Source organism: Fundulus heteroclitus, chromosome 14 (assembly GCF_011125445.2).
Source record: "Fundulus heteroclitus isolate FHET01 chromosome 14, MU-UCD_Fhet_4.1, whole genome shotgun sequence".
In the NCBI taxonomy this organism is placed as follows: domain Eukaryota; kingdom Metazoa; phylum Chordata; class Actinopteri; order Cyprinodontiformes; family Fundulidae; genus Fundulus; species Fundulus heteroclitus.
Window position 1 is genome coordinate 5,530,149 of NC_046374.1, and position 72,089 is coordinate 5,602,237.

Genomic DNA, 72,089 nt, shown 5'->3' on the forward strand with positions numbered 1-72,089 from the left:
CCAATCACGCGGAGAATTGCTGAAGCGCTTCCTGTGCGGAGCAGGGCAATAGAAGTAACAGTAAAAACGCGTTTTTACACCCAGATGATTCAATCCTAGCAGCTGAATATGTTACAGAGCGAAGTTCTGGAAGCATGGAGTCATGCCAGCCCCGGGCCCTGCAGCTTTTACGATGCTAGCCTAAATAAACTAATGTAGAGCAGCAAATGTTACATGTCCTTTTGAAAAAAAAAAAAAAAAAAGACAACATCTCTGCCGAAGGAGCTGGTTGTAACATTTAAAGAACCACAATTTTATTTCCGTTTGTAGATTTGCAAAAGAAGAGGGACACATTTTCTTGTATTGGAAGTTGATATTTGTTGAAAGCGATGTTTAAAAACAGCCATATAGTTTCCAACCAATGAAGAGAATATTACTTGGCGAATGCAAAAGTTGCACTTATATCAACCTTTAAAAACATTAGTCATCATTTTTCAGCCAGAGTTAATAAGAGCCATTGTGAAGGGTCCAAAGAGTCTGTTGCAGCTCTGGAGACCCATCTGTGAGTGCTAATCTGATTTTCCAAGGGTTATAAGAACACTGCATCATCAAGAGAACAAAAAGGTCTTTCTGCGTGGAGTTTAGATGTTCACCCGGGGAATGTATGGGTTCTCTCCAGGTACCCGGACTTCCTCCCACAGTTCAAAAATCCGGACTGTTACATAAACATTTGTAATGGGTCAGTGACCTTTCCATGATTGGGTGAACGATCCACAGTCCACCTCTGGCCCATTGACTGCTGCAGATAGACACCAGGCCCCTTCCTGTGACCCTGCAAGGATAAGCGAGAATCCGATGCACTGATGGAAAATGCCAACATTTTTATCAATCTGTTTAGATCGGACGTCAGCCAGTCACTGGTGCAATTCAACTTTTAGAGGCATTCATCACAGCAGAATCAATACGATTCATGATTGTACTCAATCAAGGAATAACTTCAGTTACAGCGCTCACAGCATACAGACTAGATATACATAAACAGATACAATTTTTTATTTATATAAAGAAAAGAAAAAGGGGAGGTGTTTAGTTGTGAAAGTGCAATAGATTATATTGATTTTGTTCCCCAGCAGTGCAGCTGATTACCCAGGTGTGAGGTTTTCACTGTGTTCATCAGAGATCCTGAGGAAGAAATTCTCTGTGACGTTCTGCAGCACCGGCCTGAAGGTAAAAGACTCAAATGGCTCAATAAGGTGTGTTTCGAGCAGAGACATCTAAACACTGCAGGAACACCAGTCCTCGCAGGAAGAACAGTGGGTTTCAGAGAAGGGAAATCAGAATTAAAATTGTGTTACTGAACTGTGCCCACTAGAGAGCAGTCACGACCCACTGGAAGAGAGAGGATCAATACTTTGTAACACATTTTTGCTGCAAGTCTTTTGATAACCACCTTTACACGTCTAGACCGTGAAGTTTCTTTCCCCATTCTTCTCGCAAAAAAAAAAAAAAAAAAAAAAAAAGCTGAAGCTCAGTTAAACCTTTTGAACAGTAATTTCAGTCTTGACAGATTTATTTCTGGACTTTGACTGGGGATTGTATCACACGATATGCTCTGACCAAAACCATCCCATTGCATCGGTGGCTGCATGTTCAGGCTGGTTGTCCTCCTGAAAAGCCAACCTCCACCCCAGTCTCAGGCTTCTGCAGCCTCTAACAGCTTTTCTTCCAGAATTGTACGTGGATTTAGCTCCATCCATCTTCACATCAACTCTGACCAGCTTCCCCGTCTGAAGAAAAGAAAAGCTGCCCCACAGCATGATGCTGCCACCTCTGTGATGTTTTTTCAGCACTTAAAACTCCACATACAATACATTGACATTTACAGCTGTAATGTGACAAAATCTGGAAATGTGCAAAGGAGCCTAAATGGTGTCATAAGGAAATGTACAGCACACTGTATTCAAATACTTATGGATTATTTAAATTAAATTAACTCTTTCATTATGTGTCCAGTTTGGAAAATTGCTATTATAGTGATTTTTAACACATTGGTTTTAAAAGACATAGGAACATGGTATAATACATATTGTTTTGGAAAAATTTACTGGCGAATCTTTTTATTATAGTGCTGATTCTGTTTTGCCTTGTATTTAATAATTCTTCCTGCTGTAAGTAAAACCCGGTTTTTCCAAGACAGCTTTTACTGTCCACTTATAGATAACATTTAATCTGGTTTTAGAAATATGGAAATTTTAAAAGAATTATCTGTGTCTGTCACTTTTTCCACTGCATTGCAAAATATTTGTGAATTATTCATTACTGAAGCAAACCAAATGAAACCACAGTATGCAAAAGGTATAAATAAAGGGGTCTGCAACCTGTGTGGTCTGGTTCTTTCCTACATATTCATCTAAAATTATAAGTTAGCTTTTTTTTCTGCTTACAGCAATGTAACATTTGTGGCTATAAACAGGTTTTATTTAGCTGGACTGAGGGTAAAAATGTTAATATGTATTTAAATGAATCACCTGATCATTGTTATTTCATGGTTAATGATGGCAACCATGGAGAAAAAGTAACTGTGAAAAGACTTCCCACAAAGGCGTTTATTAAATGTGTTAATCAGAGGTAAAAGTACATGTGTTGTCCAAATTAAAAGACCCAATTTAAAAGTGAACCTTATAACTGTCTTAAACATCAGGCGACATCCTCACGGAGCCGCCCCTCCCTGTTAAAATACCTCTTGTCTTGGAGGAGGCTGTGCATCTGGATCGTCACGCTGAGTAGGGAGGCCGGGACAGATGAGAGGTACCATGTCCTGATGTTAGACCTCACTGAGGTTTGATGTGATAATATTTATTTTTATGGGTTCAAACCATAAAAGCTCAAACTCAGGAAAAAAAACATTGCGTATGACACTCTTTAAGTTAAATAAAAGTGAATAAAGTTATAATTCAGTGTATTTGGGTGAGTTTTAATACTGTGTGGTCTGTTACTGCTGACTGAAAAAGGTTAAATGATCAAAAGTTTGCATGAATTACTGCACTCCTTTGTTTTTGTACATCCCAGGTTGTGCATAAAAGATTGTGTCACAGGTTTTTTTTTTGTGCGTTGTCACGCTTTATACCTTAGGCCCCAGGTCAAGAGAAAAAGATAGAACGATGTAGATCCTACTACCTTAAGATGGCCTTTGTTGCTTTGTTATTCGTGTCAAATTAACAAAGACATGGAGGCAAAGCAAACAAGGTTGTATGAAGGGAGAACACTGTCAAGCACTGAATGGACTTTTCCCTGCGGTTCCTGTTTAAATATGACAATGGTTTAAAGTGACATAGCATTTACATGAACCGCTATGATGTGTTTAAGATTAGAACTTCCTTTTTTTTTTTTTAGGTTTTTGCTGCACTAGTGGTTTGCACACCCAGGATTAGAACTTATTAAGACAGAAGTCCTCTTTAGTCTGGGTCCCTTCCACACTCTCCTTTACCTTCTGCCTCCAAGATTAACTAGTCTGGATTTAGACAAAATGAAGACAGTTTTTGACTTTAGGTGAGAAATTAACTGCTATAACATTTCTAATATGACTTCACTTCGAAGATTCTCCTTATCGTTAGCTGACTGTTTGAATCACTGAGTCCCCAATCAGTCGGATCAGTCTGATTGATGAAGCATTCCTCGTTTCTCTGCTTCCAGACAGATGAATCTATCTCCATCAGAAACTTTCAAATGCGGGAAAACACCTGTATGGTTTCAGAGTCAGTCCAGTGGCTCACTAGAAGAGAAATATCCTGATTACAAATGCAGGGTCAGTTGCCAGAGTGAAGAAACTGGAGCTTTTTTTTGGACTTGGAGGCTTTGGCTCTCCTTTCATTGGTCAAGGTGGCGGGGTTAGAACTGGACGGGTCGTGCTTCGTAAAGCACCAGTAAGGGTTCCTGCAGGGAGCCTCTGTTCAGACTGTACAGATTCTGTGTTAGCGCCTCATGGAGGACCAAACTCCCGCTTTCATCGGTGTACCTCAGCTGGAAGCCCACCACCTCCACAGGCTTCAGAGCCAAAACAGCCGACGCGTCGAACACGTCGTACCCGGAGGGGGGTCGCTGGTCCAGTCTCAGCTGCCTCTCCTGGAGGGCAGGGGTTTCGATCAGATTGTCTTGTGACGCGATGATGCTGTGCAGGGTCACAGTCACGCTCAGAGGGCGTGAATGGAGGGTCTTCCTGTACAGAACCATCTCTGCAGCCAGCATGGACGGATTCAGGCCGCTGATGTTGAACCAGATCCATCCTTGGGAGGCATGATGTGGCCCTGGGGGATCCGAACAGTAAAAACTGCATTATTTGCTTCCTGCTAAGCATCTGATTCTGTAAAGTTATTGTTAAACAGCAACAGAGGGCATGTTATTTGCCATTTTATTTGTGGTTGTACAGTTTATTAGTCCTCTACTCCAATTTACACAGTAATGGAACTTTCTGAGCAAAAACGTATTTTCTCACCATCAACACTTCGAAAGCTCTGCACCAGGATTCCATCAGATCTTCCAAAGTCTTGAGTTTCCAGGGACTCCAGGTGCTGATAGATCCTCCTCATGTAAGGATGCGGTTTGGCTTGATGACTCGCCGACACTTTCTTGATGTGTAGCATTTCTAAGATACCTTTGCTGAGCCCTTGGTTCGCCTCTACATTTCTGCGTTGCTCCTTCAGCAATAAGCCTTCGATAGAAGACACCAGAAGGAAGGCCAAGATGGCATAGAAAAACCCCAAATGCACCAGTCGAACCATTCTGAGTTTAGTTGATTTTTCAACCCCGTCTGGTGCAACAGAGAGTCTGAGCTAGAGCCGGACTTCTGCTAGCCTGCACCCTGCAGACCAGCACGCAGCTCTGGGCTCTAATAGTCAAGCAGGAACCACAGGGGCCGTCAGGACTTTCTGCTTCAGTCCACTGCTGAAGCTGAGGAATGTTATTCCTCTTTGACAAACACTTTCCCCCTGTTCTTGTGCAACGCGCTGAACACATCTGATACACAACAGGAGGGTGGATCAGATAGGAATGGTGCACCTGAGATACCTGGACATATTTTAGTTTCAATGTTCCTCCTGTAAGAGAATAAACAATAAATCAAAGTATTGCATAATTAGTGATAGAAGGTTTGAGGAATATCAGAACGTCTGAGCTCCTTTTTGGAAAGTCAACGGGTTTCCTGGGTTGCGTTTATATTGAGATGTTTAACAGATCAACTTAAATACCTTCTCAGTGTTGGAGTAAGGAATGCGTTTATTAAAAGTTCTTTTGCACTTCCTATAGTTTATATGTGATTAAAACAGTGGGCCACACACATTCTTTAGTGTTCACCCATAAAATATGAGCATACGCACAGCAAAACTGGTACTGACGAATTAAGATAAGAACTGCCTTTACTGTCCCAAAATAGGGGAATTTGGGCGTGACAGTGGCAAAAACATGTAGACAGGAATATACAGACTATGGTCATTTAAAGTTAAAATCTATAGCAAAAGTGAATCAATTTATCAGTAAAAGAAAAAGAAAATATTGCATAATTATAGCCATTGCCTATCAATGATGTTACTTTTCCTACAGTCCTTCTGTCTCCCACCATCTGCACTGGGTCAAGGGAGCATCTCAGGACAGAGCTGACCCACCTAATGATCTCATCCAGCCACTTTCTATCAGCTACAGATCAGCTGCTGCTCCAACAGACCACACCATAGAAGATGACTGATGCCACTACAATCAAATAAGATCGGCTTCTCTCCGAGCATTTCCTACGACTGCTTCTCCTTATCTCCCAGGACATTTCTAGCCTGACGGCTGCAGTGGTAGCTGGGCTATTAGCGAGGGCTAGCAGCTGATCCACGGCACCATCCAAAAATGACTAATTATAGCTCCTAGCTCCTCTGCTTTGACCTTTCATGGGGTCAACAGTTAGAACTCTATCGTGGGGAAGAAAGAAGCTTCGGACTGCTGTGTCGATTTCGGACAGCCTTTAACTCTGATGACATTACATGACAAAATTGCACATGGAGGATTCTAGTCAAATCCAGGCCTACAGCATTCCGTAAATTAACTACAAAGTGCAGGCTCTCTTCTCTTTGAAAATGTTTGTTAATTTGTGAGGGTGGCTGTGCTTATACATCATGTCACGCAAAGGATTGTGGGATTCCTTATAGCCCCTTATCACTGGTAAGGGATATCGCAAGAGATGATAACGCAGTGAACGCTAATGTACTTCAGATTTGGCTAAAGAGTCCTTGCACGTAAAAGACGTTTTTGGATGCAGCCCCTGCTGTAAGCATTAGCCACAGTCTCCATTCCATGGTACCCTAAAACTAATGGTGTATGAAACAAAAATCTATGTTTAAGCTAAATAGACTGCACCATTTGTAACAATTTAACATCAATTTCATCATGGCCGCTTGACTCAATTTTATGCTGATTTGTCACATTAAATCATGGTTGAAAAGACTTTGTCACAGAAACTTTACAGCTTGTCAACAACCGTGTTGACCAACCAGATTTGTGTTCTTCTGCCAGTAGTGGAGGTCTCTCTGGTCTTACTTCTTTTGGTTTAATAGAAGACAGGCGGTGTGATGAGACAGCTACCCGCCTTCACCTTGGAGTTCATCTTGGTTTTGGATGGTCTCCCTGACCCTTTTCTACCTCACTGTATTTGTTTAGTGCTGGGTTGCGTTCCTCTGGTGTTCATGCCCTGGACCTTTAGTCATTGCGACCGATGCAGCTTGCTGATGTTCATGTAGGCTGCACCTTTCACAAGGATATTTATTCTGTTCATTCAAAGCTCATCAAACAGCTCTCACCTTTGCCAAGTTCAGCGAGTTCATACCAAACCACCCAGCATCATGACTGCTCCCTTGAAGCTTAAAGGCACCAGACATACTACTACACTCAATTTAAAACATGGAATGGAAGGTTTAATAAATTAAGTGTTGCTCCACCAAACTGTAATGTGACTGTTTTTTCTTCTGATTCATTTTACAGATCTTGTTCGTTTAACTCTTATAAAACCAAACGATCTGTATGTGATTCTATATGTGTAATATGTCAAAACATATGTTATTGTTTTCTTTTTTTTACTAAATTACTAAGTAACGATTGAAGTTTATTCACATTTTACCAGTTTATTCCACCAGTAGTGGATATTTTGCTCTGTTAATACAAGCAGCAACAAAATGTCAGTAATAAACAATTGAAAAGTATTCCATCAACTTTTTCAAATGTTGTCATGTTAAAACTAAAACTTGTAAAGTCTTAATTGGATTTTCTTGTTTGATCAAAACAAAGCAGGACATTACTGCAAAGTTGAATAAAATACTGAATGGTTCTCAAACTATTTTGCAACTGAAAATGTGAAGAAGCTCCCTGATAAAATCAGAAATCAAAACTTCAAATGAAACAAGAGACAAAATAAGAGTACCGGAGAAGAGGAAAGCAAATATACACAGTTAAAACAATGCAGTTAAAAGCAGAAAGAAATTTGTTTTTATAGAACATTTTGATAAATATTTAAAGAGTCAACAGCTTTAGGAAAGACTGTTCCAGACTTCTGGACCATGATAGCTGAAAGCTGTGTCTTCCGTACATGTTTGATCTTCGGTATGACCAGTAGATTACCATCTGATGTCCTTCATGGTCCAGGTGGAGCTCATCTAATCATGTCTTAGTGAATTCTAATCAATATGTATGTCTCCACCAGCTTTGCAAACCTGGGGACTAAAATTAATCCCCAGTTGAAAAATATCTCAAACTCAGTTAAATTGGAATGAAAATCTAAATTAAAGGCAAATTTGAAGATTGAATTACTGACCAAATTAGGCCATTCTAACACCTGAATCTGCATTGATTCATCCCATTCTATTTCTGCCGACATGTTTGGAGGTGGTTTGCTTCCAGGATTCCCACAGCCTGATAATCTTACCATCATGTTTACCTGTAGGGATGTGCAGGGTTAGCTTTCCATCACACATGTATGTTAGTTCACTGGTGTTCTCAGACCTCTGAGGCCTCCACTGAACAACTGCATTTAAATTCAATTAGTCACTAATTAGGTGATTTCTGAAGGGAGCTGGGCATGCCGGATTTTATTTAGAGGAATTTAACTAAAGCAGGCTATACGCATAAAAAAAACATAAAATCAACTTAAGTTTGTGTCTGAAACGGAACAATAGGTGGAAACCAGGTATGAACTCCTCTGTAAGTATTTGTGCATAGCCTTTGTTCCTAGTTTTCCAAGACTTCTCTCTTTACAGCAATGATGTAGAAAGCATGCAATCTGCAATATGCCTCTGTCTTCTCTCAAGTGTTACCCAACAGTGGTGCTGTGCTAAGCCTCTTATTGGTGTCCATTTGTGTTCAGTAATGACAAAGCAACAGACACTTTACACAAGACTTTGATCTCAGATTCTGTTCCTTGTTTTTGACTTTTTCCTCTTCAGTGAGGGATCCCACAGCAGCAACAGGACAAAGAAGCCATCCTCGGTTTGCTCTTCCTGTCCCTCCCTCCCCAGTCATCTCACTCTCCCAGAGGTGGAGTTAGTTGCTGAGGAGCGAACCAGATTCTGTCAATGAAGCAGTTGGAGTTGAAAACACGCGACAGGAAGCGTGTAGTGGAGAAGAAGGGAATAAAGGATCAGACGTTCAGGTAAGAACGTGCCTCGATGTTTGCAGAGATCTTTGCTTGTCTCACTGCGTTACTATACCAACAGTCTGTCTGGTATATGGGACTAAATGCTAATCCTCTTCATCAACAAATCTCTTCTTGCTTCAAAAGTATTCATTTTATGCTCGGGTTCCCTTGAAGAGATGGCAAAAATGTCCTTGCTCAGAAGCCCCCTCCTAACAATCCTCTTGTTTCTAATAGTCAGGCACTCACTGTTGCTATTTAAGGAGTAAGCATTTTCAAACTTTCTGAAGAACTTCATGATTTACTCACGGCACTGTTCTGGACTTTGACCCGTCTGAGAGCCATTCAGCTCTGGTCGCTGCAATCTGGGGGCTTTTTCACTCGCTTTGTTGCACACTTGGCTCCGTGTTGCTGGACAGCCGCCAAACCTTAGCTTGTGTTTTCAACAGAATGCTTTCTTTCTCCCCACCGGCTGTTTTTTTTCTTTGAAATGTGCTCCAAAGACCCTGTCATTACTGAAATGAAAAGATGCGGTGGCTAGATGCATACCCAGCTGTGGAGCAGAGCTGGTTGTTACATGACACATCGCATTCTCTCACAAATAACTGTTTGAGGTTACAAGTATAGATGCTAGTTAACTATTCACATTTACAATAAATACCTTGTTATGCATGATGTGAATTGTGGGAAACGTAACATAGCAAACAATTTGCTATTAATTGTCACATCTCAGCACCTGATACTACGTGTCATCTCTGCAAAGTGCCTATGTACAGAGCTGGGGAAAAGTATTTACCCCCACATAGATTTAATCTGATGTTTCAGCTCACCAAACACTTTTTAAAATTAAGGACAACCTGAGTAAACACATAACTTTTTTTTGCACATAACAGGCATTTGCTTTTTGACTAAATATCAATTTAATAGGTGATTTAATGGTGTCCTATATTTTACACAGTTTACATTGTATTCGGAGGGCCTGATGTAGCCCCCACCTTAACCATGTTTCACTTGACCAAGCCAGCTGTTATCAGTAATACAGGATAATAATTGTTTTATTACCCATTCCAATCCAAGGAACATTTCTACAAATGGATGCTGAACTGCACTATGCTTTTGACTGGTTAACCAGTATCAAACCAATTAAAACTGTGGGTCATGAGCAGCTGGCTACAACAGCAACCTTTTAAAACTGCTATGATACAATTTAGAGCCCTCAAATCACCTGGAAAGGGTGTTGCTCTTTAGCATTAAGGAATAATGTTGAGTTTAGGTTTGGATCAGGAAGTGCACCTCGTTCTGCTCTGGGCTTACAGCAGTAGGCTGCTTTTAGGCCAAGTAGACACTCAACAGATGCTGAACATCCTCCTGACTGACAGGCCGGCAGAAAAATCTGCCCAACCCTTTCAGATGAGGACGAGGTCTGTACTTGTCTTAACTTTGGGATGTAAAGCTGCATTGTCCAGCTTGACAGGAAGTAGACGGGCTTAAGTGGATGTGTCTTGTTGATGTATTGTTTAGCAACTGTAACATGAAGCTTTAGCCAAACAGGAAAGGGATCAGCGTCTAACAGGGACAGAGGGCTGTAGGCAGCTTAACATTAGGACCTTTCCCAGCACTCCTACCTCCATCTGAGGCCTCCCCACCGGGGTTCTCATCAGTCACTGGGCTCTGCTGATCTTTATTGGGAGATCAAAGAGCCCTTTGCATTTTTCCACAGTGAGTGGATATCATTTTATGTAGCAGTGCAGCAATGAGCAGCCTATCTGCTCAGATTTGATCTACTCTTGGTCCTGGTGCTTCTTTTTAATTTCATGGCGTATCTTACAGAAAGCACTGATGTTCACCGATAACCTCTGGCTCTTGGTCAGGACTCCAATTCTTCTCAAAGGTGTTGGCTGATGTTGGGAGTCAGGGCTATGTCCTGACTAGTCATGTTGTTTCTCAGCACACCACTAGCTAAAAACTGTCTGATCCATCCTGACAGGCTTCACTGACAACTGCCAGCTGGGAGAGATGGCTTTAGATCCAAACACAAAACAATTTTGCACATTTTTCTTGTTACAACAACAAATTTCCATTTAACATTAGGGTACTTTCAATGATAGAGCAAACAGAGCACTGTATTGAGCTCTGGCTGGATGCTTAGGGTGGTTGTCCTGCCAGGAGGTGACTGACACATATCTAAAGGGCTATGAACAATGCATTTTTATAAATAATGTTAAGTCTTCTCAGAACATAGAAAAAGGACTTCTTCAAGGAACTAATTTAGAAACCATCCTTTTCAGTTTATATGTTAACAATCCTTCAGATGTGTGTTCAACGTATCAATCTTTAGATGAATCAGTTGTCCCTGTTGCTGGAAAGACTTGTGATGTCATCATGCCTGGAGAAAACATACTTAAACCTTAAAACTAAAAAACATTGTATTAATTTTTGATGAGGAACCTGCTGTGGAATCATGCGGTGTCAGAATTATCGGTGATATCATTGAAATTCAAAAATACTATTGATCCCAAACGGAAATTAAATGTTGTTTTAACTCATATTCATCCTATTCATCTTCAAAGAGTTATTGTAGATAGTAATGGACTCTGACAGAAGACACTCTGTTTGTTGTCTCGGTTGTCCATAATTTTTCCATAATTTTCTTGGTTTTATATACAATCCTTCTTTGCATTATCATCTCCCGAGGCTCCACAATCGTCTCCAGAACAGAAGCAGTCTTCTTTATCAGGTTGTTGAGTCTTTCTAGGTCCCTGACTCTGATGCTGCTGAAGATGATGGCAGAAGAGATGACGCTCTCAACAACAGACTTATAAGGCATGCTCTGATGGAGCAGGGGAAGAGAGCATAACCCATGTACGGAGGCCTTAGTCCTCGCCGTGGCTGACCCACGTTTGATTCTGGCCTGAGGTCATTTGCCTGGATACTTAGTTTGCAGGGGTTCTTTCATCCCCCTCTCTCAAAACCCCTTTCCTGTCAGCCTACTTAGTAAAAATTAGCCAACAGTGCTGTAAAAAACCTATAAAAAGAATTTAACAAACAGACTTATACACACTACTGCACATTAAAAGGACTTCTGAAACAGTTAAATGGACCTTACCTGCATTTAGATAAGTAGAAATTATCGGACATTTGTGGAAGCCCATTACCGCCACGCTGATGAAAAGAATGACCTCTTTCTCATAATTACGAGATAGCTCAGTCATAATAATGAGATACTACCACAGGTTTGACTTAATTATCTTATATTAATAAGTTAGCTCTCTCTTAATGAAATACCATCCTATAATAATGAGACGGATGTTCACCGGTGTCAGTGTGGTGGAAATCCACCGGCAGCTCCTTGGTTTGACCAGGAAATGGTTCTGCTGGCAGTTTCCTGCATTTACTGTCTGTACTTGGAGTCATCCTCACCTGTGATGAGAGCGATAATGGCAGACCAATCTCAGACCTTCTGAAGGTTGTATTTATTTATTATTTATTTATTTATTTGAATTAGGACAATGCACATTGATCAACATGTCAGTTTAAAGCATCAATGTAAATATGCCAGAATTAGCACAAGAGCTAATTTGCATCCACTGTCCTAAGGCAGGTAAGAACAGTGAATGTTAAACAAGACACTACGGGAGAGAACAGAGTGGACACAAACAGATAAGATGCCAATAAAATCACAATAAAATTAAGTTAACAGGCCCAAGGAAACAGATCAATTCACCTGTGAATACATGTCTGGTTAGTTTTCAACTGATGTTTCAAGGAGATTTTGTTGAGATCTAGGTTGCCTAGAGCAGGAGTTCCCAAAGTGGGGGTCAGGATTTTGTCACACATCAATGAGGCAGCTGTCTCTGTCAGAGAACTCTGGAGCATACCGTCGGCTCATGTTAAATCTAGTTTCAGTTTAATGTGCATCTATGTCTAGTTTTAAGTGCTTTTGCTTTTCTTTGTCTGTTTTATTGATTCATTCAGGCCATTTGTTGTAAATACATTGGGTTTTCTTCAAAGTTTTTGAAGATGTGAGATTAAGCTTATGTAGCTTTGTTTTGAAATGTATAGCCTTTGTATTATTAATACCCTAGGAGTGCAATCTGCTGGACTTTTTAATAGAACAGTCCAAATGGTGGGCCCCTGGTGGTTCTCGGCTAGCAGTTAATATTCACTGTTTGTTGATAAGCATGACAGAATATCAAAGTTCAGTCTTAGTATTCTACATTTTGGATTAAATGGATAAAGACTGCTTCCTGCTGCATTAATCTATCCAAGACAAACGTCTTTTTCCCCACTAATATTGTTCTGCTCACATGCACGCTGATTCTCTCCTTCGTCTGTCATTGCACCAATGCCTCCATTCTGGCCACAATGACTAGAAATCTGTGCGTACGAGTTTGGACCAGGTTTTGCTCAATATAGATGCAAAAAACTGCCCCGTAATCTGTTTCGGCTTTGATAAATCGCTTTGCAGGTGCTAAGTATTATATTTGCATATCCTCCTTGCATACGTTTTTGCAGTTTGGTCATTAGTATGTGATCTGCATTTTCATGAGACACGCACACGCACAGAAAAAGCTTGTGCCCGTTGTTTTGCTCATTTTGAAGATGCAAATTGTTTTGTACCTGGTATGTAGACGAGCTTTGCACATGCTACTTAGTTTGTACAGGTTTTAATACATGCAAACCATTTGAAGATCAGGCCCAAAGTGTTTTGAATGTATTTGAAAAAGTTACATTTTTGTTATAACTGACTGAAGCACCTTCACCAAACTGAACTGTGGGTCTCTGCAGCTCCTCCAGAGCTACCATGGGCCTCATTGCTGCTTCTCTGATTAATGCCCTCCTTGCCTAGTCTGTCAGTTAAGGTGGACGTCCATGTCTTGGTAGGTCTGCTGTTGCTCAATCCTCTCTCCATATTCAGATGATGGATTGATCTGAGCTCTGGGAGATGTTCCAAGCTTGGATTTAATTATAAGCAAGTAGACTTAAGTCGCTATTTGGATGCTGCCTGAAGCTGTTTGGTTTTACTTGACTTTATCAAGGGCTACTAGAATAAGCAGGGCTGAGTACAACTGTGTATCATACTCTTCAGATGTAGGTTTTTAAAAAGTATTCATTCACCTATTTCCTTTGACTGGGTTGGTCTGTCACATAAAATCTCAGTTAAATCCAGTGAAGGTTGCTTGTGAAGTGACAAAATGTGAAAAGGTTTGATGGATATGAACATGTTTAAGGCACGGTAATCTGTGGCTTGGATTACTTTAAGGTCAAACCATGTGCTGATACTACAAAATCAAGCCACTTTACTTTAACTACCATTTGAAAATATGTTATTTAGTCGGATCAGATCATTACAGTTTTAAATCCAGGATAGGACTCTTCAATTGAAAACAGCCGAACGACTATGAAACTGGAAAAAAAGTCTAAAATTTACAGAGATGGTGTCTGACTGCAGCTGGAGACCATCTGAAACCCTATCTTGGCACTCAGCTTTCTCAAACAAGATCGTTTCAACTCCCTAAACACAAGCATTGTTCGAGTGAACAGGCTGCAACATGCTCCTCAGGTTTGAGGCTGATTATTAGGTGCTTTCTGTGGGAGGTCTGGGGAAGGTGTCCTGCTAAAGTGGTAAAAGAATGCGACAGGATGATATTTGAAGCTTGTTTGTGCCAAAAAGCTCTAGAATGCTCCATCACCATCCTGGAACCCATTTTATATCACAAAGGAGAAGCAAGCTGGTATGAGACAGAAAACAACATTTTAGCAGAAAATGAGAGGATTATTGCATTGCAGTGGTTCATTAAAATGAATCCCATGTAAAGGCCCATAAGGTAATTTTAAATCTTCCTTTACTGATGGTTTTATGGGACATTTACCCCCTACTGACTGTGGGAATGTCAGAGGTCACCAACAAACATCATGTCATTACATAAATGAGTGCTTAGCCTCAGGGTAAGGCCGGCTCTTGTTCATGCACATATTTCCTGGCATGCTGAGCAGGGAACAGAGTCCTCTAATAGAGATACAGAACATGCCTCAAAACTTACATGCCTTATTTATGATGTCAATTAATTAATTGAAGACTAATGTAATTTGATGATAATGATACTGTATGTAGAGAGATAGTGCTCCAATCAAGTGTTTTGTGCAATTGGTTGCTTTACAACCTTAGGAAGGATAGTTGTTCATTAAAGAACTTATTGTATTGGTTTTTCTTGGTTTTTCTTTTCAAGCTTGGAACATCTCCAAGTTCCAAGCTTGCAGACAAGGAAGCTTGGAACAAAAAGGAAAGTCCTTTGGTTTTTTCCATCTGTTAGAGTAGTCTGACATTGTTAAAAATTTATTTATGGATTTTGCAATAGTTTTCTTTCCTTTGAAACCAACTGTCTACTTTTAAGAACTTTCCTTTTTGACAAAGCTCATAGTTGGAGTGTCCTAAGTTGTCATGAGCTATCTCTGTAGTTATGTTGCTATAGGCTTAGGCTGCCGGAGGACATCAGGATCTATTTCTCTCAGTCTGCTGAGTTCTCCTACTGTTCTCCAGTTTTCATCGTTTGTTATTTCAACTTTTAACTTTATGTTCTGTCTTTTTTATCTTTATAGTACATACACCTGGTCTGCCGTTCTGTTAGCTGTGATACCACCCAGGGGGGCAGATGATCTGCCATTACCCTCTAACAGAAAAGATTCCTGGATCAATGTGTGCTTTTTGTGTCTCTGCTCTGTCTTCTCTAACCCCCAGTCGGTCGAGGCAGATGAGCGTTCACACTGAGCCTGGTTCTGGTTCTGCTGGAGGTTCTCCTCCCTGTTAAAGGGGAGTTTTCCTCTCCACTGTCACTTCATGCATGCTCAGTATGAGGGATTATTGCAAAGCCATTGACAATGCAGACAACTGTCTCTGTGGCTCTACACTATTTCAGGAGGAGTGAATGCGGCTTGTCAAAACTCAATGGAATCTGTTGGGTTTCCTTAGATAGGAAACATTTTGACCATTTTGTATGATTTGATTGAATTTGGCATTTTAAAGTGCCTTGAGATGACATGTGTTGTGAATTGGCACTATATAAATAACATTTTATTGAATTGAATAGTCTACAAGACTGATGGGACCTCTTGTATTATTTATTGTATTCTGATTTTTAACAAGCCCAGTCTGGTCAGGCTGTATAATATGAGGTATTATCTTTTTAAGCCCTGTGGCCAATGTCTTGCAGATTATTTTAAGATCTGCATTTGTAAGTGATAGTGGGCCGTAGCTACAAGGTGTGAAATCTGCCTTGAGGATAAGATTGATGTTCATTGATGGACAGAGCGTCGATGTTTCCTGAATTTCTGTTGTCATCTGTTGGAAGTTGGGGCCCAGCAGTGGACAGAAACCTTTGTAGAGTTCTGAAGGGAAACCGTTGAATTGTGGGGTTTTGCAATTGGGTATACACAGTGTTTAATTTAGTTTGCTTGCTATTACCAGTAACTTCAGTGACTTTTTCTGTTGCTCATTTCATTTAGGAAGAATTAACTTTAAAAAAATCCATTCATGTTGGATTTAAAGGGCTATGTGTAATGTGACCAGTTAGTCATTTAATTTTGTAACCAATTACCCATAAACCCTGGACTGGACAGAGAAGTCTTATATTGCAGAGGGAAAGCATAGCATCTCAACATTGAAAAGCAGCAGCTGACATTTGAGCCAACAAACTTGTAGCTCTAAGGCAAATGTACTAAACCTTCGTGTCATCATGCCCCAAAGCTTTCAACCACTTCCAATAAAATTTACTCATTTTGGAGTATCTTTAGGCGGATTAATGTTTCAGCCATCTGGAAAGAATCCATGGCCCAGTGAAGTTAATACCAAAAAAAGGCTTAGTCTGCCGTCACATTAAGATTCAAAACTAAGATGAGTTTATATTGATTATCTTCCTTATTTGTCACTCATCTCTCATGTGGTGAAGGATAAGTGACAACTCATTATTTATCCTCTAATGCGCATCGCATTAATCTGTGTTCTGCAAATCTAAAGCATGATCAGTATTTCTGCTTGTTAGTTGTATTAGACAGGCTGTTAAAGTTTAGGCAATAAATCTTCTGCTGTTACGTCCATATTTGGTTCAGCAAAACTCTGTGGCATTATCGCATTCAGTTTCACTTTATTTCAGTTTGTTCATACACCTATTGCCTGATCTTTAAAGATTCAAAACAATGACCACTAAATTGCTTTGATAGAAAAAAAAGTGCGAGCAATAAGTGAGTGTGTTGCACTTGCATCTTCAAAGATTGTGTCCCTAGTGGATACGATGTGCAAAACCGTTTGGGTCCCCCTGATTTAAATTTTATTGGCTGTTTTGGAGCTGCTGTCAAAGAAAGAGGAAGATAAAATCTTACACATAATATTTCCAGACACCATGAACATTCAATACACGAGCAACAGCTCTGGTTGACATTACTGCTGTCGGCATGCCAATTGCACGCTCCCTCAAATCTTGCGACATCTGTGGGATTGTGCTGTGTGATAAAACTGCACCTTTCAGAGTGGCCATTTATTGTGGACAGTCTAAGGCACACCTGTGCACTAATCATGGTGTCTAATCAGCATCTTGATATGGCACACCTTTGAGGTGGGATGGATTATCTCAGCAAAGGAGAAGTGTTCACTATCACAGATTTAGACTGGTTTGTGAACAATATTTGAGGGAAATGGTAATATTGTGTATGTGGAAAAGGTTTTAGATCTTCGAGTTAAAAAAAATGGGAGCAAAACTAAAAGTGTTGCGTTTAGATTTTTGTTGAGTGTAGATGTTAGGACCAGAGGACACACAGCTATGGATCATGACAAAAATGTTTAAATGGCAAAATGACCCAGAGCAATTAGGTTTTCTTGATGTGTTTTTTTTTCTTATTTATGAAATGCGTTAGCCTGAAATGTTGTCATGTTTTTTACAGCTCCTGATTGACCATGTGACCAACTAAAAGCTCCAGCTCGTGATGCTGTTTAGCTACCTCCAGAAGAACTGCATCCTTTTCTTCACTGAAGCTTCAGACTGAAGGGTTTTGGTCTGGAGGCTGCTGGATATCCTGCAGAGCGCCATGTGCCTCACAGCGATGGGTTCTCGTGGTCACACACTGGCCTTGACCTTGCTTGTTGTGCTTCTGCTTTTGCTGACCTGCTCATCTCATTGTTCCCTTGTGAAGGTCAATAAAGGTTTAAAGGTGAAACAAGGTCAATCAGTCTACCTTCAGGAAGGTGATCTGCAGTTCCATATTCCTGTTCAGAAGGATGCGTGCAAAGTGGAAGTAGTGTTAAATGAGCCCATAACTCAACGAGTGGGAAAACTTGAGCCTCAGGTAATGGAACCCTTATGTGCAACATGAAATCATGCTAAAACACTTTATCATGAGTAAAACAACAACAACAACAACAACAACAACATATTACATAAAAGTAGACAGTCACAGCTCCAAAAAGTGATGTATAAAGACAAGGCCTCAGAACTGGGTGTCCAATTGTCTCATGTATGTTTCACCTTTTCGGCAGTAGATCATTGGGGGGAGGGGACACCCAGTAAAGTTCATTTATCTGTGGCATGGGCCAGTTACAGCTAGATGAGCTGTCACACTTCCTGCCTTTTCTTTCAGAAGTGACTTCAGGAATTTAATGAAGAGGCTAAGCTACTTTCTTGATCTCAAATCTCTCCTAAACAGAGCTGCAATATAGGGTTTTCAGAGCCTGCTTCCAGAATTTGCAAGTGGAGTGGATGGAATCATAGACATCATATAGGTATACGCCCCATGGACTGGCACTGTGTATTGGAGCTGACATTTCAGTGTGGCCGCCATTTTGGATGGGTCTCTCATGCAACCCCAGTGCATTTATTTGTACTGAAGAAACTGTTTGCCCATCTAAAATAAATCATAAATCCCTGAAATTTTACCTTATTTTCACACGGTTTGGTTTGTTACAAACGGCAGAGATGTGGTTATGATACAGGATGCTGTTACACATAAAATGTTGTAATGCTGAAATACGTTGTTCAAACAACATATTTCATAAATGTATGCCCTTTAACAGATAGACATATGGTATATTAATGTATAAATGTGTGATTTCAAACTGAAATACTTTGTTTTATATTTAACAAAGACAGACATGTTGCACGGCAGATTGTTAAATATGTAAATAAATATGAGCTTTTGTGCTAAAATATAAGATACAGGTGTTATTACAATCCAATGCATGGATAAATTAACAGTTTATATTTTTATAAAAAAATAGGTTGGTTTGTTCATTGAAATTTATTTTATTCTCTTACATGTACGAACCTGAGTCTTCTCTACACACCAACAATAATTTCTTCTTATATGTGCATGCGGTGCATGCACACGCGCATACACAGTTTCTTTAAAGGCCTGGAATTTTATTTTTTTTTAACATTTTCATTATTGTTATTTCATTTTTGTTATTCCAGTATCCTACACTACCCTTCTTGCAACTAGGGATGGAGCTTAAGACCCATTAACTGTTTTGCACAGCTTCTTAAATGTGTTTGTGCTCTGTAACTCAAGGGTACTTGACAATATGATTCAGGCTTAGTTTGTGGAATACGGTGATAACAGATTAATAGGCATAAAATTACGGTCCATCTGTTGGATTTCACCAAGTAAAAACTCACTTTCAGAACCAATCTCACCCAAAATGGTGATCTGCACCACATGATGTACTTCTAATAGTTATCCCCGGTTATTATAACCATAAGCTGCAGAAAATACGAGTAAGTTACTCTCAATGCATTTACTCCCGTTGGCTGCTATGTCAGCCTTGAGTAGGAGAAACCCATCTAAGATGGCAGCAACGCAGGACACGATCCAGCACGTAATGAGGCGTCTATGTATGTCTATGGATAGAAGGGCCTACCTCCAGTCCTTACCCCAACCCCAGTGTACTTTTTGAGATCTGTTCAGACAGGCTGTTCAATCCAGAGTGACCAATACAACCACACTGTCTAACTTGTGAAAAATGCTGGCTGAAGAATGGGATGCCATCCCCCAGCGGTGTGTGACCAAGCTGGGGACCAGCAAGAGGACGAGGCGACTGGTTGTAATGGTTGCATAGCCACGTTATATGCTTATAAAAAGACCAATAACCATTTGATCATGATAAAATAAAGTTATATATTCAAAGCCTCCATCCAGATAATGTTTTAATGGTCCTTTCTGTGGATAAAAATAGCCCCAGCACCAGGCGCGATGACCAGATATAAACAAACGTGCCGTCCTCTACCAGCAGTGCAATGTTGTACTTCCTCTTTTATTAAAAATAAACTTGAAAGACTTTATTTACCAAAAAACTGAGCAAAAACAAAGCACAAAACAGCAAAAATAACAACTATACACCAGCAGGACGTGATAATCTTTCATAAAAAAAACTTTCATTCATCCAGAATGAGCTCCTGACATATAAATAAATAAAAAGTCAAATAATGTGGCTATGCACCTTTTAGGATCTCCCAAAGACTACTGAGGCCCATGTTTCTTACATGAATAAATGATTTAGTTGCCAACACTGTATGTCTTGTTTCTCCATCTAGTTTTATAAAGGTCACTAAAAATGAGTCAATAGCAGAACAACCTGTTTGGCATTGGAGAAGAGGATCAGAAAATGTTTTCAGGGGTGGAATCACATGCTCTGCTCATGGATTTAGATTTAACATGTGGCATGAGATTGCAATGGCAATAAAATAATAAACCAAACACAAAGTTCTTCACCTTTGTGCTAATTCATATTAAAACAAAAGTTCTCTCCTATTACTGTAGGTGTTTGACTGCCATTATATGTCCGATGAAGTAAAGTATGTCCACAATGGCTGTCCACTCTTAAAGGAAGATACCATCAAGCTTCGCCTATACAGGTACACAATTCAACATAAATGGATTAACATAAAATGTATACATGATGGATATGAGACGACATACTTCTCCAACCAGAGTTTTTCTGAATATTCAGCTGTTTCTATTTATGCTTTAATTTTCCTGACCAGGTTCACAGAGACAGAGACATACATGGAGGTGTTTTCTCTCCATGTGGACATTACAGCGCCTGAATGCAACATCATTAAGATGGGTCCCAAATCCCTCCAGGTCTCTGAATTCTATGGCCTCTCTGATGCTATTGATGGCAATGTGGTGTCCTTCCACTATGAAAGGAGATCTAGTTTGGAATGTAGCATCTATCTTAGTCATCAGGAGTCAAACCTTCCTGCCCATGGCCAGCTTGTCACTGGAGACCCAGAAAGAGCCACCAAGAGAGGAGACGAGCCCGAAAGTTTCATCTATTTACGTCAGCAGCTAGGTAAACTTTGAAAGTCATTTTAAAATCTAAAACTAAGAATACAACAAATGTAAAACAAATAGGTGTGTAACAGTACACATATTCATACCTGAAATATCCGGTTCAGCCCTCTCAGTTTGGTGCGCATGTGTACTAAATGAATACAACATTGTTTTCTACCTGAACACATGCAGAATATTTATTTGCTGATCTAAGCGCACAATGTAATATAACTATCCACGCACTGGCTAAGCCTTCTTATACTACTTTCTTCATTGAAAAAAAATCCAAACAAATATATTATTCTATTTGCTTACCGAAAACATACCAAACTGTGACTTTAAACCCCAAACAAAGACTTTTTTGTATAGTTACACCCCTTAAAACGATTAACTGCCTCAGGAATGCAATGTGTTTAGAAGCAGATGGTTATAATCACTGGTTAAGAATTTCAAACACTGAGCTTTAGCTCTTCAAGGCCACAGTGACACATTTCTGACTGTTTACAACACTCTGAGATGTAAATCTGGGACAGCTGGAAATCATCATAGAGAATCTGATGCAAACATATTCCCACTCCTTAAAGTGTTTTAGATCTAGCAATATTACAACCACAAACTGCAATATATTATATTAAGATTTTATGTGATACACCAACATAAAGTCGGTTCCCTGTCAGTGCTGACCAAAGCCTTTCCCACTGACAAGACTAAGTACTAAAATTGCTTAAAATAAAATACCAGAAGTAAGAAACTTGAACTGAATTAATGGTCCATATGCTTTTGTAGGAAAAACTCAGCATTATTATTCAACACACACACACACACACACACACACACACACACACACACACACACACACACACACACACACACCATTGTATTCAGCACCATGGATAGCAAGAAGGCCAGCAACATCTAAAGAAGATCCGCAGTATTATCTAGTCATAAATGTCAGCAAACACAATTTGTCCTAGATTAATGTGCCACTACAGCAATTTTAAAAGTAGTCATATTTGTAAAGCTATGAATACAGAACTGTCTAAACTTTGTAAGATTTCCCTTATAGTCCCACAGAGGGAAAATTTTGTCTCTGTGTTTAACCCATCCCTCAGGGAGCAGTGGGCTGCCTACAATGAGTTGCTCAGGGGCCCACAGTGGCAGTCTGTGGGGATTGAACCAGGTACTTGTGACCTTTTCAGAGTGCAAGCACACTGCTCTAACCACCAGGCCACCACTCCCCCCAGTGCTATTGTCTAATCTTTTGAAGACATAGCTGTAATTATGTCCTTAAAATCCAGAATAACAAAGGATTTCATGCTCAGTGGACATCAGTGTGAGGTTACTGACTATCTTGCTGACCAGCTTGCATCTAAAAGCAATTTCAAAATATTTATTCTTTGATTATCATTGGGAACCAGCCCCACCCTGATCATTTGCCAATGTTAGGTGATCCGAACTTGAACAAAACTGGAAAACTGTTCATTCCATCACAGCAGTTTCCACTGTTAATAATCAATATGTTTAGTTAATGCTCCATGTTTCAGTCAAGTACCGCTGCTCGACCACAAGAAAGGGTATTATTTTCATTAATATTATCTTCATTATCTTATACAACTAATGATTGCAATGATATGGAGCTAAACCAGTGACAGCAGTAGATGATGAGTACTGCAAAAACGGAAGGCCCATGATGGGTCTTCAATATAGCCCCTTGTAGTGACATTGCAGCTGAAGGGACTCTGCAGTGACGATGAAAACATCTCTCATTGAATAAAAGCTGCTGCATAAAATGAGAATATCATCATAAGTTTTTACTTTCTAACAATATTTGACTTTTAATGTCTAATTTTTCAATGCCAAATCTCTTTTCAATGTCTCTGCAAGCTGTCACTGTTTTAGCTCCATATGACTCAGTTAATGTCGCCCTACAGGACAGTGTCACAGCTAAACAGCAAATGAGGCCAAATGTACTTTGTACAAAGAGCAAAACCAGAGAGAGAACATAAAGTTAATGTCACCAATAATTCATACACAAAGAGTATGGGGCAGTAGTAGAGTGATGTGCCTATGTCTTCTAGCAGCCTAAACCTGCAGTAGAATGACAACAGAGATAGCTTGGAATAACCTAAGCCACTCTAACCATAATATTGATCAAAGGAAGATCAAAAGGAAAGTTTTAAGCCTAGTCTTAAAAGTAGACAGGATGTCTGCCTCACAAACTAAAACTGGGAGGTGGTTCCACAGGGGAGGAGCCTGATAACGAGAAGATCTGCCTCCTAGCGTTTTTGATCAGTTCACCTTCCAGAAGGACAATGAACCTAAATCTACAGCAAGAACTACAATCAAATAGTTTAGATCAAAGCATGTTCATTTATTAGAATTGCTCAGTTAAAGCCCAAAGCTAAGGTTAAATCTGCAGCAGGGAGTTCTGACAAAAGCATGGACCTAGCCTGAAAATTTGAACAAACACACCTTACAGGCCCAAGGCGAGGCAAGACAAGGCAAATTTATTTATATGGCACAATTCAGTACACAGACAATGCAAGTGCCCCTCCCCTTGCTCTCTACTGTGCTGCAGCCCTTAGAGCCTGCTAAGAAACACACAGACAAGTAAGCAGGGCTAACTGATTTAGCAACAAGCTACGGAGTAAAATAAGATGCAATGTCACCAGTCATACTGTAACCTTCGCTTTTTATTTGTGTAGTTAAAAATCAAACAAATCAAGCAGCGATACTTGTCAAGTAGAAATGTGACTAATTTCACATTGGATTTGAATCAAGGCCTTTATTGGGCAGTACTATAAAGCTTGCTACTCCACACTACTCCAGACATTTTGAATCGAGAAACGTTGCTGGATAGGAAGCGAAACGTCTTCAAACTTCGGAAAAAAGTCCAGTTGTTTTTTTTTTTGTTTTTTTACTTTTTTAATTGACTTTGTAAAGTGCCTTGAGATGACATGTGTTGTGAATTGGTGCTATATAAATTTAATTAAATTGAGTTGCTCATTCAGCCAGCCATTCTCATCGTTAGATCCTCTGCTGTACAACCTCTGATCTGGTCTCCACTTACGTCTCTGGTTCCTGTTTATCCTGCCAGTCTGCTAAATGAATTGTGTATTTATTAATAAATCACTTTCAAACTAAGCTATGTGGGGAAACATTTCAGTTTCTAGATTATGAGGCTGGTAGAGACATATCCCAAAACATTTGCAGCTGTAATAACGTCAAAAGGGGAGTCGGTGAGCGTCAACATAAATACACAAATCCTTTCTGATTAGCATTTGTAAAGAATTGTGAAAAAATTTTCTTTCTACAGCTCAATTATGTACTCCTTTGTGCTGGTGTATCACATGAAATAACTACACATTTTTAACATTTGTAGTTCTAATGTGAAAAACTGTGGAAAAGTTAGATGTGTATCAATATTTACAATACGAAACTCAGTAAAAGTTGAGACAACTTCATCTCTGTTTAAATTAGCCTCATTATTGTGTCTCTATGTATAGATAATAAAGCCAGAGCAATGTGTAAATCTGAAGATTGCCTTAAGGGTCTGAAGCTAGTGACATTCACTAAGGTTCCATGTGAGGACTTCCTTCTGATGGGACTAAAGTACCAACACATAGATCCACCGTCTCCAGATGTAGACTATATTGCAATCAGACTGGACCTCAAGGACACCAGGAGTGGCAGCATATATCAGGTAACTGGGAGCATGGTCTGACAGTGTGCAAAAGGGATTTAAAGTTACACCAATCTATTGTATAAAATTATTGAATACTGTTATTCTTATATTTTACTTTCTTTGTCATGCTAACAATCATCATTCCTGTTTAGACTTTCCTTTAACTTGTTCCATTTTCTGTGTCTGTAGTCTGAGCAGGCCTGGCTTCCGGTCCGGATCACTGGTGCAATGCCCAACCAGCCTCCCAAACCATCTTTCATGTCCATGTTTATCTTAGAGGTGGACCAGTTCATTCTCACTCCCCTCTCCACTGCGACACTGGATGCTGAAGATGAGGAAACTCCAAAACAGCTTCTGGTTTTTAACATCACTAAACACCCCGAGGAAGGCTTTATCACCCACCTGACTGATCACACTCGTCCAATTTCCTCCTTTACATGGCTGGATCTGAATGACATGCTCATAGCATATCAACCCCCAAACTCTTCACATTCCCAACGAAGGAATTATGAGGTAGGAGAAAATATTATGGTATTTGTTTTGTATCGTATAAAACCGTCTGTTTTGTTGTGTTGCTCAAAATTTGCAAAACTTCTTTTCCTAACAGGTGGAAATGGAGGTTCATGATTTCTTCTTTGAGAAGAGCTCATCAATAACCATCCACACATCTGTAAGGAATGCAGACACAAATGCACCAAGAGTGTCCTGGAACATGGGTATGTTAGCAAGTTCTTATTGTTCGTAGAATTGAGTTTTGAGGTCAGAAAGCTCCGAACTTGAATGGACCAGATTTGAACACCAAGCAGAAGTAGATAGTAAAAGGGAGTTAATTGATAATGAAGTGGAAAATCCTAGCTTAGTCTATCCTCTCCTCAGCCAGACTCTAAACATTCTGACAGACAAGACAAGAATGTGATTATATGAATACTATTGGAAAAAAAACTCTTTGTTACCCCGAGAGATATTTTGTTCCCGTGCTGAATCTCCTCGAAGCTTGCAGGAGCTGGTGGTGCATAGAGAGGGTGCAGCATGTAAATCAGGAGGGCCAACAGAGGGAATGCCAGAAGGGGGAGAGAGTGTCCGAATAGTGGAGTCCAGGTTCTGGGAGGAGGCTAGTGGCTCAAAGAATGTAAACTTCATTATCACTCTACACTTTGGTGAAGTGGTTTGAGAGGATATTAAGGGACCAGAGGGAATCTTGTGAAGATGGTGTTGGAAGGTCCTGGGTAGGTGCAGAGAGACAGAATGCAAGAGTGGGGATCCAGGGAGTTTGTTGATAGACAGGATAGGGTTACATATCGAGGAGGCAAAGAGGAGGGCTTAAATGAAGACGTGAGGCAAGACAAGGAGGTACGAGAGGCAGGGGTTAAATAGTGCAGGTCAGGATCTGAAAGGCTACGAGAGACACTTGATCTGACAAGGCGGGTAGGGGGATTTTGGATGGTTTCCTTGTGCAGATGTGGGGCCCATAAGCAAAAGACATAGCAAAAACGGAACTAAAAATAAGTAATATTGCCTTTAAATGAGCGTATCTGTCCTTGATTTGAGCAGGTAAATAAGATGATCTGCCAATGAAATAATATTTTTGCACTTAAAATAGGAACAACTCATCTCCATCATCTTATTTCAAGTACAGGATGTCTAATTATCTTATTTAAGGGGTCAAAATACTCATTCCATTGGCAGATAATATTATTCGCCTGCTCAAATCTAGGACAAAAACACAAATTTTAAGAACATTTCACTTATTTATAGATCTGTTTTTGCAGTGCATGCTTGTAAGGTTCATTAACAACTCTAAAAACTGTACATGGTTGTGAGAGCTTGCATACAGGGTCATTTGTCTTACCTTCCCTAAGCAATCTGCATGTTATCTAAGCCATTACAAGGCCTTAGTTGGGAAGTACTATAAAGCTTGCAACTCCACACTACTCCAGACATTTTGAATTGAGAAAGCTTTCTGGATAGGAAGTGAAACGTCTTCAAACTTCGAAAAAAAGTCCAGTTTTTTATTTTTTATTTATTTATTTATTTATTTACATTTATTGGAATGAACATAACATACCAGCATTATTTGTAGGGCACTTTAAACACCCACAGGACCAAAGTGCTGTGCATAGAAAAAAACTCTGTATGATAGGTACACTTAGATTGTTTCCAGGTAAGTCTGCTAATCATATTCTGTTGAGCAGGTCTAAGTCTGCTGGAGGGCCAGTCTCGTCCAATAATGTGGGACCAATTCCAAATTGTGGATAATGACAATCTGAATGTTGTTCGAGTCATCACTGTGGATGGCCTCCTGCATGGGCAGCTAACTGTGAGAGGTACTAACACAGCAAAGACACGGGCAAAATCTGATTTTACCAGCTAATATTTGATTAGCTGTTACTGAAAGTCTATTAAAGATGTGAATTTAATTTTTGGGAAACAACACTGATGGTTTAGTATGCTTACATGATTTAAGGTTTTGCTGAATTTGCTAATTATTTCACCTTTATTTTACCAGGAATTCATGATTCTCTTTTACAAGAGAGACACAGGCAAAACAGCATCCATTAGGCAATGAAATAAAACATAAATAAATAAAACAAAATTACTAAACTATTAAAAGAAAGTGACTTTTTAAGAAAAAAACTGTTGCAGTTTCTTTTTCACTGCATTTTTAATACTTCTAAAATCATTAAAGGATGAGAGTGTTTTGATTTTAAGAACTTTTGTAGGTTATTCCTTTTCTATGAATAAAATCTGTCATAGCCATTTAGATATTAAAAAGCATGCAAATGGTCGCTGTTAGTGCTGAGAGACATTAGTTTACTGAGGTTTACTAAAAGTGTACCTAGCAGGGCTTCATAAATGAAAGCAGACCAATGTTCTCAATAGACTTTTAAAGATGAACAATTTACGAGATAATAGAGAATGCAGTGATGAGTCAGAGATTCTGCATTTGAGATGAAACACAAAGATGTGTGATACACAGAATTGGGGCTCCTTAAGGACCAGGAGGCTCCATACTTGTACACTATATTACTGTAATCAATTATTGGCAGCAAGGTTGCTGCAGCCAGTTCTTTCTTTAAAAGAATTGTAATTCATGTTTTAGTTATGAAATGAAACACATTTCATTTTTAGAGATATGTAGATTAAATAAAAGCTTTTCATCAATTCATATTCCCAGATTTTTCTGAAACAACACATTTTCAGTCATAATACTATCAAACGTAAACATCCCTAGATAATGAAATATTTGCAAATTAGCTTTCACATCATTTTTTGAAGGAGGAATTTTATTTAATTTTCTTTAATTCAGTTAAGAAAAGCAGGACTTGTTAGCTTGTTAGAACACCATCAGGAGGCTGAGAAATTCAAGTATTTTTCTTAGCATGTTAGCATTAGCTCATCAACAAGTCACCATTTTCCCTAATTGACAGTGCAACATCTATACTCTTCCAAACTGAATTCACTCAGACCACCAGGGTGCTGAATCCTAGCTGACCTGAACCCTGTGGAAATGTAATCATCATTTTTCATTTGTTTGTTTCTCTTACGTGAACTGCAGGTAGAAAGGGCTTCATGTTCACCATCAGTGACATAAGAGCAGGTGTTGTCTGTTATCACCATGACGACAGTGACTCCACAAAAGACTTCATTATTTTTCGCATCACCGATGGCCATCATCAGACCCGACATAAGTTCCCCATTAAGATTCTCCCCAAAGATGACAGCCCCCCTTTCCTCATAACTAACATGCTGGTGGAGGTCTTAGAGGGCCAGACGACGCTGCTCAGAGGCTCCACCCTCAAGGCTTCAGACATGGACTCCAGTAATGACTACATCCTCTTTAACATCACTCGCCTCCCGCAGGCAGGAGAGGTTATGAAAATCCCAGGACCAGGCCTGACAGGTCAGGGAAACAGACCATTCTCTTTGCTTTTCTCATTATTTCTGCTGTTGATAATGTCCTGCTTTTATTTTATTTTATTCAGGTTACCCTGTCAGCCACTTTCTCCAGAAGGACCTGTCACAGTCCATCGTGTACTACAGACACCTTGGGAACGAGGTGTTTGATGACTCATTTGAGATTGTGCTGTCTGATTTCCATGATCCCCCAAACCTGTCAGAACCTCAAGTAAGTAACAGTAGGCAAGGCAAGTTTATTTGTATAGCACATTTCAGTTAACCTGACCCTAGCCAAATGAATTTCATTCCGCCTAGCTCCACTAACCCATCTGGGACAGATCCATAGGAATGGCGTTTCAGAAGGCTGGGCCTTATCAAAAATCCTTGCATATGATTGGATAAGCCACTTGTCTGTCATCTTTATCGACGTGCTATTTCAACCACTCACACTGAAGCTAACCCGTGACGCTGTGAGAGCGACGCAGGAAAAAACAAAACAGAACAGCCGACAAATCCGGTTGGGAGAAGGGCGAAAACATGGTTTCCACCAACAAAAGCCTTCAGAGGCGTTCTCTGATGTTCTTTTAATGAAACAATATTAGGTAGATTGGACAACACGGAAGAAATAGCAGCATCAATGTTAACGCTTGCTTCCTCGATGCGAGCCGCCATTGCTATCTGAATCAAAACAGTCTAACATCACGGTCGCGTCTCCACTACGTCACATCTATGAAACTCCAGCCCTGCGTCCTGATTGGCTGGACAATAAAATTGGTTGGAGAAATAACTCTCTATGGGAGAGGTCCCAGATGGATGTGAGTGAAGCTAGGCAGAGCTAAGCGGAACGAAATTCATCTGGCTCGTCAGGTTAAATTTCAGTACAAGGACAACGCAAAGTGCATTACATGATTAAAGCAAAAGAAAATAAAAACAGAATAAAAGCAATTTGTAATAAAAGGTAGAGAAATTGAAACAAAAAACATGAAGAAATGGAAACTAAAAGCAAATAATGGTTATTAATAAAACAGTAAGGCCTCTATGAAGCATTGGGACTGTAACTTATCTGACAAAGAAGTGTGTAGATAAGTGCTGAATAATTCTGCTCAAGTTCCCAGTCCTGCATGTTCATGAAAACATTGGAGTTTTACTGAATTTCCACATTTATGGACAAATAAAGAATTGCTCTATTCAATGCATCTGTCATCTGCAGATGCATTGTCACTTGTCCTGGTAGAGTTAGAGGATGGGGGCCAGACCTATCTGTAGCAGTCATTGGACAAGAGGCAGGGCATTACCTGGAAAGGCTGCCAGTCACAGGAAAACACAGAAATGGACAGCCAAGCATGTGCACATTGTTAACTAAAAGCACTTTAGAGTAAACTATTAACTTAAAAGTTAATTTGGAGTTTTTTGAATGTGTGAGTACATATGCACAGGAAGAACATGCAAACCCCATGCTGAACCTGGGAATCTTCTGCTGCAAGGCATCTTTGCAGTTGACTGTCACTGTGGCTCTAAGCTCTTTTAGGAGGAGTGAATGCTGCTTGTCAAGACTTTGATACAATCTACTGGGTTTCCTTAGAGAGGACATTTGTTTGACCATTCTGTATAATCTGACCCAATCTGTATAGTCTGATTGAATTTGACTTTGGAAAGTGCCTTGAGATGACATGAATTGACGCTATATAGCAAACAGTCTTAAATCGGAAGCAACCAGACCTTCGTTAAGTTCTTTTTGAAGATGTTTCAACACCTATCCAGGAGTCTTTTTCAATTCTGGTGGCTCACACTTGAGCAACTGGCAGTTGGCGTACTGCTGTTTTTAAAGTCATGGAGGCACATCCTCCTAAAGGCCCATCCACTTGCCACTGTCCTGGGTCGTTACAAGCTATTGCTTGGTCACCTGAATCATGATGAGACTGCTGATGTAATCTCTTTGGAATGTTTTGGAGGACCGAGCTGTGAACACTGGGGAGTTGGAAGTGTAGCCCCCCCCCCCCCCCATTTGTTCTGTGATGGCTTTTCTCTTTTTAAGGGATGTAATTTTATGAATTTATAGTTTGTAGATGACAAGGTGATGTCTATCTTCAGGTGGTAGTGGTGCACATTGAACCAGTTCCGGACCAACCACCAAAGGAGGTTCCTGGTTCCACTCGGTGTCTTGTGATCAAAGAGACACAAGTGGCCCATTTAACGCAGCAACAGCTTCACTTTGTAGACCCAGAGACGCCAACCAGCGAGCTCACATACACCGTTACAACTCCACCTTTCTTCACTGGTCAGTACAGGTTAGTATGTGTTCACCTTCACCCATATATTGGTGGGGATCATCCTGTGGAAAGTATGTGTTGTTCTCTTAATTAACAGCAATCCAGATGCAGGGAGGTTGTTCTTAGTCGACAGTGTACCCAAATTTACCAAAGATTCCAATGCACCAGTCCTCAGACTCTTCACGCAAGTAAATAATTTTCTTGTTATCAATTTCATCAGCGTATGTTATTTGCTTCACTATAAAACCTCTTTTTTTGTTTTTTTATACTCTTTTTAGGATGCGGTGAACTTCATGAAAGTAGCCTACATGCCTCCAATGATGGATATCGGTCCTTACCCTCAGAATATCCAGTTCATTCTATCTGTAACCAACCATCTGGGCAAAACAATAACTGGGATCTGCTTTAATATCACTCTAATGCCAGTGGACAATCAGCCACCACAGGTGGAATCAGCAGCTGTGTCCTCACTGTCTCAGTCCTTTTTGGAAACGAGGATTTATAAAAATGATATGGATACCCTCTGTTTCAGGTTACTGCTGTTCCTTTGACTGTAGATGAGGGAGGGGACAACTTCCTGGGCCATGAGCACTTGCAGCTGTCAGATGCTGACACAGTACTAGAAGCCTTGCACATTGAGCTTCGAAGGGAACCACAACACGGGGTTCTGCACCTTGGTGGTCATCCACTTTCAGCAGGCCAGAACTTTACTCTGCAGGACCTCATAACCCATAAAGTTAGGTCAGACATCCTGCTTCATTCCAACATTCAATTCATGTGAAACTGTAGTAGGTAAAGCAGATAAATTGAACAATCTTTAACAGTTAACGGTACTCATGGAGGCGGTATATACTTTTTTATATGTATATAGACGGTACTCCATAAATATACGTGAGTTTGTTATATAATTAAAAATCTCTTTGCATAACTTGAAGTGCAATCTGATAAGGTTTCATCATACTAAATAAAAACAATTCTGCAAAGCAGAGTGCACCAGTCTTCTTCCCGATGGAAAAGGCTCATTACCAGGTATCGAACAGACACTTGATGGAACAAGCAGTTTATTAACCTTCTCACATAGGAACAGCCTGGTTTGAATAACTCTTCCTTTAATAAATGAAATAATCTTTTGAAAACTTTTTTGTATTTACTCAAGCTATGGTTGTCTAATATAAACATTTGTGTATTGATTTAAATGTTTCAATATGATTAAAAGTAAAACTAGAAGAAATTGGTAAACTTGTTCACAGCACTTGTAGTTTGAATTGTTAAAGGAGCAATAAGTGAAATTTCACCACTAGGTGCGCTGTTGATCACTCTCTGTAGACCAAAACAAAATGTGTGGCAGGCCACGCCTCTCTGTGCCTCCAAAATCTAAGCACCACCAGTTATCTGGTTCAATTCTACCTTTCTTGTCCAAAAAAAAAAAAAAAAAAAAAAAAAAGAACACCCTGAATGTACATGAGAATCATGGTGGGCAGCTCAGCAGCTGCATTAAACAATGCTAACTGTATTAGCTGGGCTACTGGCTACCAGCCTCACACAACAGTAACAAATGGCCCATTGTTACCCAAACTTCAACAACTAACCCACATGCTACAATTGTAGCATTACATTGATTCGAATCATCATAGCAGCACAAGTCTAACAAGACTAACAGCAACAAAAAACAGCATTTGACTCCCTGCTGTTACTCACCTTCCAGGAGCAGAAAAGCTAGCTCTAAGTCAAACTGGAGCTGCTTCTGTTGTCAAAATGCTCTCAACCTTGAAGACGTGACGCCAGTGTTAATCCTTGTTTTGTCTCTTTCCTTATGTGACAACTTCTTTGCCAAAGACCGTTGTTCTTTGTGGTAATAATGGGCCCTGATTGTCTTCAGATGTTATGAATGAAGCTGGTAAACCCGATTTTCAGCCAGACACTGAGTTACGTTAAAAAGGTTTATTGTGAAGATGATGAGTAATGGTAGCTGAGGCAGGCAAGTAGAACCAGACTAGGCAGATGAATTTTGGCTGAATGTGCAGGCAGGCAGGAGACCAGAGGATGCAAGTAGTGGCAGAGCACTACCTGCAACAGGAGATGTGGACCGGGGAACCACCAGGCAGAGCAGGCGGCTGGAATTCACGGGGAAACAGGCAGAACTGCAGCAGGCAGACACAGGCAACGTTTATCTGAAGAGCACACAGGATCTGGAAGAGGAAGGGCACATCGAGGTGAGATCAGATCCCACCAGAAGAGAAGTGGCGTTCTGGCAGGGATGAGTTTGCTGAGGCAGCATAAGTAAACAGGTGCACAGGTGAGCTGAGTTGACAGTAATTCCTGGCAGCAGGTGGAGTTGATCTGGGCTAATTGACTGGGGCTTGAGCTGATTGGATAGTGTCTGAGAGGTGACAGGCTAACAGGAAAAGTCCAGAAAAGTTCAAAGCACAACAAACAAAAACCTAAAACATGACATCAGGTGAACGTGGCAGTGGCATTTAATGGGCAGGGAGGGGCTAAGTCTGAGTGGCAGCTGTTCACATGGACGTACATGGACCCAAAGCTATCCTGGCTATGTGAACAAGAGACTGGAGAACAACACAGAGAGATGGTGTGTGACGTCATACCATAATACATCTAAAAAGATGCCTTTAGTTATTTATATCAAAAATAGTGACTTTTTGCTTATTGCTCATTTAAGGAAAGGATGGTGGTTCTGTTACATTTAAATGTTAAGAAACATGATTTTCACCATGATAGCTTCTTCAAAAGGATCCAAGTTAAGATGTTTAAACCATTGCTTTGGTCATCTGCTCTTGCAGGTACCATCATGATGGCTCAGAAACTACAAAAGACACTATTGAATTTACTGCAACAGATGGTGCTAATCCAGTCAGTTTTACGCTACCTGTGAAGGTAACTGCAAAATCGGAGGACACCTAGCTGTCAAAATTGTTATTAAATTGTTATTTGATATCTTGCCACTAAACATTGCTGTTTTCAGGTAACACCCATCAATGATGAGCTCCCAGTGATGGTCTCTGGTTTGAAACCAGTTCTTAAGTGTCCAGAAGGAGAAGAAATAATCATCACTGCAGAGTACATCTGTGCCACTGATGCTGACAGCGACAACAGCAGCCTTGCGTTCCTAATAGCCCGGCAGCCTTACCATGGGGTGGTTCTGCAAAACGGTGTCATTGTGGATCGCTTCATCCAAGCAGACGTCACTGCAGGCATCATCGCCTACAGACACACAGGTTGCCTTACAGCACCAAGCTCACAGGATTTATATCACATCTATGGACGGATGCTTCACTTAGTATTAAATCTCTAAATATCTCAAATGAATACAAATATTAAGCAGGTCAAATACGTATGCAACTTACCCAAAACATACCTATTATACCCACATATAATTGCGTATATTATTTAAGTTATATAGATTTAAAATATGAAATATGATATCAAGTTTTACTTTAAAGTATGCTTTGAAGTATTCATACCCAACATTTTATCTCATTACATTCACTAACTTCAGTGTATCTTCTTATTTGATTAATGTGATAGATCAACATAAAGTAGTTATATGTTTAATGCCCTGCTGCATCTTCCAATAACCTCTTACCAAGTTCCCCTCTCTGCTGAAGAAAGCATAATGTTGCCACCTCCATGAGGTCATTTAAGGTTATGCACAGTGGAAGTGCATACCACAATTAGTGATTGACATTTGGACCAGAACATTAAGTTGAGGTCACATCTGATCCAAGCTCCTTCCACATGTTTGCTGTTTCTCTGATTAATGATCCTTGCCCAGCCTGCAGAGGTGGGGAATCCATGTTGAGAAAGTAAAAAGCCGGTCCAGAGATTGATTCCGACCATTTGCATTTCCAGCTTCACAGCGTGGACAGGGACTAAAATCATCAGGTTAAGTGAACAGGATGGAGGAAAAACAGGCAGAGTTTTTACTTTCCTGAAGCCAGATTCCTCCCCTAAGCCAGGCTGACAATTTAGGTAGAGGTTCATGTTCTGGTAGATCTGCAGCTGATCCATCCTCTCTTCAAGTTCAGATGATGGACTGATCAGAGCTCTGGGAGATGTTCAAAGCTCTGGAGATTGGGTTAGAACCTAGTCCTGCTTTAAACTTCTCCACAACCTCCTCCCTGGCCTGTCATCTAGGTTCCTTGGTGTTCATAAAGCTGTTTGTTCTGAAGTTCATTGTTCTTTAACAAACGTCTGAGGCCAGAACCAGAACAGCTGAATTTATACTGGTATTAAACAAAGCTGACCAATCATTCTCCTGGCCTGTTGTTTTGAACAACAAAGTATGTAAGTAAGTAAGGATGGATGCCTAATATACACAGCTTTGGATCATAGGGGACCTTCAATCCTACAACCTCTGAAGTCAACATCCGTTTTCCAATATTACTTTTATCTTTAGATATTTCCATGCAAAATGGCATAGTGTGTTCTTTCTCTCCAAACATTTAATACAGGTGTCTGGAATATCAGGGAACCAGTGATTCAATTTGGATTTTTATTTGTAAAAGAAAAGAGAATTTCCAAATGCATCCAGGGGGCATTTGGAAATTCAGCTGACTCCTCTCAGTGTGGAGGAGCAGCGGCTCTACTACAAGCCCCTTTCTGATAGTCGAGCACCTCACCCCATCTCTAAGGGAGAGCTCGGCCACCCTGCAGAGCTCGACTGACAGATGGATGAGTGCAACCTTTGAAGTAATGCATAAGCTGCATTGATCTGTCTGTCAACCTCTGACTCCATTTTCCCCTCACTCAAGAACAAGTCCCCAAGATATTTAAACTCCTCCACTGGAGGCACAAACTAACCAATCTGGAGAGGGCAAGCCATCTATGAAAACTAGAATTTTCTTTATGATACAAAATATTACACCCTACTTCATAATCCTACTGAAATGCTTTGAGCTTTGAGGTTGTCATTTCAAACTGTGTAAATGTTCAAGGAGCATTCTGTATATACTTTGCACGATGCTGTACAGAACATCATGGGTTTGGTCTTACTGTGGTGTCTCGCGTTGTTTTAGGGCTGGAGATTGGACTAACTCCTCGCCATGACACTATCACGTTTGTTATTTCTGATGGAGAATCTGAAACATCAGCTCTGTGCTGCGGTGGAGGAACTCCCGCCGGGAACGGAGGCGCGACTCGCCAGCGGGAGAGCCTGCCTGTCTACGACCTCCATATCACTGTGTTTCCTGTTGACAGTCAGCCACCTTCACTGGCAACAGGTGGGCTGATGACCAGGTGTTTATGCATGGGATTGAGGATTTGTTTTTTTGGGAGGGCTTGTGTATAGGTTGCGTTGGAACTAAGTCGTGTTTATGAATTGCAGAAGATATGACAATTTTCTTCTGTGTCCCCAGGTGACATCTTCACAGTGGATGAAGGTGGAACTGCCCTAATAACAGCTGCTCATTTGAAGGCCTCTGATGTAGACACAGTTGTAGACAAGCTTGTGGTCAGTCTGATTTCACCTCCCCAGTTTGGTTACATAGAAAATGTCCTCCCCAGCCCTGGCTTTGAGAAAAGCAACACTGGCATAAGCATAGGTGAGCATTAGTAAGTGCTGTGTTTATTGCAACACAGGTGAAATCAGTAGTTTCATGTGTTTGGTGTTATCTCTTTTCCCCCAGCTTCTTTTCTATACAAGGATATTATTGAGGGTCATATAAATTATGTGCAGTCCAGACACCAGAGGATGGAGCCCACAGCGGACCAGTTCATGCTTTGTGTCTCAGACGGCAAGCACAACTCTGCTAACATCCCTTTCTACATCATAATTAGCCCAACAAATGATGAAATCCCAGAGTTTATGGCACGCAACATCACAGTAAGTTTTACTGAGTTCTCTGTCTCAATCCAAAATGTGTTCTTCTCAGGAAGACACCGTTCCTTGGACTTTGTTCACAGAATATTGGCAGGAAAAATTGACAGGGTGATTCCTTGTGTCCTGAGGTGAAAGAGGGAGAAATGAAGCACCTTGACTCATCTGTGTTCCATGCGATGGACCTAGATGTCCCCAAGAACGCTCTGCTTTTCTCTGTGGTCAGACCTCCTCAGCATGGCACCATCATCCGTCACGGGAATGGAAACCCAATCACCAAGAGACAGGAACCCAACCTATGGTCTCCTGTGGTTGACTTTACTCTGACAGATGTCACAAAGGGTACATTTTACCTACCTCAGGGAGAACCCCCCCCCCCCCCCCACCTCCAAAAACAAAAAACACTGGTACTGTTTCTATCAAGATGAACTTCAGTCTTCAGTCAACAGCAGAGGACAAATTATGAATTGGCACTAAACTCTGAATTGAGTTTAATGGCCAATTTCTGATTCAGTTTTTATAAATGTATCTAACATGATATGATCTGGTATAATCCTGCAGTGAGCGGGCAATCATTACTTATGTGAAGAGCAGAGGTGATTTTAAATAGGCATTTTATTAGACCACTTACCATGTTTAGCACAGCTGGCACTACTAAAACATTCCCATGACAGACTGAGGTTCAAATGGCTTAACACAGCACATTTCAGCCTTCATTTTCTTAGCTAAATGTCAGTAAAGAGGAAATACTACATTCTTCACAAATTTATTCAGCTTTCTTTTCAACTGATACCAGAAACGTCACTTTGCTACAGAGATTCCGACTAAATGGGCCTGACACGTTCTATTTAGCCCATTTAACAGAATGTATCTAATTCAATGGAAGAGTTGTTGCTACAGACAGCAGATCACAGAATTTTGTCATTACAAATAACCATACACTTCCATGAAATTAAGAGCCCAAAGCAAACATAACAGTGGTGTAAAGGTTTATAGAGTTCCCACAAAGTATTGGGATGGTCTTAATGGGAGTTATTAGGAGATTGTAGATACTGATACTGGATTGAGCCTAGTCGTTTTTGGACGTTAGCTAAGCCTGATGATCTGATCTATTTTATTTTTTGTATCTTGTTTTGTCCATAATTCCAATGTCCATCTCCTTTTCCATCTTATGACAGGTTTGGATCTCGCATATCTGCATGATGACAGTGAAAACATGATTGACAGTTTTATTATCCAGTTGACTGACGGCAGACATGAAATCCAGAGACAGGTGACGGTTGAAGTGGTGCCAGTGAATGATGAAGAGCCTCATGTCATCAGGTTTGATAAACATTTTTAAGAGTTTTGGTCTAAAGTAAATTTCTATGTGATTTTTGAGAAGAAAAGTGACCCTAGTGGCCTTGTGTGGCCCCCAGGAACAACGGGCTGGAAGTGGAACCAGGAGAAGCTCGGGTTATATCCAGCGTTACATTGTTTGCAGAGGACAAAGACACACCCTCCACAGAGATCGTGTATGTTTTTGAGAGTGTTCCAACCCAGGGAATACTTCAGCTTAAGGTTGGTTCTTTGACAGAACGTTTCAAAGATGTACTGTAAGCCAATGTTTGGTAGAGTGTACTACAGATGTTCATACTTAAAGGTGCTAATGGTGGTATTTGTATCTGCTGTTTTAGAAGAATAACTCAATTTCAACCAAATCTGGGAAATGACCCAAAATTAGTTTGTGTGGCATAGATTTGTATTCAGCTCCATTTATTTTGATTCCCAAACAAAGTCAGTATAAGAAGTTACATCATTTATAATATAGTTCAACTGTGAATAATTCAATCTCATTATAAATCTAGTTGTTCTGTGAAAGGACTAAAGCAGGGATCTTCAATTCTGGTCCTAGGGGTCCAGTGTCCTGCAGCTTTTAAATGTGTCCACACCTGAGTTAAATAATCAGGTCATTAGCAAGTCTCTGGAGAACTTGACTGCATCCATTCATCCATCTATCCATTTATTTTCCGACATGCTTATCCCTGGTGGGGTCACGAGGGGTGCTGGGACCTATCTCCAGCTGTCAATGGGCGAGAGGCAGGGTACACCCTGAACAGGTCGCCAGTCTATCACAGACTTGACTTCATACCGAAGAGGTAATTCAGCCATTTGATTCAGATGTACGGAGCGTCCGGAGGAAACCTACGCAGACATGGGAAGAACATGCAACTCCATACAGTGGCTTGTGGCAGGTTGCTGGTAATGGAGCAGGTTGGAGAGTACACATGTAGATGGTGGTCAGTGGAGCTCAGGGAGCATCTTTAGCAGCACCAGAGGAGGAGGTATCAGGAGTATCAGGAAGGCTCTTGAGGTCACGGCCAGGGAAAGCTGCTTGGATTCTTCCAGGAAGACAGAGAAGAAAGCAAGTGGAAGTCCAGAACCAAACTGATAAGCTCTGAAAAAGAGAAACATGGAGGCGTTTCAAGTAGCAACATAAGGAGGCAACAGGAACAAGGGTTCAGTCAGGTTACCGCTCCAGGTGAGCTAATGCCCTGATGCCTTCCATGTGACTCCTGCTCCATTAAATGCTCCCACCTGATTGGAGAAGATGGAAAACACCTACGGCTGCCATCTGCCTGTCGCACCCTGCTGGAGAAAGGCGAGAATGCACCACAAAATGACCACACAGATCTGTGCACCTGACAGTAGGCCAGAAAAATACGTCTGATTTCATCTTAGCATAGCCCCTTATTCCACATATTTGCTGTATCTCCTACATGGCTTGTAATAAATCATAAATAGAACTTATTTTAACTTTCTTCTAACAAGAGATTCTTTAAGCCACTCTTCCATAAAGGCCAGATTTGTGAAGTGCCACTATTAGTTACTCCATCAACATACTCTCCCACCTGAGCTATAGATCTCCACAGCTTTGTCAGAGTTACCATTGGCTTCTAGGAGGTCTTCATAGTAATGTTCTCATTTGCTCGAAATGTCTCCACAACTTTTTCCCTGAACCATCTTTGCTAAGATGTGTTTTGGTACCCCAGCATCATCAAGATGTATAATCTGAAAGCAACATGGCATTACAGCCCAAAAAGGATTAAATTTTCAAGTTGCTGCTGATTCTACCCTGAGATACAGGCAATACAGTAATCGTTACAATGCCCAGGAACATTTGCTAGCCTGCAGGAGTGTCTTCTCTCTTTTGGTTCTTCCTTTGCTTACTGAGTTGAAAAATACAGACTCACTGACCTATGTATCTAACCTGTAAGATAAACCTGTTAAAACTGGATCCTGTTTGAGGTATACATTTAATTACAGACTGGTTATATGTTTTAGTGTTTGTATAAGCATCAAGTATTTCCTTGTAACTTCTTAATCTTGTTTATATCCTTAGTACTGGTATGAAAAGATCATTTGGGTTGTTAACTGATAAGTTGTGTCTTATTCTGAACGCCCTGCTGGTAAGAAACATCTCGAAGGCGCCATGCTTCTAATTACGTGTATCTGTTTTAGGAAGGCCAGAATTGGGTGACACTTACAGCTGGGAGGACATGTACACAGGACATGGTGGACATGAACCTTCTGCGTTACAAACACACTGGCTATCATGCTACTAAAACACAGGACTTCTTTGTTTTCCACCTGATTGATGGAAAGAATCAATCGCCACCACAGCACTTCCAGATTTATGTCAAAAATCTGGAGAAAGGTACTGGAGTTTAGTCTTAAATGCTTTCTTAAAAATGGTTGGAGATGAACGTTTTTTAATTGCTGTTCCTCTTGCTCCTAGTATACATAAGTAGTTCACTTATAGATAGTGTTTACAAAGTCATGTTCTCGTATGAGGAAACAGCATTATGAGGATGCTTGGGATATATTTGATGGTATGTAAAGAGTCAGTCCCTTTATTCTACAGGACAGGCCAGGCAAGACAAGGCAAGTTTATTTGTATAGCACATTTCAGTATCAAGACAATTCAAAGTGCTAACCTTAACACTAACATTCAAAAGCAACTCTAAACAAATAGGTTTTTTACCTTGACTTAAAGGAACTCAGGGGTTTAGCACTTTTGCAGTCTACTGGGGGATTATTTCTGGTGAGTAGCGCATAATAACTAGGTTCTACTAGGTAGATGAGAGCCAGACCTGAGTAACAGTGAATATTGTGAATTGCTCAATGTGATGAACCGATTGGAAGGATTCTGTGAAGCAGTAAAAACTCCTTCCTGGCACATGTCTGAGAAAAATATTTTAGCTAACAAAAATCTTCAAAACATTTCAAAACATTGAGCAGTATAAAACTAATTAAAAAGGCAGGTTAGTAGGGGGATCCCTGGGTCTTGGGGTGGTTACTATGTGCCACTTGCCTGAGTTTTTGGGGGGGGGGGGGGCGTTGCCCAGCGGTGGCTTCTTTCTGCCAGCGCCAGGGATAGAGTAGAATAGAATTCAACTCTATTGTCATTGCACTGTCACAAGTACAAGCAACGAAATGTGTTCTCTGCTTTTAACCCAGTGGTCCCCAATCCTGGTCCTCGAGGGCCGGTGTCCTGCAACTTTTATTTGTTAATCTGCTTCAACACACCTGAGTCAAATAATGAGGTCATTAGGAGGACTCTCGAGAACTTGACAGCACACTGGGGAAGTAAGTCAGGTGTGTTGGATCAGGGACACATGTAAAACCTGCAGGGACACCAGCCCTCGAGGATTGTGGACCACTGTTTTAACCCATCCCCTTGGGGAGCAGTGGACTACCACTGTGGGGTGCCAGGGGAGCAATCTGGGGTCAAGGGTCTTGCTCAGGGACCCAGAGTGCCGGCACCGGGGATCAAACCGCACACTTGCATCCTTTTCTGAGTGCAAGCGCACTGTTCTAACCACTCGGCCATAACCTCCCCGATCTCTGCGGTGTCTGTGCTGTGGGTGGGGGTAAGGTCGGCTTGCACCAGTTGGTCCCCTATGGGGGACATGTGCCAACACCATGGTGCCCATACTATCGTGCATAACAAAAGCAACACTAAATAGCAGTAATCTTGGGGCATGGGATGGTGGGCCTCCTCTGCTTGGCTTGGCCCCCTCCTGTACCTTAATGTTTAAGACAATGCAGACACATAGGGCTTTGGGGCTTGTGGAGACTCACCAGTGGGGTGGAATGAAGGGCTCCAACACCCAAATTGCACTCTTAATTTTAATGCACTTTAGACATACACAACTTGATTCATAAATGCAAACACAAGGATCGATGATGCGGGACTGGTGTGCAGGTTCTACTTTGCCTCTGCAGTGGTTTGGGCTTTGTCCAAGCATGGTAAGATCCTGGCTGGGGACCTATAGTCATCAGATATATGTTGCACTGGCTGTAAGTTCCAGAGGCTGGACTGGACTCTGGGTGGGGTCCCCCACTTTCTGACTTCACTTGGTTACTGGTTATGGGGCTATCTCACCAGACATGATGGCACAGTTCCCTTCCTCCATCATTCTGAGTTATAGACACCATGGTGGAGTGATATGTATTTGCGTGAAAGGCCAAAACTGGATTTGATTTTGACCTTGCAAAGTGCCTTGAGATGACATGTGTTGTGAAGTGGCACTGTGTGAATAAAATTGAAATTAATTAAGCCTCTATATTTTGAAACACTTTTTTGGTCAGTTCTGGCTTTAATTCTTAAGACACAGCTTCAAAGACATAGGTGTCAGATACTCCAGGATATCACAAGTTTCGTAGAATGCCTCAATATCCAAGGTAGGCAGGATTAGCAGGATAAAAAGCCTGACAGTACGGGATAATTATGTTTAATTTCTTTATACAGACATGCTTCTGATTATAACCAATAATTTGTTTTGTCTGGGATTTCAGGAAACATTACTATCTTTGTGAAGCCAGTAAATGTCAGCCGAGGTGATCGTGTTGTTCTCACAACTGATGTGCTGCTGGCCACAGATGGCACTGATAAGCCAGAGGAGCTTCTGTACGTGATCACCAAACCACCTGCTCATGGACATGTGGAGTACATCAAACATCCAGGACTGATCATCTCCACCTTCAGCCAAATGGACATAGCAGCAAACCTTGTCGCTTACGTTCATGACAACCGAGCCAGCAAAGCAGTAGAGAGTTTTCAGTGAGTCAGACTTCTTATATGCTTTTTAACTTACCACGAGATCTCTAAATATGAAAAGGGTGCATTTCTCAGCAAAATGTAGTCTGTCTTATAAAGCTCCATTCCACTGGTGTCAGTGTGAGACATTTACTGGTGAAGTGGGTTTCACCAGTGGCTGTGGCTTTCAGTTTAGCATCACTGTGTGTCATACGTTATGGCTGAAAGGACATTCAAAGAAGCATGGGGGTGAGGAGAACTTACAGATGTGGTATAAGGAAATCCGGACATATAGCAAGGGTGAGAGCGACGGGAGAATACAAGAAACCAGCAAGCTTGAATACTGTGGAGGTGTTATTAGGGGCAGGGAAACCAGCTGAGACAAACTAGAGGAACGCAGAACAGCTGGTAGAACATCTGAACAAGAAACTGAGGGAAGGTGGCTAGAAAACAGAGAAACAAACACAGATAGGAATGAACAGGAAACAAGAAGGATCTTAGTAACTAAGACATTAAGGCAAATTCTAACATAAGGGTCTACTATCAAAATGGACAAAAGTCAACACAAAGCAATGAACTAATATGGACAAACAATAAAAGAGAACCCAAAACACAAACAGCTCTAGAGACTGTGTGTTAAGCTTTCAATCTGCAAAGCTTTTAATTTGAACTAATATAAAAAAGAAATAAAAAGTATTTGCCCCATTACAGATTTCCTCTGTTTGTTAATATGTTCTATGGTCAAATTCCGAATGGGATATTTAATATTATATAGAATACAGATAACTTGGGTAAATAAGTGTTTAAATGATGATTTAATTTATCATGGTATTACAGTTATGAAAGTACTACAACTTTTTTTTGTCTTTTAATGTACTTACAGCTTTTTAAATGATGCTGACTACTCACAACCTCCTGATGGGACTCCCATCCAAAAATCAATAATCAGTTTTTGCTATGGACTAACTGTGGATCACTCTATAATAACCTAAATTACATCTAGGTTTCAGACAAAGAAAACGTGAAAATTCGGTGTATGACAAGGTCACTGGGTGTGATCTAACACCCGGTCTGTTGTATGCTTTAACAGGTTTGTTGTAAGCAATGGAAAGACCAGCCGAAATGGAAGCTTTGAGCTGCGAGTGGAGATAATGGATCGTGTTCTGCCATCTCTGACCTCCAACAAAGGCCTCCAGGTCCCACAAGGTTCTGCCATGATCCTTGGTCCGGACTGCCTCTCCTTATCTGACCCTGACACTCCACCCAGGGCCCTGACCTTTTTTCTGCGACAGCCTCCGCAATATGGCAAGCTGCTTTTAGCGGGTGTCGCACTGACTGCTGACTCAAACTTCACACAGGAACACATAAAGGAGCTGCAGGTATCATACAGACATGATGGTGGACCATCGCAGATCGACCGATTTGCTTTCCTGGCCTCTGACACCTCCAATCGAGGCTTTCTGCAAGATGGGAAACGGCAAACAGAGCCTGTGTTTTTCACCATTCAGGTGGGGGATACTAGACCAAGTCACAGTGCTTTTAGTGTTATTTCTCTGCCTTCAGGTAGCAACATGAAGCTCCAAAAGCTTCACAATGGAGGACTCAAATAAACCCACTACAGTCTGTATAGGTGATCTTGGTTCAAACATCTTTTGGTTCCGTTTTCAGATCAAGCCTTTGGATAAGTCTTCACCTGAAGTAATTAAGATAGTCCCACTTTGGAAAGCTGAGCTCCTATCTGATGGCAGATATGGGATTTTCCTGACTTCTCGAGAGCTGAAGGCTCAGGATAGTGACAGCAGAGAAGAGGAGCTAATATTCTGCATCGTCCGCCCACCTTATTTTGGCTACCTTGAAAACATTACCACAGGTCAGAATAATTTACTGTTTTCTCCTACACTGCATAAATGCTGGTCAGTTCACCTCTCTGCTATTTTGAGCTTTCTCTGTTTTGATTGTTTTAGACCAGACTATTTTGGACTAGACTAGAGTATTAGGTAGTTGGGACATTTCAAATCATCTATATATTAATTTGTGTGTGCTTTGCCAACGGGCAAATTAAAGTAACTTTCTACAATTTTTTCAAATTGTGCCATAAGGATGTGTAGTCATGTGACTCGGAAAAATGATATGTACTAACAAAACGTCACACACAGCTATCTTGGTTTGATCAGGTGTCATCTGGTCCAGACTGGGATCATAGCCACAATCAATGGAAATGGAGTGTTATATAAGACCTTCAGAGAGAAATGTATAATTATTGAATATTTTATACCTATTTATCTAAAATATACATGATTAAATTTAACTGCAAAGAAATAAATGAATCCACAGTGGTTTAAGTGTGAGGGTAAACAAAGTGGGTTTACAAAATGTGGGTACAAAGGGAAAAATGGCTCAGCAGCTCTGCAGCTTTATTCAGATAACAACTTCCTCTTTGCAGGCAGGTTTGTGTCACAGCGCTTCTCTCAGATTGAGCTTAACAAAAGAACCATCGCCTATATTATCAATCTGGATGGGGAGTTTCTCTCGGACAGCCTGGAGTTCAAAGTGTCTGATGCTTTAGGAAACACGGGTCCCTCTCACACGTAAGGAATTTTCAATTTCACTTTCAATCTATCATTTTAGCTGCTATACTGAAAAAGCAGCTGTGTTTTCTTCATGCGTGTACCCTGTCTTTCCAGACTTGAATTTCGATGGAGCAGGGTGGAGTTTTCTCAGCCTGAGTCCTCTTCATGTGAGGAGCAGGAACAAATCTCCCTGGACATCATTAGAAAGGGGAACTTAGCAGAGTCATCATATGTTACTGTCAAGGTCTTAGTCATTTCCAAAAAAAATTATGGTCATACAGACATTCAGCTCCTAAATGTTGGAACGCCTGTAGTAGTAAAGTTTTCTTTTCTTTTCTTTCCAGGTGATTGAGGGGACCGCAACTGCTGGAAGGGATTTCCTTTCAAACCCTTCCTCCCTTATTCAGTTTGACCCAGGTATTTTCCCAGGAGCTTGCATTATGCTTTTAAAATACAAAACAAGTGTTTATCAATCCTTATGCCGTTATTGTGTCAGCTAAACATGTAAAGAAATAGTAAATACAATAATAAAAAGATAGCATTAACCTTCAAACCCTACAACAAATTTAAACTCTAATTTGATGAATTCTAAAAGCAAGCAGCAGTAACGTGACAAAATGTTGTTTTATATAATCTATATGGCAAATTTCTCAAGTAAACATCTCTGCAAAACGGCTCATACCAGCTGTTAGGCACGGTGGTGGGCGACCGATGGTAGACTTGTTTTGCTGGCACCCGCCCTGGAAACGTCATTGATCGAACATTGTTTATTTTATTTTTTTGTTGCATTAAAACATGCAAGTTTGTATCAGTGTCCAAGAAGTCTGATATCAATCCCTTTGTGAACGATATGAACTGCTATCATGTTAAGTGAATTAATGTAATTCCCTCCTTCAATGAATTTGAGGTAATGAAGCAATTTATGGGCAGTGATCTTAAGGCTTCGTATACATAATTTCGCAATTCGATATTCCTGAAAATAAGAGTGTGAAAACAGGCAATAAAAGCTGTGTGATTGTAACATATGATGGACCACAAACTTTTCAGCAAGGGGCGACAAGTCTTCTAAAGCAGGCAATGTTGCAGTTTTGCATATCTTTTGCTGTTATTGATTGATGGAGAGAGTTAGGCCTCAGGAAACTAGGTCCAGCACAACGCTTGCAAACCCTTCCTATGGATGTACTGCATGACAGTACAGCAAGACTGACAGAGAGCAACGACCTTCAAGTAAAACATATTTTTTATGTAATTATTTCCCTTGGTAAATAAATAATAATTTGAAAACTTCCTATTGAATGTACTCAGCTCATCTTTGGTTGCTATTAACATTAGTTTGATGAACAGAAACATTTCAGTGGGACACATAAATCTATTCATAGCAAAAGCTGTTTTACAGCACTGTTCATCATTCGCAGTTTAGTTTTTCCAAAGAAAATTGTGAAACTCTACAAGCACCTTTTGTTGTCTCAGGGCTTGTCTTTGCCACATTTAACATTTACAGACTAAAGCCTTTGCTAATTTTTCTTTGTTGAAGAGTTCAAACTCAGATTTGGTGGGAACATCAGTTTCAAGTCTTCCTACAGATTCTTAGTTGGATTTAGGTCTGGACTTTTTCTATACCATTCCAACATGAATATTATTTCTATGTCCCATCCATCATATCTCTGGCTGTCTGTTCAGGACAGTTGTCCTGCTGGAAGGTGAACCTCCCCCCAGTCTCAGGTCTTCTGCAGCCTCTAACTGGTTTTCTTCCAGAACTGTCCTGGATTTAGCTCCATCCATCTTCACATCAACTCTGACCAACTTCACTGTCCCTGCTGAAGAAAAGCTTCCCCACAGCATGATGTCGCCACCATCATGTTTCTTACTGGGCAAAGACTGCTGAGGATTCCTAATATTCGTTTTTCTTCATACTTGTGGGTTTTTGTTTTGGACAAAAAGTTCAGTTTTGGTCTATCTAAGCCGGACATCTTCTTCCACATGTTTGCTGTGTCTACTACATGGCTTGCAGAAAACTACAAAGATGTCTTCTTATAGTGTCTTTAAACACTGGTTTTGTTCTTGAAACTTTTCCATGAAAGCCATGATGTCCATGAATTGGTAGTTCTGCAGGTGGTCCATCCCCATCTGAGGCCAGAAATGGAACAGCTCTATGTATCTTCAGATTACATTACAAAGAGCTGGACTCTAGGCAGTTTGTTACATTGGATTTTATTTAGAGGTATTGGAGTAAAGAGGAATGGATTTTCATTTATAAAAACTACTGATAGCTATGTACCAATTGACCTCCTTTTCACAAATATTCTGTACATTGTGTTGGTCTGTCACATGAGACAACACTGAGATTTAACATGACTAAATGTAAAAGGTTTAAGGTGCAACCTGACAGGCGTTGCACCTGGGCTTTGTTTTCTATTTCAGGACCTATTGGAGTACAACACCTTTACAAAACCATAACCTTGTGTCTCCAGGGAGGAATGTAGAAAAATCCAGAAAATCAAGAAATTCACTGGTGGCATGACTTTTCAAACAGTTGGATCTTTTCTATCACTATAGGAGTAGCAAAGCGAAGCTGGCAAGCCGAGATAGTTGAAGATGACATTGAGGAGGCCGATGAACTGTTTGAGGTGCTGCTAGTTTCTCCAGAGGCCTCAGTAATTGGAAGCATCAGCAAGGCTCAGCTTACTATCAGAGACTCGGGAAAAGGTAAAAGATGTTGTGCATTCTAACAACCAACATTTGTACTTAAGAAAAACATCTGAGTAATGTGTTGAATCTTTATGAACTCAGGACAGTGCAGGCCAAAGCAGGATCAACAAGCTCCTCTTCTAGGAGGAAAAGAGATTCGTTCGGACACGTATCCCCAGCATGGATCCATCCATCTGGAAAAACTTCCCCTTGGTACAGAATCTGTCATATGGGCCAGAGGAGACAGCATCTCTGCCCCAGGAGAACATCTCCCAAAGAAAAAACTCAGAGTTGTGAGCGATCCCAAACCTGTAAGCGTTTCAGCATCACTTTTTGATTGCATCTCATCCTCCACCCTTTTCATCGTCTCTTTCAGCAGTAACCTTTCTCAGCCAGCCTCTGCTATAAATAGGTTTTGTCTTTTATTTTTCAGATTGCCCCTTCATCAGTGTTCCACAATGGGACAGACATAATTTACACAGTAAGCAGCTGCAGCAGCTGATTCCAGCTTTACATCACTGAGGGAAGATCTCATTTCATTGTTTATTCCATTTTAGTATCACGGAATCATGTCAATGAGAGTTGAGGATGACACGTCCCCATCTAGGAGGAGCAGAAAGGCAAACATCCGGGTGGTTAGCAGGGGGCCCCAGCACCAGCTACCCGGACTTATTACTGAAGCACAATCCAACTCACCAAGAGAGGATCCACTTAAGAAGGGAAGCCCTCTGGGACATGTGAGTAAAAAAATGGTGCGGTTCAGAAGATGTGCTTAGTTGTAAGTCAATGGGCGAGAGGCAATTTGAGCCCTATAGTGAGCCCTTGCTTCCCTTTCGTAGCATTAGCTTGGCTCTCACTGCTGATGTTTGTAGTAAGGGTTTGTTAAGGTGAACCAGCATGAGGTTTATTCTCGCAGCGGCGTGTTGACACACTCATTGTGTATTTTTATCAGTAGCTATTTTTGTTGGTTTTCCTCTGATTATAGATGGACCACACTGGTTGTGATCCTTTCGTGCTCAGTTGCTTGTTGGAAAGAGTTTTGTGGCTTAACAAATTTGATATTTTGCAGGAGCACTTTGTTTTGCCATTGATGACGTGTGAAGGCGTTCAGTTCATTTTTGATTTTAGCTTGTGGCCCTATGAATGGGATCATGACAGGTCAGGTTACAGCACAATGTCCACATTCAACATGTTCTTATTTTTCCTGTTTCCAGGAGGTTTTAATGAGACATTATTTACCAACTTACTTGCAAGAGACTAAAAGTTTAAAACCCTACTAGGACTTTTGTGCTGGTACCTTTAAGTATTAACTTTGCTTCATCATAATCTATCACTGTTTTTTGTTCCTGAGCTCTGAGTTCTTGTCTACTTGTTGGTTTCTATTTGAACTAATTCACATACTTGCTTTTTAATTCATAGGCTACAACCAATACCTCTGTACCCAAGGCATGTGTGCCAGAGTTAATGGGGCTTTTACATTTCAACCAGTCCACCAATCAGCTTCTTCACTGCAATGGTGTCTCCTGGAAACCCTGGGCACCAACTGACCAGGTATAAACCTAATAAGGGAATTAAATAGAAGTACATTCCCAGCATGGATTGATCATCAGCATTCCATATTATTTCTGATTTGACCCTATCTTCTTCTTCTAAGTTCACTGCAAAAAGGGATCTAAAATTAAGTAAATGTTCTTGAAATGAGTGTATTTGTCCTTGATTTAAGCAGGTAAATAATATTATCTGCCAATGGAATGAGTATTTTGGTCCCTAAAATAAGATAATCAGATATGCTGCACTTGTAATAAGATGGTTGAAATAAGTTGTTTCTATCTTTAGTGCGAAAATCTTATTCCTTTGGTTGATTATTTAAGCTTGCCTGTTCAAATCAAGGACAAATACACTCATTTGAAGAAAATTTTACTTTCTTTAAGTTCCTTTTTTGCAGTGTTGGAAAGAGGATACAGCATATCAATTAAATCAATTTAAGAACACGAATTAGGTAAGCACATTTTATACTGATTTTATTCATGCTTATCAGAAGTGTATGTAAACTTCTGAATGGAACTATATAATGTTCAGAAAGAATGCTATTTTTGAGATGATTCAATGTCATCGGTAACATGCAACAGCAAGTCTTTTCGTTATCTTGTGACCCCTTTAGAGGAAACAAGTGCTAAGTCCAAAGTTGTATTTTGGTCACGGCTTCCAAGGGATCCGAGCAGGCATAGATAATCAGGAACAAGCTTGGTTAGGCTAAAGTGTTAACAATGAATGCTTTATCTCCACATTTCTACAGATAGTTGGTGCTCAGATGTGTCCTCAGGGCTGGACTTTTCAAGGAGGACATTGTTATATCCTCTGTACCGAGCAAAAGCTCACATGGAGCGCAGCTAACAGGGCCTGCAGAGAAAGGTAGCATTAAACGTTCTGGTGTCACGTTCTCACAGATGACATGCAGGATTATCAGACTTTATTGGATAATGTGGGGTGGGATCCATGAACATACAAGCTTGCATTGGTTGTCAGTGTGAACTTATTTATTATAGCTCTGTAATGTGCATTTAAAAAGTTTAATATTGTTGTCATTTGTTTTCATGTCAGGTTTAAGGGAAGTCTTGCGAGTGTTCTGTCTAAAGCTGACATGGACTGGTTATGGGACTTCAGCGGAAGAAAGCCTTTCTGGATAGGTCAGTTCTCAGCAGGAAGAGTGGTTGAGATAACAACTAGACTGTTGTTGTTATTTCTCCCTTAAAATAAATATAAAAAAATATTTTTAATTTATAGAAAGTGCCATGCAAACATTCTCAATTAGGCCTTCAGTAGTGCGCCTCGTGAATCAATCCACCCTTTAATTACTATTTTATGGCAATGAAAACATTTCATTATGCAGAAATTCACTATACGGAGCCGTTGCATCATAGTCTGATAAATCATGTAGCCAAAACAAATGCTTTTACTGAAGAAACACACCTGAGGACGTGGTGCACAAGTCTCCTTAAACTGCAGCTTCAGTGGCGACACATAAAAAGCGTCTGTAATTATGCAGTTACTCACTAAAAATCCTGATTATTTTTTACACAAAATCCATCCTGCTTTCTTTCCTCAACAAGAGTTCAATTACTCTGTTATCTGTGCGTTTCAGTTCCATCAAGGAGTCATTTTCTATCTCCATCAAAGCTGATACTGAAAGTTGAGCTTGCCCTGTTGTATTTCTCCTTCCCCCACCCGTCATGTAACCCAGGACCAGGGTGATCAGCGCTGCGCTGCGCTACTCACATCTGCTGCGTAACTCACATCTGCTCCATCTAATTCACTTAGGCCGTGGGCCGGATTCTGTAGGATGACTTTTCGTATGAACTGTCAGGGGGCAACTTTCTTCCACCGGGATTTGTTGCTACACATAGCAGTGATCTCAAAACACCAATGTTCCCACGTTTTCACTTGCACATTAAGAAGTTAAAACCGATAAAAAATCTAAACTGTAGCGCTCCGGTCCCATAGGTCACGTGATTCGATTTTTGCTGCTCAGCCAATCAGATCGCTGTATTGTCAGCTGTGCGCATTCACCAGTTCATCATGGCTGCGCCTGTAAAGGGTTGTAAACATTTGTTTCCAGACGAAGAAAGCCCAATAATAGCATTTTCTGGTGCCAGTTGAGAGAGATCTTGATGGCGAGGAAAAATAAATAGCCCAGACCATCCATCATTCATTTTCTAACACGATTGTCCCTGCTGGGTTTGTGAGGGGTGCCGGTGTCTATCTCAGCTGTCAATGGGCGAGAGGCGGAGTACAACCCTGGACAGGTCACCAGTCCATCGCAGGGCAGAAATAGTCCAGACTTTTGCCCAATTTACTGTGATATCACCAAGACCTGCTGCGCCAGGATAGCACAGGCGACAGGTGTGGTTGTGCCAAACGACTTATCCCCACCAGAATTTGTATCCCTTGCGTCGGGAGCACATTCAGCTGGAAGAATAAATCCAGTCAACTCCGCCTCATCTCCAACCTATTAGGCGTGGAAATGAAGATGTTTTACTTTTCTTAACGAAATATAACAATGGTGTCGTTACATTATCGTTCAGTTAGTGTGAAAAAACTGAAAATGTAACACTTGTTAGTGCTATCATCAGGGATTGCTATGTCGGTTAAAACTCGATTGATCACTCAATATAACACGTTCTGAGAAAGTAAACAGCTCTGTGGCCATTTCCACATGTGTCACGAAAATATTAGCTTTATGTTATTAGATTGTCGCATTGTCTGTCTGCTGAAACCAAAAATCAACCTTCCTGAGTCCATCAGAGCTGTCTACTGGTTCTCTTTTTTCTTTTTCTTTTTTTTTTGACCCGCATGAATAGATCATATAAAGCGGATTTCACGTGTGATAAAATGAACACTGAATAAAGGTACAGCCAAAATTATCAGATTTAATAAGATTTTAATTCAACCAAGAACCATATAGAGATATTAACCATATTAAGAAAACAAGATATGTCGCTTTTAAAAATAGAACAATGTATTAGGAGTTTTAAAAATCCATTTAATTTTATTAGAACGTGATGTTTAAAAATATTTAGACTTCACAAAGCTAGAGGTTAAAAGTTTTATTGATTTCAAACACTCTCCAGACGCAGGGGAGACAAATTCTGGCGTGGATAAGTCGTTTGGCACAACGACACCTGTCGCCTGTGCTATTCTAGCGCAGCAGGTCTTGGTGATATCACAGTAAATTGAGCAAAAGTCTAGAATATTTCTCCCCTGCGATGGACTGGTGACCTGTCCAGTTTATACAACACGTCTCGCACCTTGACAACTGGAGATAGACACCGGCACCCCTCGCAAACCCAGCAGGGATAAGCGTGTTAGAAAATGGATGATGGATGGACTGGGCTAATTCTTTTTCCTTGCCATAAAGATCTTTGCCAACTGGCACCAGAAAATGCTATTATTGGGCTTTCTTCGTCTGGAAACAGATGCTTACAACCCTTTACGGGCGCAGCTATGATGAACGGTTGAACTCGCTCAGCTGACAATACAGTGATCTGATTCGCTGAGCAGCAAAAATCGAATCACGTGACCTCTTGGACCGGAGCGCTAGAGTTTATATTTTTTATCGGCTTTAACTTATTAATGTGCAAGTGAAAACGTGGGAACATTGGTGTTTTGAGATCACTGCTATGTGTAGCAACTTATCCCGGTGGAAGAAAGTTGCCCCCTGACAGTTCATACGAAAAGTCACCCTACAGATTCTGGCCCACGGCCTATAACTGTAACATAGACAAATTGTGCTGTATTAACTGCCCTTCTGATCTCTTCTCCCATCACTTCAGCAGTAGTGGCAATCAGGTTCTGTATTTTGCCTGATGTCCCAAATAATTGAATTATAATTTGAAATAGTTTATCAGTGGATGGTTGGTAATGCAAGTGAATATTGCTCTCAGGAATGAGAGAAAGAAGCTCCACATGGTTTTCTCTGCTTTTGCATCTGGCGCTCTTACAGTGTCCTCGAAGGTTCCTTCTTCTCAAACACAATCAAAGTACATCAGTCCTTTTAAAATTTCCCTCTTTTTCTTTACGGTTTCATTGTAAAGCTGCTCACTTAGCAGTAGATCTACTCTGGTTTCCCCAAAAGGTTTGGAAAGCACCGTTGCTTGTTAGTATCTGACAGTTTTGTGTCAGATTGCTACCCTATTCACACAAGTCAGATTTACAAGCCCAGTGTGGCTCTAAACATAATGTCAATCAGAGGCAAACAACGAGCACTCCCAGCAATACAATGTTCCTCAGAGTCTGAGAGCCAAGGATACCGCTAGCAGTTAGAGGACTGAAACTTCCGCACAAATCCCTTCGCTGGTTGGGACAGGTTTGCTAGCTACAGAGTTGCCCAACCTTTCTGAATGATTTCCAGCCTTTTTTGAAAAGTCAGTCTTGAAGTTGCCTTTGATGCTAAATTTGCAACCAATTCCATTTTTCCTCCCCCCTGGGCTTTTGCAGTAGCTTCTCAGAAACTGTAGAAAAACCTGCCAATGAAAGAATAGGACTGCTTTATTATAAGATGCATTTGGAACATGTTTAAAACCCCATTTTCACCTTCAACCTGGCTAAACAGATGTTTCCTTTGTAGGATGAAATGCTGCTGTCTCATTATGTTTCATTAGTTGTACAGCACTTTGATCAACTGTGAATTTAAAATAAAATATTTATATTTATTTATTTTCATTTAAGGTCTGAACAACAGGAAGGGTCGAGGACGATGGGAGTGGGCCGACGGTGAGCCTGTCAGCTACACAAACTGGAAAAAGGCACCCCCTCGTTCCAGAATGAGGGGAAACAGGAATTGTGTGCTGGTATGGAGAAGAGCCAAGTGGCAAATCAGAGACTGCAAGAGTAGCAGAGGTCACCACTTTGTGTGCTCAGTGAAACTTTGAGAACAGCTTAGAGAGGTGTTACTGCAGAGCTGATGCTCAGGACCACTGGGATCTATTTTATGACCTACTTCTATGCCTTATTGTGAAAGTACCAGAGTATCAAAGCAACTCTAGTTCACTTCGGTCTATTTAACCACTGAAAGTGTTAAAGACTTATGTTTTTTAGTTAATTTCTGTTAGAGTGAAAACAGTCGGAGCATCTGCATGGAACTTTGATGAACCAAATGCGCAGGAGACATGGTTTCACACATTCTTCAACAGAACACCTCACCTCTCTTATGTGTGTGTGTGTGTGTGTGTGTGTGTGTGTGTGTGTGTGTGTGTGTGTGTGTGCGTGCGCGTGTGTGTGTGTGTGCAAAAGTATTCACCTCCTTGACTTTTTACATATTTTGTTTCATTTCAACCTGTTATTTAAATATTTTCAATCTTATGTTAACTGATGGATCTGAACAATATTGTCTAAGTTGAATAGATGTATGAAAAATAATAAAATAAATAAATAAAAGACTGAAAATGAGTGCGTGCTTATGTAAGGGTTGACTACCATCAATTATAGGGATGGGAATCAAAAACCGGTTCTGAACAGGAACAGGTGCCATGGAATTGGAACGTGTGTTCCAATTCCATGGCACCGTTTGGCAGCTCGCTTAACGATTCTCTTATCGATTCCAGGGAGCACCAGAACCGGGCAGCAAGACTTATGTCACGTTTTTTACACAAGTACGCACACGGCATTCAGTAAGCAAGTTATGACGTGACCAGGCGTAAGTCTAGAAAAGCTAAACAAAAACATCACTTTACCATCGGGTAAAGCGTTCGAAAGTCCGGTCAACAAGGAAAAATCAGTGAATCATTAGCTATACCTAAAACTGATACGTTTGTGGTGATTTAATGAATTTAGCGTTAATCAATAAGAAAATAAAAGCATAAATTGTCGTCTCGATCATTGTGTATAGGGGAGGCCATTATTGCCCGACATCACATCCTGTGATGTAATGTTGCGGTAAGGCACTGCGCTCTATAACAACAATTGCTTCGGATTTTGAGAGGACTTTACCATTGAAATTCACATGTCACACTGTATGACCAAACCTGTTTTATATAGGATTTTCATCATTATGTGTGGTGTCTCTCAGGCTTTGAAAATCGGCCGACTATTTTAAAATCCTGCCGTGTGAACCAGCCTCAACTCGTTTGGCACAACAAGTGTCATAGATACACAAACTGGAGAACCAGCACGGTGCATCCATGGAGCTGATTAACGTAAGGTGGAACGTTTAGCTTTACATTTTTGTTCGGGAGAAAACTGCAAATGGCTTGGCTAGGCCTAGCACACATAATTCTGGAACGTGTTAGCTACCACACAGCCCATCCATACTTCTAGCCAAAGAGAACGTTACCTTTCCGCCAACTTCCTGACCTCTACATTTCAACCTACGTCTCATTTGTTTAACGCTGTGCTTCTCAACTGAAACATTTTAAAATGAAGCTCCTGTGACATCCTCATCTTCCAAAATTATTGGTGTTGCAATTTCTCAGTTTGTAATTTGCTTGTCCAACCGTCTGGGGAACTGGAGTTGATTTCCGGGGCGTGGAGCCAATCAGACTTATTTGAGAAATGCCCCATTGCTTGATGGCTTTATGGAAACATGTACTGCAATCTGCAGTAAATATTTTAAGTTACTATAATACGTATATATTTTAAGTTGGGTATTTTAAGTTGAGTTACCTTGAAATAACTTCACTGACACAATTTACAACTCATGAAGCTTTTTTTACTCTCTTTTTTGCCTTAATGTGGGTAGATAAGGTAAAAATACCTCTGTTAACACTGTGATCTTCATTATCACCAACATCTTTGTTATCAGGGGTTAGATAGGCCTGGGGTACAATTTCGTGTGGGCAGACCAATCTTACAAATGCCGTCATGTCAACTGGCTTTGGAAAGGGCCTTGAGATGACATGTTGTGAATTGGTGCTATGTTAACAAAATTGAATTGAATAAAATTTTGATCTTGGAATCGGAAAAAGAAAACAGATTTAAAATGAATATAATTAAATGTAATTAAATCTAAAAAAAATCTGTTTAAATCTATATTTAATTCAATTCAGTTGATATTGAATTGTGTAACATTAGATTTTTTATATTTCATCATAGAAGTTTTTAGGTTTAATTATTTAGAACTGTGCTGCTTAAGGTGGCTGCATGTTGGAGAAGCTCTCTTGTTTTTATTCTGCAGTTCTTTTTAAGTAACTTCAATTCCTTGTTTGTGGATTAAGATTGCTTTTTTGGACTGTTTTCTCCACTGGTGTTAGATCCTGATGGTGTTTTTTCATTATTGGGACATTTGTTTTGATGCATACCCATAGCAACTGGTTATGTACAACAATGAGAAGCTGATTAACATATCAAAAGCTAAAATAATACTTCAATTATGTCCCCAAATCACAGATAAATTGAAAAGGAGGCACTGAAGATGCAGAACAGCAGCAAAAAGAGAGAGGAGGAAATTTCAACCATCTCTTCCATCAATTATTATAAGCAATGTGAGATCTTTGGGAAACACGTTGGATGAACTCCCAGCCTAAACAAGGACTGAGGCAGAATATCAGGAATGCAGTATTATGTGTTTTTCTGAAACATGGCTGCAGGATCATATCTACAAATCTAGCTTTTCTCTGTCAGGCTTTCTGACCATATGAGCAAACAGGGATTTAAAGAAGAGCTGCAAAAGCAACGGTGGTGGATTGGCAGTGCTTGTGATCAGGAGATGGTGTCATCCAGAACATGTTACTTTGAAGTTTTATCTCTGCAGCCCAGATATTGAAGTGATACCAGTGAGTTTCTATCCATATTATTTACCCAGAGAGTTCACTATTGTTATTTTAGCAACCATGTTCCACCATCAACTGTTGCCAGAACTGCATGTGATGTCATCAGCTCAGTCTAACCAGGTAGTCAGCACTACAGGAGCTCCACAGGGGACTGTTCTCTCACCGTTCCTTTTCACTCTTTATACCTCAGACTTCTAGTACAAAACAGACTCCTGTCATCTGCAGAAATACTCAGATGACTCTACAGCTCTCTGAGATAGCAGGGGATGCGTTTTTTTGGCAATGGGGCTGCCAAAAAACGCATCCCCCTATGTTTTTAATCTAAAAATTGTCCCACACACCTGAAATTCACACTAGTAGTTCAGAACACATGTGTAAACACGTAGAAAATGTTACATCAACTACAAGTGTATATTTCTATGAAACAGCAGGGGATGCGTTTTTGGCAACGGGCTGGTTATAAACTGTAACAATCTAGAAGTGCATTGAGCTGAAATGAGGGAGACATCAGCAGCTGGATCGTGCATAAAGACGCAGCGGGAACCTCTGTGTGCTTTAGTGTTGCTGCTGAGGGGAAAATGTTGACCATAAAGACTTGATGAAACTCAGCCTGATTCACCAATCAGGTTATAGATCTACAATGATAAACAAACCCATAGATTAATGTGTAACAGTGTAATAATTCGGTCAATAACTTAAAACTACTTAATTTTATTCAGTATTATTTGAACAATTGTGTGTTTTTTATGTTTTAATCCATTAACTGAACAATAAGGTATTAATACGTCTCTTTCTCTTTTTAACAAAAGTAATACATGTCTAAATGAGATGGAGTTGAGACTCCACCGGCTCTTCCAGGGTCCAGTTAGCCCCGCCCCAAACAAGCCCCACCCCCAAAATTAGCATAATCTCACTCTTAACTTTTGATAAAAGTTGAGAGGTCTGGTTATGCAATAATATGGCCACTCAGACTACGGTTGAACCCTGACCTCCAGTGTGCCTGCGAGATGTAAATACCACAGTGAAAATGAGACACAGTCTCTTTCTGGCAGTGTATGTTGTATTGAAGAGACCTGAGAGAATTCTCAGCTGTCTTCCCTCGCGTTTGAACACTTGGTGAGCCCAGGGATGAACGTTTTGCTAGACAAAGCTGCACATCACCTTTATCCTTTGTCGTAGGATTGACGAAGGAGGTCCGGATTCTGTTTTAATTAAGTTGAAGCACACAACTCACGAAAAAGCCCCACCCCCTTTTCGTCGACAGACAAGGCAGCGTCTTTCCTGTTTTGGCCCCCAACCATCGCTAAAGTTGGCAAGACGTGGCAAAGAGCTGCATTTCCTTTCTGGACCAAATCTCGCAGCCAGGAGCACCACATGGAAAGAAACCATTTCATTTCTTATAGATACAGAAATCGATACTTGCCTGGGGAGAAGTTATTAGAAGTAGGTTTTAATGTTGATGTTTTACTTCAGGAGTTTGTTGAACTGTCTGCTGAATGTTTACATGGTGTTATTGAATTCATGTTATAAGCTGTTTATTGTGTTGTATTTTGGTTTCTGTGAGATAGCTGCGCCAACTGCTCAAGGTCATTATTCTGGACGTTATAATTAAGCTCCCATTTGTTTTCCTTTCTTCGCTCTCTCCTCCCTGTTTCTTTGGGTTTCGTTTGACGCTCATTCATTGTATTAGCTCATAGCCTCTGTTTCGAGTTAGCCGCCCCTCAGTCATTCCTCATGGTTGGAGCAGCTAACTGTGGTTAATGGTTAGATCATTGTCTCCGCCCCGCCATCTTGAGCCTCCTAGCTTAGCAGCTTGAAGCTTACTGTAGCTAATTGGGGCTAGCAGCAGGCCTACTGTATTAAAGAAGCATCATATTAACTCTAAGTATTAGCCAAATCCATTTCAATGCTGTTTACATTACATGTGCTGCTGCTCCAATGTTGACTATTTAGTGCTTATTTAAGTTAGAAATTACTGAAGGACAGCTACCTCTAAGTTATGTCTTTGTTATTTGTTTTATTTTCTTCATCTATGTTGTGTGTTGTTTGATTCAGTAGTTAGTGTGTTCAAGTAGTATTAGCATTAAATAGAATAATTACTGTAACTGTGATGATCTTATTTAACAGGGAATTATTGGTTTTATAAACTATAACTATTTTAACTGCGGTCTTCTGTGTTTTTATATCAGTGATCGAATTGTCTCTAAGAGTTACCAAAGCATCCCGTTTTTGAGTTAACAACACAAATATACATAGACATTTTTCCTTTACTTGTGGTTAATGATTAGTGATTGCAACTGCAATTATAAATTAAGATTATTAACATTTGTTGGTGGCTGACAAAACTCAGTTTCACAACTGATTAAACACCCACCTTATGGTAAATAAGGTTAATAATTTCTAATTGATAAGCCAATTGCTAGTTATAATCATTAAAGGTCGGTAGCCCTTAATCACAACCATTTGGAAACATTTTTCGTTGTTGCTTACCTTTTGACTAGATTAACTTATTATTAATTATAATATCCAATTATAATTGTTAATAATGTTCATAATAAAATAGGTAAAATTGCACAACAATTACAATCCTGGGAGAAGAAATGGAGTTCACCTTAACAACAACTGGACTGGAGACAACTGTGAAGCTGTCTACAAGAGGGGACAGAGCAGACTGGGCTTCTATAGGAAGCTCTGGTCTTTCAGGGTCTACATGCTGCAGATCTTCTATAAGTTTGTTGTGGAGACTGTGATCTCCTCTGCCATCATCTGTTTTGGTAGCAGCATAAGAGCAACTGACTTAAAGAGGCTCCACACGCTGATAAAGAAGGTCAGCTCTATTCTGGGGACTCTGGAGATGACGGAAAAGAAGGATTCTTCCTAAAATAACAAACATTACAGACAACCTTAAGCAACCTTCATCAGAATGTCATACAACAGAGTGTCTTCAGTCAGAGGCTTCTCCAGATCTGCTGTAGGACAGAGACGATCGATAAAGTTAGATACAGTAGAGGAGGAACACTTGTTGCAGACTGAAATATGCTTGAAAATGAATAGGTAGTTCACCGTCCTGCACAACATTAGTAAACGTATAGTCAGAGCTACAGTTGAAGGGTTTGGGGCGACATGTAAAGGCATAATTATGTATATTATATATCACATGTGCCTTATATTTTTTTAGGATTTGTTGTGTTCTTTAAAGGGAAACTACCAGTGATCCTAACCTCTTTAAAAGTGCTATCCAAGCCTCATCTGTTTTCTACCACACATGTTCTGATTGATAGGCTTCTATTTGCCCAAATTAATCTAACTTTTTGATATTATATATTAGCCTGGGTGCCATTCCGAACTTAGTCCCGCCCACAACGTTTTAGGTCGGGAAGTTCGGTCTGACATTGCTCAATAGTAGCGCGAGTATGCTCGCCCAATATCTGGCGGGCCAATCAAATCATCAGGGCGGGCTTTATACTATGAAGGAAAGATGATCAACAGTAACGTAATCAACCACGTCACCAAAGCGTGCTTGGGTTGAATTCGTTTACAACAACGATGGCTGCCGCTGGAGAGTTGAGGTGTGTAGATTCTGCTATTAGGTCTGTTCTAGAAGATATCGACAGGTTCGTGTGTCGAAGGACTCCTTGAATCCTTACATTCTTTTTGCAACACCGGCAAAAATTGTTAACGCTCTTCTTCTTATGCTAGGCTAACTGTTGAGTTCCGTTAACAACAACCAGTGTTTCCCGCAGGAATTTGCTTAGGCGAGGCGGTGAGTTGGGCGGGGGGGGGGGGGGTGTTGTGGGGGGGACAAGTTTTGCATGGACCGACTCGCGGAGCGGGCGGGGGGAAAGGGGGGTGGGGATTAGGCGGCGTCTCGCCAGGACAGCGCTGCGGGAAACCCTGACAACTATGTGTCGCTTAACATACGTCACAAACTCCGTTGCTCTTATTGGTTGTAGGTCTATCCAATTGAGTGCAGAGGATTTTTTTTCCTGGTTCGTTCGAAACACGCCCCATAATCACAGCCCTATGGAGTAGTATCAGACTCAAATTCTGACTAGAATAGCGTACCACGCACGTGACGTCACCGTCTCAAGAGCAACGCCCCTTTTGCCGCTTAGGTAGGGCATACAGGTAGAGAACGCCCGTAGCAACCAGCTATTACACGCACAACAGAACCAGCGATATGACCGACTTTGCAGCCATTAAACTTTCCCAAGACGATGTCCCAGGCGCACGGTTTACTGGTCGCACTGTCGAAGAACACACCAACCTTCAGCTCAAACGATGGCTTGAGTGTCGAGGGCTTAAAAAGACCGGAAAACGGGCCGAGTTGATGAATGGTAAGCTTTGTTTTTTTTCCTGCGCGGCGGTCATGGCGTCGTCGGCCGTTTTTTTTGTTTGTAATCACCGTCCAGGAATCGGTATATGTTTAATGTTTGTCTTATTTGAAATGTTTTTGAGTAGGCTATCCTGGTAGCAGGGTATCATCTTAGCGCCTGCTACCATGATAGCCTATATGCTATCATGGTAGCAGGCGCTTCATTATTAACATGTCGGCCACCAAAATACTCTTACCTGTTCACTACTTGATGTCGCTGGAAGTGGGTCAGGATTTTCTTCGGTTGGGCCCTTTCCTCCGACAAAATGCTTGCTATATATGTAGGCCGACCGCCCCGGTGTACCCAGCGCACACATTTCTCCTTGGCACTCTTGAATTTCGGGAAAGTAATGAAGAAAACATCCTTCATATGCGGCCGATCAGCGTACCTCGAGTCGCTGTTGCACGTTCCATAGCAACAATGTTTAAAAACCATGGTGTTAAATTTGGAAAAAGCAGTCGTTTTAACGAGTAAAACCTAGGCTAACGCACGTCTCTTTCGCAGCGAAACAGCGGTGGACTATGCAAGTTTGTCCTACTGCGTACCACGTAATGTGACGTCATCGTGACGTTACGTTTCTAAAAATAGCTCGCTCGCGGTACGCTATTGAGTATGACCATGTCAGGCTAATTATATATATATATATATATATATATATATATATATATATATATATATATATATATATATATATATATATATATAAAATCAGTGACGTGCGGTTGGGTTCATAGCTGGTGAGGCACTGACGTCATCAGAGTCAGATTTACAAATATATACACTCTACAGAGTAGACTCATTGCAAAGTGCTGAAGGAGACTGATTGAGCCAAATCAAATCACCAAGAGACATGGAAAAATAATGATTCTTTGATGAAAAGAATAAAACTAAATTATTTGTCATTTGATTGGTAACAGTTGATGAGTTATGATGGATTTCTGCATTTGTAACACATTTAAAAACTATAACCTACATTACGCACATTATATTACGAAAACAAAACGTGAATAATTATTGCTGTCTTACTTTTACTTATAAATGAAGTCCATGCGGAGCTCTTTCTGAACAAAAATATCGGTCATTTTAAAAGTTCTCTTTATCTTCTTCAGATTTAAAAGTCTCTCAGTCTCAATGGAGATCACTGCCAGGGAGGAAAGCTTTCCTTGATCAGTCCCGTTCCAGCTGTATGTTTATAATCTTTTTAGTGCTTTACTTGTTTAGCAAAACTCGCTAATAAAACATTAATAACTTGCTGTCACTCTACAGTTTTAGGATCACGAGCGGTGCCCCTTGAGCGCCCCCTGCCGAGAGGCCAAGGAACTGCCGGCCTCAACTACAACCAGTTCTTTGGCTTCTATGATCGCCCAGCAGCATGAAAACATGTTATTATCTGCACACAGTTTGATGATCAAAACACAATTCGTAATCCACATATATTAAATTGTGGAAAATCAGTTCATAACTGTTTGAAAATTGAATCTATGATCTAGAGACAGGAAGATGCATTCACGGAATGGAAGCCAGCGCAGTTAACATGGGATTGCGCAATCCCAGGGGAGGCCAAACTCGCTGCGGCCTCACTGGCTTCGCTATCATGCGCCACCAAGGATTACATGAATAATAGAGAAAAGTCTGCGATTTTGAAGAGAATATGATCAAAAATGAGGAAATTAGATAAAAAATACTTATTACAAATGACTGAGTGAATCAAAATTCATATTATGTTATTATATATTTTCTTTCTTTCCATGATGACAAGGGAGGCCTGGCCTCACTTGCCTCCCCTGACTGCACGTCACTGATACAGAGATGTGTTAATTCAGTTAACCACTTGCACCAGACCAGACTTGAACGTTGTGGTTAGTAAATTACCACAACACTTTTTAAGCCAACTCAATAACACTAGAGCACGGTGAAACATGCTTTCAGATACATTAAGATGTGCATTGGAACAAAAAATATGCTTCAAATCAAAGGGTCAGAGGATTGAAGGTGTGCAGTGTTGCTGACAGGGCGTCAGACGCAAGATCGTAGGTTTGATTTGAACTTTGGTAAGGACACTATTGGTCCAAAGCTTCATTGGTCTGACATCATTGGTCCTACACAATATGCCTGTTCCTATTTTTTGATGCTTGACTTGAGCGTCAGGAAGCATTTTGTCTGTCTAAAGAGAAAAGCACCATTTGTTGCCACATTTATACAACTTTTATAAGCACGGCACACACTAGATGCTGTTTGGTAATGTTTAAAGCATCACCGGATCTGATGAATGTCGAATTGGGACTTTTTTCCCACTTTGAAAAAGTGGGAAACCCTCTGATATATACATTGGGTGACAAAGGATAGGAAATGATTCCTTCACTGAAACTATGCGATGATGAGGCGGGTACCACACTCCAAAATACTAACTGGATGTGCACGTTGTTGTCAGAAGGAACAATAGCTTTCAATGTGCTGAGTTTAATCAGAGGTAACAAGAAGCGAGTGCAACCGCAGATGGTTTTATTACATAATTAAATGCCTTAAATTCTCTATGGGGTTCAGGTCAGGGGAATTGGCAGGCCAATCAAGGACAGTAATGCCATGGTCAGTACACCAGTTACTGGTTGTTTTGGCACTGTGGGCAGGTGCCAGATCATGCTAGAAAATGAAATCATCATCTCCATAGAGCTTTTCAGCAGATGGAAGCATGCAGTGCTCTAAAATCTCTTGGTACACAGCTGCATTTACTCTGGACTTGATGAAACACAGTGGACCAACACCAGCAGCTGACATGACTCCCCAAACCATCGTTGACTGTGGGAACTTCACACTGGATTTCAAGCAACTTGGATTTTGCGCCTCTCCAGCCTTTCTCCAGACTCTGGCACCTTGACTACCAAATGACATACAAAACTTGCTTTCGTCTGAAAAGAGGACTTTGGACCACTCTGCAACTGTCCAGTGCTTCTTTTCCATAGCCCAAGTCAGACGCTTCTTCCGTTGTCTTGAGTTCAGAAGTGGCTTGACCATGGGAATACGGCTATTGTAGCCCATTTCCCGGACACGTCTGTGAACAGTGGCATTTGATACATGGACTCCAGCTTCAGTCCACTGTCTTTGAAGCTCCCCCAAATTCTGGAAGCGGGTCTTCTTCACAATGCTGTTAAGGCTGCGGTCACCTCTCTTGGTTGTGCAGCGTTTCCTGCCACATTTCCCCCTTCCAACACACTTTTTGTGAATGTGCTTTGAAACTGCACTCTGAAAAGCCTGCTCTTTGAGAAATTTCTTTTTGTGTCTTACCCTCCTGATGGAGGGTGTCAATGATGGTCTGCTGGACAGCAGTCAGATCAGCAGTCTTCCCCATACTTGTGATTTAGTTTACTGAACCAAGCTGAGTGTTTTTCAAGGCTCAGGAAACCCTGCAGTGTTTCGAGTTAATTAGACAATTCAAGTGATTAGTTGAATAGCCTACTAGTATACTTTTTCACGATATTCTAATATTTTGAGATAGGATTTTTGGGTTTCTTAAGCTGTAAGCCATAATCAGCGATATTAAAACAATAAAAGGTTTGCGATATTTCAGTTGATTTGTAATGAATCCTGAATGTATGACATTTCATGTTTTTTAATTGCATTACAGAAAATAAAGAACTTTATCACAATATTCTAATTTTCTGAGACAGTCCTGTACATTGTATGGTGCAGGTATGTCTCCACTAGCAGTTCAAGGGAAGTTTACCGCTAACCTGAGCACTCCGAGCAAAACTACAGTACAGCCTGTGTATGTAGTAGCAGATCTGACACAAGGGTTACTTAGCCGCACAGCAAGCGTAGCTATTGGGTTGGTGGCCAGGGTAGAAGCAGTAGAGGAGCAGTTCCCAAAACTATTCAGCGGCTTAGATTGCATGGAGGGTGAATACAGAACTGATCTTAAAGCAGATGCTAAACCATTTGCTCTGTCAACCCCAAAACATGTCACTCTTCCCTGTTACTCAGAGTAAAAAAGGACTAGCTCAAACAGAAGAGAGGGGTAATCTCTAGAGTAGAGCAGCCTACTGACTGGTGTGCAAGTATGGTCCCAGTACTCAGACCAAACAGAGAAGAAGTTTGTGTGTGTGTCGATTTAACTAAATTGAGCAATTCTGTTATAAAATAAGGACACATATTGTCATGAGTGGAGCACACCCTAGGATAGCTAGAGGGTGCAAATTCGATGCAAACTCAGGATTTTGGCAAATACCTCTGTCCAGGGAGTCAGTGCTTCTCACAACCTATATCACGCCCTTTGGAAGATATTGCTTTAACACACTTTGTCTTAGAAACTCTTCAGTTCCCTGTGGATGGAATTCTAAACAACTACTGACTTCCCAGAGTTATTGAATAAGGAGACGGTGGAGTGATGAAGTTCCAGCACTTTTATTGACAAACAGTATTTATTGAAAAACAAGATAACTCGTCACATAAATATGCAAATACAACACCAAGGACTCATAACAGTTACAAATCACGTGTGCTGGAACTTTTAGTAAAGATCAGCTTGAATGCTTCATGGAGTTTTAACACACAAGATCAAAGGTTTAGCATTCACCTACAATTTAGGGTTCAACTAATTAAGTAAGGCCTGTTTTAGGTCCCTATGTGCACATTATTTTAGCATATTAGACTACTTAAGCTAAGCCTGTATACTAATTTAGGTCGAATCTGTCTACCTTCTCCCCACCCTGAAAACCCTCCTACTCGAGCCTCAACTCACCACTTCGATGGATAACCATCCACCACCCTCAAACTTACCAAACCAGGAGCAAAAGCAGGAGAGGTTCAGTGTGGGCGGGGAAACCCAGAAAACGCTACCCACAGGGGTAGTAAAAATTGGTGAGACCCCCAGGGAGATCTGCTCTCGGCCAATCTGAGCCAGAAAACCCTGTGTTGAATCTAGGAGTTACCATTACTAGCTAATTTTAAAGGATCTATAGAGCCAATCAGATCCCGGTCTGTCCTTCCATAATAAACAAAAATTGCATAAATCAGTGATCTTTGGTGTGAGAAAACTTCTCCATTTCTTTCATCAAGCAGTGAAAACAAATACGAATCATGTCAGGAAAAACATTTGAAATTCCAAATATCAATTTTAACATTGCTTAAGCAAAACTGAAGTAACACAACTAAACATTTTCATTCGTGCCTAAATCGAAACTGATAATAAAACAAAATAAAAACAGAAAAAGTAACGGGGGAAAAAAAACAACAATCTGACAATACTACTGTAAAATTGCAAATCAAACAAATCAATATCATTAAACCCACAGGAACATTTTTAAAAGCATTACAAGGAACAGTCACCAAGAAGGAAAAAAAACAAAACTTGTGGTGGGCCGCTGTCCTCACAGCCAGCTCGGTGGCTCAGGTCGATGACGATGATTCCTGGAGTGTGATCTTTCTTGTCCTGCGATTTGTCGGCCCCTGGTGGTGGCGGCACCTTCCTGCAGTGTGACGCGTGGATCCAAGGAAGCCGTTGTTCGACCTTCACTGCCGTGTAAGTCGTGAGGAGCACCTCCAGTGGCCCTTTTCTAAACTTTCCCAAATTTAGTCACATTACATCCACAAACATAAAATAATATTTTATTTAAATCTTATGTGAAAGTCCAACATAACATATACAATTGTGACGTAGAAGGAATATCCTACATGATGTAAAACATTCATTACAAATAAATGAAAATTGCTCTGTGCAAAGGTATTCAGCCTCCTTTTCTCTGATGCGACCAATTGCTTTAAGCAGGAAAATCTATATAACGTGGACGTCATTAAAGCCAAAGATTCCCTTTTACAGTAAAAATATGTGCCCAGCCAGAGATGCACTGATTAATTGGTGTAAAAAGAAGGGTCACTATGCAAGAGTGTGCAGATCTGGAACAATAAGAGAAATATGGGCAGCAGGTGATGACAGTAAAGAGGAAGCTGCATTTCTGGGCTTAGCAGCAACAAATGAAATAGGGGAAGCTTGGATCATGTCACATAATGTGTATATTGGAAAAAAAAAATCACAGCATTTACACATTAATGGTGTGTACTACAGGTCGACCGATACAGGTTTTTTTTTTAAGGCCGATACCAATCATTTTGACATCAGGCAAAGTGATACCTGATACGTGTGGACGATTTTTTTCTGGCCGATTTGAAGCGGATATTGTTTTTTGATTTCCCATTTACATGAGAAAAATTACACAATTATAACAAATGTTACACAAGTGTCAATTTAAACCAAAAAAAGAATCATTAATTAAATGGAGCATAGTTCCAGAGTTTTTGCAAAAGTTCCCCCCTCTGCCCAGATGTTGAAATGACACCAGTGTTGTGCATGGGAGAAGAGGAAAAGTATCAGCTGCTGTGACTGCACAGCTCTTTTGTTCAGAGGTGCCTTGTCTTCTGAGATAAAGCAGCTGTAAATATTGAGGTGAGGCTGTGTTCTCTTGCTAATGCATCAATGAAGACAGAGACTCAACAAAGTAGCCAGATGAGCGAGGGTGCAGCGAGTCACAGAGAACATGACCCTGATCGCTCTCCCATGAACTTACTAATGAAGCCTGTACAGTAGAGCAGGCTAGTCCAAAGTGGGGCCAGGGGGCATTTGTGGCCCCTGTACTGATTTTGGGCTTCCCCCCGAACTGCATTTAAAAATGATTACAGAAAAGTAAAAATAATATAATTGAAAACATTGAGTACAACACAAAGTATTCATATTTGAATAAACCCACTTTTGACACTCTTTAATTTCATAGTAACATCTATCCAATGATATTTAATTACTCAAATGCAGACTTTGATAAATTAAAATTCAGTTTAGTTATTAAAATTGGCTAATTACAGCAAGAGTTTTCAAAGAACTGACCCAATATCTGTTCTTATATTGCTAGACCAAAAAGAGTTCAGTTTTTTTTATTGTCAAATTAAATCATTCAAAATAATCTACAAACTTGGTTAATACAACAAATGAGTAAAAGCTTTTTAAATTTTGGATCTACAATAATTTACACAATTAATTTCCTACACAACTCTGACTATTTAAAATTTTCATATTTTGTAGAGCAGAATTTATATTTCACTTTTTTGGCCCTCGAGTTCCTTTGACTTGACAATTTTTGCCCATGTACGAAAAAGTTTGGTCACCCCTGTTGTAGAAGCAACTGCAGTAAATGGAGGAAAACTCATTTTACACATCAGACATGTATGAAAAAGAAAAAAAAACCTCTGTCACGATTTGTTCTGATGAACCCGAATGCTGGAGGACTGGGGAGAGGGAGAGGGAGAGAGAGAGAGAGAGAGAGAGAGAGAGAGAGAGAGAGAGAGAGCTGCAGGTGTTGTGCTGTGGAATCAGAAGTACGATGGGAGCCAGGAATGGCCAGCAACACGGGGGAGAGAGCTCTTAGAGTGCTGGAGTAGCAGGATATCCAGCAGCACAGCAGAAAAATTACTTGGAGCGCTGGAGTAGCAGGCGTCGACGAAGGGAACTCTGTCAGGCAGACGTAGGAAGCTCTGGCTAGCAGACATGGGAGCTCTGACTAGCGGACATAGGAGGCTCTGACTAGTGGGCGTGGGAAGCTCTGGCTAGCGGATGTAGGAAGCTCCGGCTAGCAGCCGTGGGAAGCTGTGGCTAGCAGCCGTGGGAAGCTCTGGCTAGCAGACATGTGAGCTCCGGCTAGCGGGCGTAGGAGGCTCCGGCTAGCGGGCGTGGGAAGCTCTGGCTAGCGGGCGTAGGAGGCTCTGGCTAGCGGGCGTAGGAAGCTCTGGCTAGCAGGTGTAGAAAGCTCTGGCTAGCGGGTGTAGGAAGCTCTGGCTAGCAGGTGTAGAAAGCTCTGGCTAGCGGGTGTAGGAAGCTATGACTAGCGGGCGTAGGAAGCTCTGGCTAGCAGGTGTAGGAAGCTCTGGCTAGCAGGTGTAGGAAGCTCTGACTAGCGGGCGTAGGAAGCTCCGGCTAACAGGCGTAGGAGGCTCTGGCTAGCAGGCGTGGGAAGCTCTGGCTAGCAGGCGTGGAAGGCTCTGGCTAGCAGGCGTGGGAAGCTCTGGCTAGCAGGTGTAGGAGGCTCTGGCTAGCAGGTGTAGGAGGCTCTGGCTAGCAGGTGTAGGAGGCTCTGGCTAGCAGGCGTAGGAGGCTCTGGCTAGCAGGCGTGGGAAGCTCTGGCTAGCAGGCATGGGAAGCTCTGGCTAACAGGCGTAGGAGGCTCTGGCTAGCAGGCGTAGGAAGCTCTGACTAGCGGGCGTAGGAAGCTCCGGCTAACAGGCGTAGGAGGCTCTGGCTAGATGGCGTGGGAAGGTCTGGCTAGCAGGCGTAGGAGGCTCTGGCTAGCAGGCGTGGGAAGCTCTGGCTAGCAGGCGTGGGAAGCTCTGGCTAGCAGGTGTAGGAAGCTCTGGCTAGAAGGAGTGGGAAGCTCTGGCTAGCAGGTGTAGGAAGCTCTGGCTAGCAGGCGTGGGAAGCTCTGGCTAGCAGGCGTAGGAAGCTCTGACTAGCAGGCGTGGGAAGCTCTGACTAGCAGGTGTAGGAAGCTCTGACTAGCGGGGGTAGGAGGCTCTGGCTAGCAGGCGTAGGAAGCTCTGGCTAGCAGGCCTAGGAAGCTCTTGCTAGCAGGTGTAGGAAGCTCTGACTAGCAGGCGTAGGAAGCTCTGGTTAACAGGCGTAGGAAGCTCTGGCTAGCAGGTGTAGGAAGCTCTGGCTAGCAGGCATGGGAAGCTGTGGCTAACAGGCGTAGGAGGCTCTGGCTAGCAGGCGTAGGAAGCTCTGACTAGCGGGCGTAGGAAGCTCCGACTAACAGGCGTAGGAGGCTCTGGCTAGATGGCGTGGGAAGGTCTGGCTAGCAAGCGTAGGAGGCTCTGGCTAGCAGGCGTGGGAAGCTCTGGCTAGCAGGTGTAGGAAGCTCTGGCTAGTAGGTGTAGGAAGCTCTGGCTAGATGGCGTGGGAAGGTCTGGCTAGCAGGCGTAGGAGGCTCTGGCTAGCAGGCATGGGAAGCTCTGGCTAGCAGGTGTAGGAAGCTCTGGCTAGCAGGTGTAGGAAGCTCTGGCTAGCAGGCGTGGGAAGCTCTGGCTAGCAGGCGTAGGAAGCTCTGACTAGCAGGCGTGGGAAGCTCTGGCTAGCAGGTGTAGGAAGCTCTGACTAGCAGGTGTAGGAAGCTCTGACTAGCGGGCGTAGGAGGCTCTGGCTAGCAGGCGTAGGAAGCTCTGGCTAGCAGGCGTAGGAAGCTCTGGCTAGCAGGCCTAGGAAGCTCTTGCTAGCAGGTGTAGTAAGCTCTGACTAGCAGGCGTAGGAAGCTCTGGTTAACAGGCGTAGGAAGCTCTGGCTAGCAGGTGTAGGAAGCTCTGGCTAGCAGGCATGGGAAGCTCTGGCTAACAGGCGTAGGAGGCTCTGGCTAGCAGGCGTAGGAAGCTCTGGCTAGCAGGTGTAGGAAACTCTGACTAGCGGGTGTAGGAAGCTCTGGCTAGCAGGTGTAGGAAGCTCTGGCTAGCGGGTGTAGGAAGCTATGACTAGCGGGCGTAGGAAGCTCTGGCTAGCAGGTGTAGGAAGCTCTGGCTAGCGGGTGTAGGAAGCTCTGACTAGCGGGCGTAGGAAGCTCCGGCTAACAGGCGTAGGAGGCTCTGGCTAGCAGGCGTGGCAGTGGATAGACAGAACTCTGGCTAGCAGGCGGTGGGAGGCTCTGGCTAGCAGGTGTAGGAGGCTCTGGCTAGCAGGTGTAGGAGGCTCTGGCTAGCAGGTGTAGGAGGCTCTGGCTAGCAGGTGTAGGAGGCTCTGGCTAGCAGGCGTAGGAGGCTCTGGCTAGCAGGCGTGGGAAGCTCTGGCTAGCAGGCATGGGAAGCTCTGGCTAACAGGCGTAGGAGGCTCTGGCTAGCAGGCGTAGGAAGCTCTGACTAGCGGGCGTAGGAAGCTCCGGCTAACAGGCGTAGGAGACTCTGGCTAGATGGCGTGGGAAGGTCTGGCTAGCAGGCGTAGGAGGATCTGGCTAGCAGGCGTGGGAAGCTCTGGCTAGCAGGCGTGGGAAGCTCTGGCTAGCAGGTGTAGGAAGCTCTGGCTAGAAGGAGTGGGAAGCTCTGGCTAGCAGGTGTAGGAAGCTCTGGCTAGCAGGCGTGGGAAGCTCTGGCTAGCAGGCGTAGGAAGCTCTGACTAGCAGGCGTGGGAAGCTCTGGCTAGCAGGTGTGGGAAGCTCTGACTAGCAGGTGTAGGAAGCTCTAACTAGCGGGCGTAGGAGGCTCTGGCTAGCAGGCGTAGGAAGCTCTGGCTAGCAGGCCTAGGAAGCTCTTGCTAGCAGGTGTAGGAAGCTCTGACTAGCAGGCGTAGGAAGCTCTGGTTAACAGGCGTAGGAAGCTCTGGCTAGCAGGTGTAGGAAGCTCTGGCTAGCAGGCATGGGAAGCTCTGGCTAGCAGGCATGGGAAGCTCTGGCTAACAGGCGTAGGAGGCTCTGGCTAGCAGGCGTAGGAAGCTCTGACTAGCGGGCGTAGGAACC

General features: G+C 41.4%; 2 protein-coding genes across 2 annotated transcripts; one reads left to right on the top strand and one right to left on the bottom strand.

Annotated features, from left to right (window-relative positions):
- Positions 1–3,850: 3,850 nt before the first annotated feature.
- On the bottom strand, positions 3,851–4,757 carry LOC105938324. Its single transcript, XM_012880025.2, has 2 exons — positions 4,472–4,757; positions 3,851–4,283 (listed from the first exon to the last, which is right to left on the bottom strand). The coding sequence occupies exons 1-2, from the start codon at positions 4,755–4,757 to the stop codon at positions 3,868–3,870; spliced, it is 702 nt and encodes a 233-aa protein (XP_012735479.2). The 3' UTR covers positions 3,851–3,867.
- A 15,684-nt stretch (positions 4,758–20,441) lies between these two features.
- Positions 20,442–54,748, top strand: frem1a (Fras1 related extracellular matrix 1a). Its single transcript, XM_021307220.2, has 36 exons — positions 20,442–20,532; positions 20,662–20,761; positions 20,894–20,972; positions 24,460–24,656; positions 24,828–25,151; positions 25,246–25,354; positions 26,831–26,962; positions 28,195–28,539; positions 28,622–28,764; positions 30,627–30,823; positions 30,903–30,993; positions 31,084–31,251; positions 31,338–31,546; positions 33,607–33,700; positions 33,789–34,041; positions 35,842–36,045; positions 36,181–36,366; positions 36,451–36,647; positions 36,773–36,983; positions 37,820–37,964; positions 38,060–38,201; positions 40,143–40,338; positions 42,483–42,747; positions 43,814–44,231; positions 44,392–44,593; positions 45,167–45,311; positions 45,408–45,537; positions 45,638–45,710; positions 47,850–47,999; positions 48,084–48,292; positions 48,415–48,462; positions 48,539–48,718; positions 49,401–49,532; positions 50,278–50,393; positions 50,583–50,668; positions 54,207–54,748. The coding sequence occupies exons 1-36, from the start codon at positions 20,456–20,458 to the stop codon at positions 54,407–54,409; spliced, it is 6,156 nt and encodes a 2,051-aa protein (XP_021162895.2). The 5' UTR covers positions 20,442–20,455; the 3' UTR covers positions 54,410–54,748.
- Positions 54,749–72,089: the final 17,341 nt, after the last annotated feature.

What these genes read in the sequence shown, in the direction of transcription:
- frem1a (XM_021307220.2), top strand. Translation starts at nt 20,456, where the DNA reads ATGTCCGATGAAGTAAAGTATGTCCACAATGGCTGTCCACTCTTAAAG. An exon ending in ATCAAGCTTCGCCTATACAG is followed by an intron (nt 20,533 to 20,661) that starts GTACACAATTCA and finishes TTTCCTGACCAG; the next exon opens with GTTCACAGAGACAGAGACAT. An exon ending in TGGGCAGCTAACTGTGAGAG is followed by an intron (nt 26,963 to 28,194) that starts GTACTAACACAG and finishes CGTGAACTGCAG; the next exon opens with GTAGAAAGGGCTTCATGTTC.
- LOC105938324 (XM_012880025.2), bottom strand. Translation starts at nt 4,757, where the DNA reads ATGGTTCGACTGGTGCATTTGGGGTTTTTCTATGCCATCTTGGCCTTC. An exon ending in GAGCTTTCGAAGTGTTGATG is followed by an intron (nt 4,284 to 4,471) that starts GTGAGAAAATAC and finishes CGGATCCCCCAG; the next exon opens with GGCCACATCATGCCTCCCAA.